This window comes from Hibiscus syriacus, unplaced genomic scaffold (genome assembly GCF_006381635.1).
Source record: "Hibiscus syriacus cultivar Baekdansim isolate YM2019G1 unplaced genomic scaffold, ASM638163v2 tig00112231_pilon, whole genome shotgun sequence".
Lineage (NCBI taxonomy): Eukaryota > Viridiplantae > Streptophyta > Magnoliopsida > Malvales > Malvaceae > Hibiscus > Hibiscus syriacus.
This window is the reverse complement of record NW_024063276.1, coordinates 501,327-573,415: the sequence shown is the minus strand read 5'-3', so window position 1 is coordinate 573,415 and position 72,089 is coordinate 501,327. Positions and strand designations below refer to the sequence as shown.

General features: G+C 34.0%; 3 protein-coding genes and 2 pseudogenes across 4 annotated transcripts; 2 read left to right on the top strand and 3 right to left on the bottom strand.

Annotated features, from left to right (window-relative positions):
• Positions 1–2,527: 2,527 nt before the first annotated feature.
• Positions 2,528–3,920, top strand: LOC120176278 (annotated as a pseudogene).
• Positions 3,921–4,002: 82 nt separating this feature from the next.
• LOC120176203 lies at positions 4,003–6,353 on the bottom strand (annotated as a pseudogene).
• Positions 6,354–32,962: 26,609 nt separating this feature from the next.
• LOC120176297 (probable mitochondrial saccharopine dehydrogenase-like oxidoreductase At5g39410) lies at positions 32,963–41,531 on the top strand. 2 transcript variants are annotated; one of them, XM_039182745.1, is made up of 4 exons: positions 32,963–33,422; positions 34,190–34,514; positions 37,112–37,814; positions 41,518–41,531. In XM_039182745.1, the coding sequence occupies exons 1-3, from the start codon at positions 33,070–33,072 to the stop codon at positions 37,811–37,813; spliced, it is 1,380 nt and encodes a 459-aa protein (XP_039038676.1). In that variant the 5' UTR covers positions 32,963–33,069; the 3' UTR covers position 37,814; positions 41,518–41,531. The 2 variants fall into 2 exon arrangements, with proteins under 2 accessions (XP_039038676.1, XP_039038677.1); XM_039182746.1 differs by lacking the exon at positions 41,518–41,531 and having other exon boundaries at positions 37,112–38,014.
• Positions 38,176–40,799, bottom strand: LOC120176202 (UPF0301 protein Plut_0637-like). Its single transcript, XM_039182674.1, is given in 3 exon segments — positions 38,176–38,562; positions 38,564–38,829; positions 40,743–40,799. Coding segments are annotated over 3 exon segments (681 nt in total). The 3' UTR covers positions 38,176–38,204.
• On the bottom strand, positions 40,717–43,891 carry LOC120176296 (probable WRKY transcription factor 4). The gene is made up of 4 exons (XM_039182743.1): positions 43,470–43,891; positions 42,229–42,932; positions 41,992–42,147; positions 40,717–41,143 (listed from the first exon to the last, which is right to left on the bottom strand). The coding sequence occupies exons 1-4, from the start codon at positions 43,863–43,865 to the stop codon at positions 40,849–40,851; spliced, it is 1,551 nt and encodes a 516-aa protein (XP_039038674.1). The 5' UTR covers positions 43,866–43,891; the 3' UTR covers positions 40,717–40,848.
• Between the last annotated feature and the right edge of the window lie 28,198 nt (positions 43,892–72,089).

The following is a 72,089-nucleotide window of genomic DNA, read 5'->3' as shown; positions in this document are numbered from 1 at the left end:
CTCTGTAGAGGAGTGTTGGCCTCCTAACAATATAAAAGCTCAAACAAAGTTAAACGTGTACTAGTAATAACTTGTTTATAAACATATGGTAGTATTTATGTTAACTTACATTATTTATTGTCGTATACCGTAGTAAATCTTCCCATTGCAAGGTCTGTTTCCTCTTCCAGGAAATAGCCCTGGGAATATCATTTGAAGTTTTTATTGCATATGTCTTCATGGCGGGAAAGGCCTCAAATATCCAAATCTACAAACAATATAATAACAAACATTAGTAATTGTTAAATAATTACTTATAATTTTGGAAACATCATATAAAAATTCTTACCTTAAAGGCCCAAATAAAGCATGTCAAAGTGTATTTGGAACCATCGCCATGCAAACTTTTTCGATCATCCAAGGCAGACGATAACTTATTCCATGTAGCTTTCCATAAATACGAGCCCCACGGAAACAGGTTCCACGCATTTAGGTCTTCTACCAATTTGATTAGATCATTTGGAATAGGTTGTCTGGCCTCTCTGCCTAAAAAGCCGGCATGCAAAAGAATTAGAAGGCATACTCGAACAACGTCGACGTCATCCATCCGAGTAAAACCATCTTTATTATTCAAAAATCTTGTCAGGTCTTCTACGTGTAGACTCGGCCTCTCCAGCTCAGGAAAAACCCGGGATAACCATGATGGGCGGGTAATGTGTCTAGTGTACCGACCTACATCATCGTGTCCGAAGCGTAGACCGGTGATTAAGCAAAACTCCTCCCGCCCAAAACACGTATACGCCGGTGGAAAATCAAACCATATCTCTTCATCACGACGTTGTATAGTCTCTGGTAGATCGCTAGTCATGGTTTGAAGAAACAGGTGTGTCAACATCGCATCTCCACCGGGATGTTGTACTTTCAGCCATGGCCCGAAGCATGTATCCTCAAACATTTTTCTTTGTGCAGGTGAAAGCTTCGACGCAATTATTTTGGCCAGGCTGACTTTATTTCTCAAGGTCAATTGAGCCGAATAAAAGTTCTACAAAAACAATAAACATACTAAATTAGATATACCAAAAACTACACTGTGAAGATATACCAAAAACAATAATAAACATAAATAGTAGTAGTTTATTCTTCAAACTTAAATATGCAACACTGTGAATTTCGTATTTGTCTTTGTTTTTTGGTTGAAGTAATGCAATTCATTCAAGTTTCAATTCGCAGAAGAAGAATAGTTTCTGAAAATGAAAATCGCAACACGAAAATGAAAATCGCAACGCGAATTCGACTATCGCAACGAGAGAATCGCAACGCGAAACTAAAATCGCGTTGCGATTTGCATTTCGCGTTGCGATTCTCGGTTGATTTAATAAGCAATCTAAGTGAAATGGTTAATCTATTATTGAAATTACCAGTAAACTTATCATCAATTTCAATATGAAAAACCTAATAATAATGCAAAATTTTCAAAAAAAAAATAATTAAAAAAACTAACCCTCGTTGGTTGATTTGGTTGATTTTCCATTTCTGATTGTGAGGGTGGCTCTGATAGATGGAGATAGACGGATTTCGCCGGAGATGGGGACGGATTTCGTCGGAGATGGGTGAGAGAGTGAGAGATGGAGATGGGACTGAGTTGTGATTTTAGGTTTTAGGTTATGAGTTGCGATTACGGGATATACTGTGGACAGTTCAGTGTTCCAATATATTAATATTCGTGTTTGGAATTTAAAAATAAAATACTTGGCCAGGATACTAATGGCGCTTTGAAAATCGCATTGCGATTATGTATTATCGCGTTGCGAAAGTCAGTATCGCGTTGCGAAAGTAAGTATCTCGTTGCGATTTTTTATTATCGCATTGCGATAGTCAGTATCGCATTGCGATTTTCCCAATTCGCGTTGCGATTTACTTATTCGCATTGCGATTTTCCCAATTCGCGTTGCGATTTACTTATTCGTATTGCGAATTGGGAAAATCGCAACGATACTGTAGACCATCGCAACGCGATTTTCAACTATCGCATTGCGAAAATGCAACGCGAATTTGCGATAATGGAGATCGCGTTGCGAATTAGCGATCGCATTGCGATTTTGTTGGTCATTTTGGCAAATCCGGAAAAAATTGATTAAAATCGTATATTATATGGGATTTTTGGTCACTGAGGTTATTTTCTCCTAAATAAAATATAGAAGGGACAAGTTAAAATATAAAAATGTATCGAAATTGAATAAAGTGGACAAAAAACTAAAGCCTTCCCATCTTATTTTCAACACTAACCATATCCGACCTACGGATCTAACTACGACTAACTTAATGATTTTCAATCCCATAAAAAGGAATTCTTTAAATCCATCAATTTTGAATGTTAGTTGATTAGACATGCTTAACTGGTTGTTTGGTACTGTCACATGCAAGGTCAAACCTTCAATCAACAATAATATCCATGTGCTTCTATTCTATTTTCTATGTGTAAGTACAACATGCTCTTTCCCTCTAAATCAAACCTTCAACCCCAAGCATTCATCTCTCACCAAACCAAATGTCAATTTCCCAAGAAGCATCTCAGCCGCACATTGCTCTCTTTCCCAGCGCCGGAATTGGCCACTTGATGCCGTTCCTCCGTCTCACCACCATGCTCTTATCCCACGACTGTAAGGTAACCTTGATCACCGCCACTCCAAATGTTTCAGCCGCTGAATCCTCATACATTTCTTTGTTCTTGTCACATCCCGAAATCAACCACATTGAGTTTCATGTCCCACCAACGGAGCATTCAGATACCATTTCCGACGATCATCCGATTTGAAGCCACCAGCCGTTCTTCACACCTTATACATCCACTATTAGCATCTTTAACTCCACCACTTTCTGCCATTTTTGCAGACCTTGTTGTCGCCAATGGAGTTGGCAAAGCTGCTGTTGATCTCGGGGTTCGTAACTACATCGTTTCCACTACTTCTCTCAAGTTTCTGTCCCTCATGGCATATCTTCCGATCCTGACAACATCCGATGCTGCTAAACTCGCCAATGGTGCACACAAGATCGAGATCACAGGGATGACTCCATTTCCGATATCAAGCATTCCACCTCCATTCTTCAGTGCCGATCATGGTTTTACAGCAACCCTTTTATCAAACGTTAAAGCTCTCCCTTATTGCAATGGAATCATAATGAATACATTTGAATCCTTTGAGCCTGAATCACTTTCAGCGATCAAAAACAAGAGAGCTTTAAGCAATCTCCCAACGATTCTACCTATAGGACTGTTGGAGACTTACGAGCTCAACATCAACCAAGCTCGATATCTCCCTTGGCTAAACGACCAACCGGCTGAATCTGTTGTTTTATTAAGCTTTGGAAGTAGAACCGCCATGTCTAAAGATCAAATAAGGGAATTAAGAGATGGATTGGAGAGAAGTGGACATCAATTCCTTTGGGTTCTCAAGACGAAAAAGGTTGACAAAGACGAAAACGAAGAAGATTTGGAAGAGATATTAGGCAGCTTATTTCTTGAAAGAACGAAGGACAGATGCATGGTATTGAAAGAATGGGTGAACCAGCAAGATGTTCTGGGACATTCAGCCATCGGAGGATTTGTCAGCCACTGTGGGTGGAACTCGGTGATGGAAGCTGCTAGGAATGGGGTTCCGGTGCTGGCATGGCCTCAACATGGGGACTAAAGAACAAATGCAGAGGTTCTGGAGAAAGCTGGGATTGGAGTATGGGATAGAACATGGGGATGGGGAAATCAGAGACTGGTTAAAGAAGATGAGATTCGGAGAAAGATCACTGAGTTGATGAAAGATGGGAAGTTGAAGATTAAAGCTAAAACGGTAGGGGAAGAAGCTAGGAAAGCTGCTAGAAATGGAGGGACTTCCAAAAGGACTATCATTGAAACCATTGCATCGTTGAAGAAAAACATGAGAAACTGAGGTCGTTGTTATTTGTTCTTGTTTTTGGTTCAATTCCTTCTAAATTAAAAAAATATATATGGAAATCAGGTCCCAGAAATATTTACATCGTTGAAGCTCCCAGATTTAGTTCGATCAGACTATATCCAGTAGCCTTCTTCAAACGCCTCATTTTTGCCATGCTCCTTGTTCTAGCTGCACCATCCTATTTTCCACTTTCTGCATATAAATTTGAAACTAAATTATATACACTCGGGTTTTCTGGTTCTAAATCCAAAAGCCTATTTCCAAAAATCACTCCCAGTTCTGTATTTCCATGGATTCTACAAGCAGCCAATACGGCAGCCAGTGCTGATGCACTTTGTCTTGCAGGCACCCATTTAAGCAATTCGTATGCTTCTTCAAGACGTCCTGCAAGGCTTAATAAATCTACAATGCATCCGTAATGCAGTTCACAGGGTATTATGCCATATTCTTTCCTCATGCAGTCAAACACTTGCAGACCCTCTTCCACCATGCCAGAGTGACTGCATGCAGTAAGTATTGATGTGAAGGTTGTGTCATCTGGTTTGATCATTTCGTTTTTCATTCGGTCGAATAATTGAAGAACTTCTTTGCAGTTTCCATGCATCCCATAGGCAGAGATCATTGTGTTCCATTATGTCAGACACCTTCTAGTGGTGTGCTTAAATAGATTTCTTGCCATATTTAGTTTTCCCAACTTGGCATAAGTAGTCATCAGGGAATTTGTTACTAGTGTTTCTTGATCTAGTTGAGCTCAATACGAATGACAGCGAACTTCTTTTGCTAGACTTGGATATCCAAATTTCGAGGATGCCTGGAGTAAACTTATCAGAGTGACAGAATCATGGTCAAGTCCTTCACTTTTCATCATCTGGAACAATAAGATGGCTTCATCGGGATGCCCATGGTAGATATAACCCATCATCATTGAAGTCCATGAAACCAAGTCCTTGTATTGTATCCTGTCAAAGACTGTCCTTGCATCATAAAGACAACCACATCTTGCATACATGTAGACGATTTGATTGGCAACTTCGGTATGCATATGAAACTCATGTCTCAGAATGTAGCCATGAACACTTCTTCCTCCTCGTACATTCTTCAGCTGTGACAATGCTGAAAGCACATTAAGGATAGAACCTAGGTTTGGTTTGAGACCAATACAGACCATTTCAATAAAAATGTCAATAGATTCGATAGCAAAACTGTTTTGGAGATAACCTGACATCATAACATTGTATAAAATCACATCTCTCGTCTCCATTACTTTGAATAATTGCCTAGCTCGGACCAAATCATTGCACATGGAATACATATCAACCAAAGCAGTGGTAGCAACTAGATCGAGCTCGTAACCTATCCGAATAATATGACCATGTATACTCTTTCCTTCTCGCAAATACTTCAAATCATCACAACACAAAATCCCATTGGCTAAGCTAATCAAATCTGGGGAAACATTTTCATCTGCCATCTTACAGAAATGTCCCAAAGCTTACAATGGCTTCCCCATATTAATATACCCAGTTATCACTGCATTCCATGAACAAATTGTTTTCATCGTCATTCTACCAAAAATGCAAGCTGCCATTGTTGGGACCTTGCATTTAACATACATATCCATGAGACTCGTCTCAAATATTTCATCTAAACAACCAATCCCTCTTCTAAAAGCATATCCATGGATCGTCCTGCCATGTTTCAATGCTTCCAACTCGGCTGTTGCCTGCAGTAAACTCACCATCGTCACCCTATTGGGATCGATCCATTCCTTCTGCATGGAACGAGCAAATTCAAACGCCTTATAAGCCAGCCGATCGCCAACTTGTGCATAGCCAGTTATCATTGAAGTGTAAACAACGCCTCTTTCAGTTATTTCTTCGAACACTTTGGAAGCACCAACCATATCTCCATACTTCTAATATAGAATTACAGGTGAAGATCCCACAAATTGATTTTTACTTAATCCAAACTTAAAAACATCAATATGAACTCCTTTCCCAAATCCAAACTACCCGATTCAACACAACTCTTCAGAGTAAAAATAATAGCCGAACCATCTAAACCAATCCTTTTTTGCTTCGATTTCACATACAGCCTAAGAACTTCACCATATTTACTGCTTCTAAAACATCCAACGAGAATTGAATTCCAAAGGAAACTGTTGTTTTTTATAATTCCATCAAATACCCATCTTGAATCAACTGAGAACCCAAACCAAGTTAAAAGCTTTGAAGTTATAAAAGTATTTTGACGAAGCCCATTGGTGAAAATACAAGCATGAAACTTTCTCAAAGAATCAATATCGTTACAATTCTCCAACAAAGAAGCAATTTTATCTACTTTATGGTCTGTTGAATGATAAAGGAATAAACTTTGAGAATTGATAGATGGAATTAGACTGTTCTTTTGGAGAAGTGAAGGAATTTTAAGTTAAGGAAAGAGCCACGATTTTATGTATAACTGAAAAATGATTGCTTCGTAGCCAGTCACTCATGCGTATGCGTGGGCACATCATACACAGCATGATTTTATTTTATGTTAAGGGACATATTTAAATTTAAATGGATGAATTAAAATTTTAGAGGATGAAGTAAAATTTTAAGTAGTTAAATATATTTTTAATAAAAAATATATATAAAAATTTAAAATATATAATAATTTTAAATTTTAAAAAGGGGACGACTGTCATATCCATCCCTAATAAAAAGTAAAAATAAGAGTAAATTAAATGTCATATCTAATTTCCTAGTCAGAAATAAAGAATAAATAAATAATAATAATCTTATTTTCTTACGTCAAAATCCCCAAATTTCAACTTCTTATTTTTAGAGCGAAACCGCACTAAAAAGGAGGAGGAGAACCACACAAGATGGACACAGGAAGGGAGTTTCCGAAATGTGATTGTGGAGTAGACACTCAGCTCAGAACATTGTGGTTTGAGTATGGGGTTGGTCGAAATTGTAATTATTTTCGATGGCATCATTTGGATTCTACATCATAAGCATTGTTTTGAAAATCGGACCGGACCGGCCGGTTCAACCGAAAATAATTGTCTAGTCCGGTTTAATCTAAATCAATTGAACCGTTACTAGTGAAACAGCCAGAACTGTTGAATCATTCGAACCGGATCGGCTGAAAACCGGAAAAAACCGAAAATTTTGTTTTTTTTTTAATTAAACCAAACGTCGTTTGTTAAACGAGCCAAGTCGAACTCAAGTATTGCTGAGCTCGACTCGAACTTGAAAACTTTAAAAGTAAGCTCAACTCCACTCAAACTCACAAGTTAAAAATTATCAAGTTCAACTCGAACTCGAAATATAATATTAAAACTTGAACTCAAAAAGGTTTGAACTAAAAAAAATTAGAAGCTCAATTGAAGCCTAAAATTCGAGCTTGATTGAAGTGAAAGAATAGTTTACTCAATGCTCACCAAAAGGCTCCATGATTTTGAATGCAAATTACCTCTATTATTTATAGAAGTTAATTGTGATTCTCTTCTATGTTTCTTAGCAATGTGAGATTGTTTTGTTCTCATATTTTTACTCTTTAGACTTTTGGGATGCTCTTCTATGTTTCTTAGCTATGTGGGATTGTTTTTTAAAAAAAAAAATTTAACCAAACAATATCATTTTGTTATGATTTTTTTAGTCCCAAATTTATTTTTTAATTATAGTTAAATAATTATATTTATTATTTAATATGTTTTACCTTAAATATTATGTTGTAGTTAATTTGAATCATTTTGTTTCACTTGATTTTATGGTTTTTAATTTATATATGTTATGACTTGCTTTGAATATGACTTATGATATAAAAAATTATTTTTTATTAAATATTTTTGGTATTTTTATTTAATTTTTTAAATAATTATGACGTCGTCCGATTCTTTCGATCAATCAAATCGATTCGATCGATTGAATCAGTGAACTGATAATATGACCGATTCGTTAACCGGTCCAGTTCTGAAAACCATAATCATAAGTTATAAGTCCAGTGCAGATGAAGAAACGAAAATTTGGATTCTCAAGAATATGCTAATATCGAGAAAGTCCAAGCCGGTGATGCTACAGAAATGAGACATAATAATAAAATAATGGGATGCAGAGAGGTTGAAATAGTTTTATTTTCTTTTCACCTTTTGGTATGCTTTTGAGGAAATACAACTTCTGGATAATGTCATCCAAATGTATAAAAAAATACGTTTCGTTTTTTATATTACCATACTGTTTTTTTGTCATTATTAGTAGTGAATTTTTAACTTGTAATGATTGTATGTGATATAAAATGAACTAATATTCTATTTTTTAGAAAGATAACTAACTTGTAATGATTGTATATGATATAAAATGAACTAATGTCTAGTCAATCCAGCATTGGTGATAGTTTTGAATTCAGCGATAGTGATGATGGTTTCGAAAAATTCAAAAGTGAGTTATCTTTCTGGTCAATTCATTAGACAAAGTCGAAACACATGGGTGATCATGTTTCAAAATTGGAAAGACTAACGAGATTGACTTCATAATGTTAGAAAAAATTGCATTAATCCGATAATAATATAAAAAATTAGGGTCTGTTTGTTTAGCTGTAATTGGTTTTCCAGAAAATGAATTACTGGAATTTGAATTACTGGAAAATGAATTACTGGAATTTGAATTCTGGAAAATGAATTACATTTCTGGAAAATGAATTACATTTCTGGAAAATGAATTACATTTCTGGAAATCATATGGAAAACGTTTTATGATGTTTGGAAGATGTTATTTAAACATTTTTTCGGTATATTTTAGTGAAATAAAATTTTATAAATTATATTAATTATTTATTAAAGTAATAGTACTATATTATATTTTAAAAATATTAATTAGTATATTTTAATATCTTTACTAAAATATTATTGAAATATATAAATAATATTATTCATTATTAAATATATAAAAAAATTTATTATATATTATTAAAATAAAAATATAATATCTTTATTATTATATATAATTGATTATTTTATATAATATTAAAAATATAATATTATATTATTATAAATATTAATAAATATATTTTAAATATTTTAATAATTAATATTTTGATGAAAATGATATTAAAATATTTTATTAATATTAAATTCATAAAATAAAATTATTTTGAGTATTTTTGCTTTGAAGTGAAAAGTTCGGAAAATGACTTACGGAAAATGAATCCGTAAGTCATTTTACAGAAAACACAAAGGAAATTATGTTACTAGGAAAATGAATTACATTCCGGAAAACGAATTACGTGAAACAAACACGGGAAAACATTTTCCGGAAAACGAATTACGTGAAACAAACACGGGAATTCGGGGAAAACCAATTCCGTAATTCCAATTACGGGAAACAAACAGACCCTTAATAATAAAAGTAATAACCGTATCATTATAAAAAGAATGATAAGGAACGAAACATATGGGTGGTCAATTTATTTTGATCTTGTGATAGGAAATAGTTGATGTATGTTGCTATACAGTTTCCTTAAAACAAATTTTCGGTCACTCCTTACAATTAGATGATCAGTTATAGTAGCACAGTTGCATAGATCACGAATTATTCTTGTCTTCATCTATCACCGGAAAACTAGTATAAGAGAAATTTTTTTATTCAAGATTTTGAATTCTGAAAACTGAAAACTTGTTGAAAAGCTTGTTCAGATCAAATATATTTTAATATTCAAAAGATATGCACACATTTTACTATTGAAACCTGAAGAGATATTATTTTAATTTGAAATATTTAAAAGTATATAATTATATTTAATATTTAAAATTAAATAGATAATAAATACATTTCCAATTTAACATATTCAAAGAGTAATTGTCCTACTAATATTCAAATTAAAAACATCTTTTAATTTGCAATAGTCAAAAGAAATATGAATCTAATATAAATATTAAATCCATCAATTAAAATTGACTATTTTCCAACAATCTCCCACTTGAATGAAATTGATGATTTTATCAAAAATATTTCGACACGATGTGGTGATAGCCTCTAAAACCGGTACTTGCATAGGATAAGTAGGTGTCTGTAGAACTAGGTTTTGATTTTGATATAACACGATTTTTAAATTTTTTAAGTCGTTAAAATTTGTATTTTATAAATAATTTTTCATAAACGATTTTAAAGCGTTTTTAAGTGTGAAAAAATAATCAAAAATGTTATTGAGTAAATTCACATTTTATAAATATTGTTTTAAAGCTCAAAACATTTGATTTTTAGCCAAAACCCCTTCCAGTCTCGAGTATGGTAGCCTCGATACCGAAATTCTAGAAGGCTTTTAAGTATTGATACCATGTCCTTGGTATCGAGATCGGTGAGTGAGTATTGATACTCACTTAAAAAGTATCGATACTGATGGTTCAACTAACTATAAATTGACCATTATGAGGCTTGATCTAGATACCAACATCCTGATATCGATACCAAATATGCATGTGGGAATTAAGTTCTCAAAATTAATGAATCCAACGACTCTATTCAAACCCCAATGGCTCTGAATGACTAATTGATGTTAAAAGACATAAAACGGATCAAGATTCAAATGGAGAACAACAAGAAAGTCAATTGCAAGATCAATCCAACATCAAAAGAGTTTTAGAGCTAAATTGTCATATTCTTTGTAATACACTTGTGAGCTTCTTGTTATTCTTTCTCAAGTGTAATTTGGGTGTGTGCTTAATTAGTTGCAAACTTATTTGCCTTTGTGAGGTTTTCTATTGTTTTTCCAAATTTGTAATTCCTCTTGTGGAGAGAGTGTAAGCAAGGTTTTGCGGTATAAACCTTGTGTGTCATTGTAAGGTTACACCTTGTCCTCAAAGGTTAGCAAATCTAGTGGATTTTAGAAATACTTAGTGTGGGTGCTAAGGTACTGGATGTAGACTTGGTTTATAAGACGGACCACTCTAAATTTCTTGTGCAAAATTTTATTTTTTGATTGCTTCCACAACAAATTTTTCAAAGGTCAATTCACCCCTATTAGCAGTTTTCAATTGTTCAATAAAGTTAACAATTGTTATTATAGTAGGTTTCTATCGATGGTCTAACAACCTTGGGAAGATCCTATGAGAGCTCTATTAACTTCTATAGTTAACTGATAAAGATGGCATTGACTTTTGCTTATACTATCTTGAGGATTCACACTCCATCTCAAGGTCACCCTACTTAAATAGAGCAAATTATTCATATTGGAAAAATAGGATGATGTTGTTCATTCAAACCTTTGACCTTGCGGTTTGGGATGCCATCGTCGGTGGTTCTCTAGTTCCTCCAAGGAATCGATTAGAATGAAAAAGTGAAGACATAATGTTTGACCAATTCAACACTAAAAGCCATGAACATTCTCTTTTGTGCACATGGCCCAGACGAATATAGTAGAGTATCTTCTTGATCTAATGCTAAGCAGATATGGGATAAGTTTGAGGTGACCCATTAAGGAACAAACCAAGTAAAGAAGTCCAAGATTGACATTCTCACTCTCAATTACGAAATCTTCAAGATTAATCCCAATAAAGACATTATGATGTTGCCTGATCGGTTCACATAAATCATAAATAACTTGATGAACTTTGGGAAGGTTTATCCCAATGAAGAAGTAGTGAGAAATATGCTTGCCTCGTTGCCTCCATCATGAGAAGGAAAAGCTACCACCATTGAAGAAGCCAAGGATTTGGAGTTATACACTCTCGATGAGCTTATTGGTTCATTACTCACTCATGAGGTGAAACTCCAAAAGAAGAAGGAATTATAAGAAAAGAAATAAAACAAAAAGCAAGTTGGTGTTGCTTAAAGATCATATTATATGCATGTTTCTCTTTTAGGAGGTTAACCCATTCACCAATTTTGGTTTAAAATCATTGTTTTAGGTTTGTCCTCCAAGTGTTTGACAAAATTCCCAAACGAAAATTCTTGTTGTCGTATCCATTATTTTTATGAAAAACAATTCCTCCTAGAACGAACCTAAAACATCTTAAGACTAGTGATACTTCTCATTCGGGTCAATCATCTAACTCCGAAAGTTTTGAAAATGCTTGTCTTAGGGACCCTAATGTTTTGCCTTATTCAATCGCTTTTATAAAACTAAACTCATCTATTCCGAGCGTAACTTTGACCCCAATTTTCTTATGTCGTGGGTTTATCAATTTACTATCTTTGAAACCTTCATTTTATGGGGTTGGTTAGATATGTTTAGAATTTATCCCAAGGTTTATCCAAACCTTGTTCGTGCTTTGTTCTCAAATGATATTCTTGCCCACGCCGAAGATAACAAGGATAGAGTCATTGGGATAGAGTCGTATCTCATGTGCAAAACATTTACTATTAGTCCATCGTCCATTGCTACCCATTTAAATATCCATGATGATGATGTTCCTTTCAAGGAAACTACATATATTCCAATGGAGAGATTCCCTAATGATAGCCCTACGTCCCTTAAGTTTCTCGATCGTTAGTTGTTGCTACTTATTACGTGGTTCATTCATTATTTTGGTGGTAAGGCTACCCATATGCGCTCTTACAACTATTAATGGTTTTATAATATCAAGAACAACATTCGTCCCAACTTTACCAAGATCATATTCATAGACGTTGTTGATGTTGTCTCTAAAGCGGTCAATTACACAAAAACGCTTCCCTATGGTTGCATTCTTAGCTACATCTTTAGGGAGAAACTTAGAGTGTACACCACCTATGACACTTCCATTCCGCTCGTTAGTGTCATCAATCTAAAATCGACCCATGACCTATTTAATATTCTATATTAAAAGGCCATGATTAATGCTTACATAATTTTTAATGTGGTAACAATGTTTACCTCATCTTCTCTAATAGTAGAAGGATCATCTTACATTTAGTCAAATTCACCATGACCAAATAAAATAACATCTTATGTTATCACATCATGAAATTCTATCTTTAGAATTTTACAAGCTTTTCATTGTGACTCATGAACATCAACAATCATGATTTCATTTAACACACAAAATTAGAATTAATAATAATTCCAACAATAAACCAAAAAATAAATTCTAGTTTATTCTACCAACAAGATTTAGTTAAAAACTAAATCAGTAACAAAGTCGTTACTTTCAAACTATTTCTATTATTAATAGTAATCAAATAATTCTATTAGACGACATAATTAAAATGACAATTGTTTTCAAATAGGAAATCAAAGGTTTCAATAAATAGAAAATTAATTCCCGTTTATTTTCGATTTTGTTATTGAAGAGAATCAAAGATTCCACGACAATTTATGTTTTACAGATTTGTCCACTTTAAGGTTTTAGCAAACCAGTTAAGACGGAAGGATAAATCCCAAAAAATTGTTTGCTATCTTGTTTTTCTCACAATATATGAACCATTTTAGATTAAAGCAAGGTAGAAGAAAGAGTTCTGAATCGTTTTGGATCAAAGGAAAATATAAAAATTTCACTTACCTGATTGACTTCATCGTTGTCAATAAAAACTTGAACCATCAAGATTAAAGGTGTGCCCTACAAAGTGTGCGACCACTAAGATTTTGCAAAGATTTTGGAATTCAATTATTTGAATCCCTACAAAGAAATTAGTGGAATCATGTCTCACATTAAAAATTAAACTCAATATTATTCCACAAAGAATTTGAAATTCATAAATTTAAATTTGAAGAAAACTTATTGTTGGCGTAAATTCTACTTGATTTCCGCCTAATATTTGTTTTGTCAAATTTTTGTCACTTCCATTGTACACAACAAGGATTAAAATAAAATGAATTTTATATCATCTCGGAAAATAAGAATAAAATCTATCTTAAGAATGTTAGAAAAAATGGCATTAATCTAAGATGATATATAAAATTAATAATCAAATCATTATAAAAAGAATGATAAGGAACAAAATTACTCTATCTTAAGATTGCTATCCAAAATAATAATCCGAGACGAAATCAAACATGAGAAAATAAAACAAAGAAGTTAAACTTCATTTTACTTTTCATATTACCATACTGGTTTTATATCCTTGCATTGTTAATAAAAAAATTACAAATTAAAAGATAAATGCCTATAATAGAAATGAAAGTGCTTTAATTCAAACCGAATAAGATGAATCTGGCTTGCTCTGGATTTGTCATTTACAAAGTGCTATACCATTTTGAGAAATGAAACCTTTTGTGATAGTTCTAAAAAAATTGAATTTTTTTTCATTTTTTTGCATTTTAATTATGTCGCGACCGTCTTTCGGTTGGACCCGGAATTGGGCTTCGACTTGAAATAAAAGTGTTGGAGTCGCCACCGATCAAATAAAAACATTTAGGTGGATTGAACACCATCTTACTTGATCTGCGTTTTACCAAAAATGTGTCGGGTTCGAGAGTCGGTTACAGTCAAGGAAGGATTAGCACCCTTGAACTGCCCTTTTGGTACCAATTAATTTGTCGGTTGTCTTAATCGTAAAAATTAAAATTAAAATTTAAATACCCGATTCGAATTGCTTACCTTTGATTGGTTGGAATTCTTCTAAAATGGTCAAAAATGTTAGAAAAAAATATTAAATAAATAAAAAATACAAAAAATGAAAAAAAATAATAAAATAATAAATCAAAAGGAAGAAAAAAATGCAAAGGGCGCAAAACTTCTGTCCATTTTCGAAAACTCTGGAAAATATAAGGACTTCTGTTTTGGTTTACCCTTTTCTTTTTAAAACACAAAAACCCTTGCTCCAACCTTGTATCATCGAACAGAATGCTTCGCTTTTTCTTCTGCAAAAATGTATCGTGCACCTTCTTCCATCTCTCCCCGAATTCTTCAAGTCAAAAATCAAATGCTCAACAAACTTCCCAAGTTAATCAGGATTCTTTCCATAATTATTTTCTTTTTTAAATCTCTGCCACTGTCGCTTTTCAAAGGGGAACCAGAAGCAGGAACGCTTTTCGCAGCCTCTAGCATCCGTTTCTCAGCTGTAGTTGCCATTAGTTCATGCTGCAACCGTCGGCTATCCTCTGGCGTCAGCATCGTCGCTAAGTTCGCAGCTTCTTCCGGCTCGCTCCCTTCGGCTCTGGCGGCAAGTTTCGTATGCTCATTCATAGAGCTAATCTAAGGTCCTCTTCTTCTTGTTGATTTGCCATTCGATAACCAACGTCATATCGAACTTTATGATTCTAAAATTTTTGGAACTAAATGGACGTTAAAAGCTAGAGGAAACCCCACCTTTCCTCTCCATCCCCCTTTTTATTGGCACCATGATGAAGCAAGTGTATCACCTAGATTAGTTGAGTGTGGAGTCGTGGTTATGGAAGTTGTAGGAGTAGTGGATAGAAGGGGAAAGCAATAAAGGTTCCCTCATTTTTGAGTAGTGGGTAGTTTTTTGGAAATAGGGGGCCTATATAATAATTATAATTTATAAATTAATAAATAAATAATAATGATACTAATAATAATATAATATAATGTTTTTGTAGACTTGGACAAAAACGGGTGTCTACAGCTGCCGCTCTTTGTACATTTTTGTGTTAACAAGAATAGGGCAAAGATGAAAAAGTCAATAAGTTTTTGTCCGATTCTTTTTTATTTGAGACTTGATAGTGTTTGTTGTGACACTAAGTCGATCTATTGAGTACAATATCCTTCTTCGTGAAGTTGAAATCGTGGGCGACTCCTTAATTGTGAAGTTGAGTTGAACTGTAAAATCCTGAGAACGATATCCTTCATCATGAAGTTGAAATCGTGAACCTTTTGAGCGTGATAACCCTCGTTGTGAAGTCGAGTTAAGCTTAAAGTATTGGGAAGTAGCTCATGGATTGTCTTCTAGCCCTATATACTTTGTTGTGAAGCTGAAATTTGACCTAAATGAAATAGGTTTTTCATTGATGTATCACAAATGACTCATTCGTCGTGAAGTTGAGTTAGTCTTGGGTACAATATCCTTCGTTGTGAAGTCGAAATCGTAGGTGAATCGGAAAGTGGCTTTTTACTACCAATTTTGGTCGACCTTGGTCTTCTTCTCGATTTAAAGACCTGAGTGTGAAAATTTGACCAAAAAGTAATTCCTTGCTACTACCTGGCGATAAATATGTCCTCGAGTTGAACAGAATCGAACTCGAAAGTTTTCGTTGACAAATAGCTTTTCTCGACTTAAGCTATGCTACTGGAAGATAGTCTATTGTCACTAAATCACAACTAACACAGGTCTTCTTCTTGACTTAAAGACCTCGGTTTAAACTTCAGCTGGAAAGTAATTGAATGTCATCGAGCTGAATGGAATTGAACTCGAAAGTTTCTATTGACAGATAACCCTCCTATCCTTGATCTATGTTGTACTAAGCTGAGAGATTGCCCCAGATCTTCCTCTTGACTTAAAGACCCTCGGCTTCAACCAGAAAGTAGTTTCTCGATGCTACCATGTGGTTGATGTGTCATCGAGCTGAATAGAATCGAACTCGAAAGTTTCTGTTGACATATATCTTTTCTCGACTTAAGTTATGCTGTAAATTTGACATGCCCTTGAGCTGAATGAAATCAAACTCGAAGGTATTTGTTGACAGATAGCCCTTATCGCCTTGAGCTATGCTACAAATTTGATATGCCTTTGAGCTGAATGGAATCGAAGTCGAATGTCTTTGCTAACAGATAACCCTTCTCGCCTTGAGTTATGCTGTAAATTTTGATATGTCTTAGAGCTGAATGTGATCGAACTGAGGATCTAGAGTTTCCTCATCTTTTGTTTCTTCCTTTGATGATGATTCTCCAACGTCATGTGTCACATCATTTGTGTTTATAATACCTACATCATCATTCACACAATAATCCTTCCTCAGAAGGGGATTATCATCAAAAACAATATGTATAGGCTCTTCTACAACTAAAGTTCTTTTATTAAATACTCGATAAGCTTTAAAATTTAAGGAATAACTCAGAAATATTCCTTCATCACTTTTAACATCAAATTTTTCAATATTGTCTTTACCGTTGTTTAAAACAAAACATTTACATCCGAAATGATGAAAATAGCTAATGTTAGGCTTTTTATTTTTTAAAAAGTTCATATGGAGTTTTCTTCAAAATATGCCTAATCATTACTCGATTAATAACATAACAAGCGGTATTTGTGGCTTCCGCCCAAAAATATTTTGGCAAATTGTTTTCACAAAGCATGGTTCTAGCCATTTCTTCTAAAGTTCGATTTTTCCTCTCAACAACTCCATTTTGTTGAGGGGTTCTAGGTGCTGGAAAATTTTGGCTAATACCATTCGAATTACAAAATTCAGTAAATCCAAGATGTTAGGATTTTTGGAAGCTCAAATCGACAACTGGAACGGTTTGCAAAGAGAGGTAGGAACGGTTTTGTGTTTAGGGAGTAAGGAGATTGAAAAATAGAGAATTGTACAGCGATTTATAGTGGTTCGACTTTCTCAACCAAAGTCTACGTCCATTACCTTAGCTCATCACCAAGGATTTTCCAACAAATTCACTAATTTGTTCTTTCTTTTGAGGATAAAGAGTAACCTTACAAACTCCCTAGTTTTTCTGGGCTAAACTAGAACTTTTCCCTAGCTTTTACATGGGATTAGCTAGAACCTTTCCCCTTTACAAAAAGATAAGAAATGTAAACAAGAAAACCTCTCTAAGGTAGGTGTTTACAAGATTGAGCTCACAAGAACAAAATATATACAAGAGAAAGATGAAATAAGAATGAAAAACTCTTCTCTTGTGTTTGATTGCTTGGATAGTTGTTCTCTTGCTTCTTCAAGTGTCCTTAGCTTGTATTTATAGCTTGGAATTTGTTTGAAGTCGTATATAGTCATTGGAGATGTTTTGGAGCCGTTTGGGGATGAGAAACAATTAATAAAATAGCTTGGAGCGTGGGGGAATCGGTACCCCCTCATGGGGAATCGGTTCCCTAAGTGCAATCTGTTTTTGACCGTTAGCCAGGGGGAATCGGTACCCCCTGGGGGGAATCTGTTCCCCCTGGGGGGAATCGGTACCCCCTGGGGGGGAATCTGTTTCCCGTGGGGGGAATCTGTACCCCCTGGGCAATCTGATTTTTCTTGAAACCCTTTAAAAAGAAAATATTTTTGGCTCGATTAAGGCTCGAAATACTTTGTAAATTTGTTTTAAAATAGTTTAAGTATAAAACACAATTTTACACTTTAGTAAGGATTAAAATGAACTTTGAAAGACTTGGAGTAATATTTTGATATTCGAATAATTACATCGAATATATTTAGAAAATCTTTTGTAAAATCTTAAAATTCATTTAACTTAATTTGTTATATCGAAACATCAAAATGTTTTCAACAATCTCCCCCTTTTTGATATAACAAAACATTTGAGTAATTTTAAGATTTTGAAATAAAGTTCGAAATTACTCCCCCTTACTTTAACACTTCTCCCCTTTAACAACTTAACACTTCTCCCCCTTTTTGTTAAATAAAAAAGACTCTAATATTTGAAGTTCAAAATAACTTTGGAGAGTAAGTAGTAAAATTGACATTTTAAAAATCATTTGAAAAAAATCAAAGCTCCCCCTCAATAAATGCATTCCAAATAAAATTTTGCTTTTAGGATCTTGACACTTAAACAAAATTGAATTTCAACAAAGAATAACAAACATGTTAGTAACATATGAAATTCAATATATCCAAGACTAAAATACTTTATGCAATACCAATTGTTGAATTTAAGATCATATGCATAAAGTTTTCTAAAAATGTTATGCATTTGAAAAATTTTGATATCAATTATTAGAGGGATGTCATTTTTATTTAAACCACATGCATAAACATTCAAATTTAGGTCAATTTTTTTTATAGATTTATAAAATCAAAGTATTTGAAAAGTTGATATCAATTGTTAGAGAGATATCATTTGCATTAAAACAAATTTTGACCAAAATTTTATTATGATGAACTAAAAATTCTGAAAAATCATTACAATTTTAAAATGTTTATCATAATCATCTTTTCAACATACATGAGATTAAAACAATGATGCATAATCATTTAAAACCAAAACTCATGCATGCTTAAAATCAAATGAGAAACCATATAGTCCAAAATTAAAAGTATTAAGCTTAGAGGTTACCCATTCCTTTTTCATGTGTGGCTAGAGCATCTTGAATATCATCATTTTCATCACAATTGCTTCCACACGCCTACAAGAGACATTTAAGTAGATTTTGGAATCCAAATTGCTTTGGATCCTTGAACGTTAGTTACAATGCCCCTTGTTCCTTTTGGAACCCATACTTGCCTAATTTTAAAATGTTTTCCTTTCTTCAAAGGACAAGTATGTTCCATATGACCATGATAATGGCAATGTGAGCATTTTGCCATTTTTAAACATAATAGATTGTTTTTAGAAATTAATTCTTTTTCTTTTGTTAAGCTTTCAAGCTTAACTTCTTACTCAAAATTTTTCTTTTCTAAATCATTTATTTTGATTTTTGAAAGTTCTAAATCATTTTTCAAAATTTCATTTTGATTTTCAAAATCAACTCTAGCTTTCAAAATCGATTTATTTTCAATTTTGAGTTTTGAAATTAATTTTGTATATTTGGAATTCATGGTCTTAAATCCCAAATACAACCTATTATAAGTATCTTGTAACTCATCAAAAGTAAATGAATTAAATTCATTTGAGTTAGAAGATACCTTGAATTCTTCTTGAGTGGTCATGAGGCATAGGTTGACTACTTCATCTTCATCATTGGAATCATCTTCATCACTCCAAGATGCAACAAATACCTTCTTCCCCTTTTTCTTTAGAAGAGGACATTCATACATGACATGCCCCTTTCTTTGACAATCGAAACATACCGGAGGACTCTTCTTCTTGGTTGATTCATGTTTCACTTCCTTGGAAATCATGAATCTCTTGAGTTCCTTCAAGAGCTTGACCATCTCTTCTTTTTGTTCATCATCATCTTCATCCACCTCATCACTTGAATCTTGATAGCTTTCATTGATACCTACGTCCTCATTCTTCTTCTTGTTTTTCTTCTCTTCCCTTTCTTCATCTTCCTTCACCATCATCTCATGAGTGAGAAGGGAACCAATTAACTCGTCGAGAGTGAGAGACTTTAGGTTTCTTGCTTCGATAATGGCCGTCTTATTTGATTGTCACTCATTTGGAAGAGAGTAAATCATCTTCCTCACAAGCTTCTCATTTGGGATTACTTCTCCATATCCATTGAGACCGTTGACAATCATAGAAAATCTATCCGTCATAGCTTTGATGTCTTCATCGGGTTTCATCTTGAAGTTCTCGTAGCTATGGTTGAGAAGACTTTTCTTTGATTTCCTCACTTCGTCGGTTCCTTCATGAGTGACTTAGAGCTTATCCCAAATCTCTTTTGCACTAGAACAAGATGAGACTCTTCCATATTCATTTGGGCCTAAAGCACAAAATAGAATATGTATAGCCTTAGAATTAAGTTGAAAATTTTTCTGCTATTCTCTACTCCAATCATTGTACTTGCCGGGTGGAGAGGAGTAACAGTCCATGATTGAATACCAAGCTCATAGATTGTATGATTCAATGAAGTACATCATCTTTTTCTTCCAATGTGCATAATTTGCTCCATTGAAGAAGGGTGGCTTGTTGACTGGTTGTGAATCCATAATAGGATATTCTTCAAGATAATAAGCACCGGAGGAAAAGGTCATTTCTTTGTCGATTGCGTCGGGAATTGGTAGAGCTTCTTCTAGGATCGTTTCAAGGTGGTTAAACCTTCTTAACGAGTTAGGCTCTGATACCAATTGTTAGGATTTTCAGAAGCTCAAATCGACAACCGGAACGATTTGCAAAGAGGGGTCGGAACGGTTTTGTGTTTAGGGAGTAAGGAGATTGAAAGATAGAGAATTGTACAACGATTTATAATGGTTCGACTTTCTCAACCAAAGTCTACGTCCACTACCTTAGCTCCTCACCAAGGATTTTTCAACATATTCATTAATTTGTTCTTTCTTTTGAGGATAAAGAGTAACCTTACAAACTCCCTAGTTTTTCTGGGCTAAACTAGAACCTTTCCCTAGCTTTTACACGGGATTAGCTAGAACATTTACCCTTTACAAAAAGATAAGAAATGTAAACAAGAAAACCTCTCTAAGGTGTGTGTTTACAAGATTGAGCTCACAAGAATAAAATATATACAAGAGAAAGATGAAATAAGAATGAAAAACTCTTCTCTTGTGTTTGGTTGCTTGGATAGTTGTTCTCTTGCTTCTTCAAGTGTCTTTAGCTTGTATTTATAGCTTGGAATGTGTTTGAAGTCGTATATAGTCGTTGAGGATGTTTTGGAGCCGTTTGGGGATGAGAAACAATTAATAAAACAGCTTGGAGCGTGGGGGGAATCGGTACCCCCTCATGGGGAAACGGTTCCCTAAATGCAATCTGTTTTAGACCGTTAGACAGGGGGAATCGGTACCCCCTGGGGGGAATCTGTTCCCCCTAGGGGGAATCTGTACCCCTTGGGGGGGAATCTATACCCCCTGGGCAATCTGATTTTTCTTGAAACCCTTTAAAAAGAAAATATTTTTGGCTCGATTAAGGCTCAAAATACTTTGTAAAATTGTTTTAAAATAGTTTAAGTATAAAACACAATTTTACACTTTAGTAAGGATTAAAATAAACTTTGAAAGACTTGGAGTAATATTTTGATATTCGAATAATTACATCGAATATATTTAGAAAATCTTTTGTAAAATCTTAAAATTCATTTAACTTAATTTGTTATATCGAAACATCAAAATGTTTTCAACACAATATTTTCAAATTCAGTTCCATGATTACTTCTAACACTAGTTATGGAGTAACCTTTTTTGTTTTGGATTACTTTTGAAAACGTGGTGAATTTTTCTAATACTTCATCTTTAGTACTTAAGAATAGAACCCAAGTATATCTAGAATATTCATCTACCAAGACAAATGCATATTATTTTCCACCCAAGCTAGTAGTCCTAGATGGCCCAAAAAGATCTATATGTATCAATTGTAATACTCTACTAGTTGATACATTATTAATAGACTTAAAGGAAGTTTTTCTATGTTTTTCTTTAGCACAAGCATCACAGATTTTATCATTATCAAATTTTAGCTTTGGCAACCCTTTAACTAAATCTCCTTGAATCAATCGTTGCAAAACACTCATACTAGAATGTCCTAGTCATATCAATAGAATATAAATGCACCATGTATATATCCCTATTTTATGACCAACAAGCATAATCAAAATGGATGCAATGTCAATCAATTTTGCAAACATTAATTTAAAATAAGACATTGTATCTTTTATTAAATTCATTTTTCAAAAGATTATGCTTTTAACTCATTCACAAATAAAACATTATGCAATGTCGATAATCGAGAATAAGAATTTATGTATAAAGTTTTTGAAAATGTTATGCATTAAAACTTTATAATATTAAAAAATAAGATATATGCATAAACATTAAGAAAAATTTAAGGTCAAAATTTTGCAAAACCAAAGTTCTTGAAAAATCGATATCAATTGTTAAAGAGATATCAAATATATTTTAAAAACAATTTTGACCAAAAATTAATATGATGAACTAGAGTTTATAAAACATTACCAAAATTTATTATGTTCATCATACAATATTTTTCAACATACATGAGATAAAAAATAATCATTTAGAATTATTCAACATTTAAAACCTCATGCATGCATAAACTAAATGAGCAACCAAATAAAATAATAACATTAAGTTTAGAGGTTACCCATTCTTTTTTCATGTGTGGCTAGAGCATCTTGAATTTTATCATCTTCATCACCATTGCTCCCACATACCTATAAGAGACATTTAAGTAGATTTTGGTATCCAAATTGCTTTGGATCCTTGAACATTAGTTTCAATGCCTCTTGTTCCTTTTGGAACCCATACTTGTCTAATTTTAAATCGTTTTCCTTTCTTTAAAGGACAAGTATGTTCCTTATGACCATGATAATGACAATGTGAACATATTGTCATTATTGAACTAGATGAATTATTTAAAATGATCTCTTTTTCTTTTGTTAAACCTTCAAGCTTAACTTTCAAATTGAAATTTTCTTTTTCAATACTTTCAAATTTCATTTTTGAAAGCTCTAAATCCTTCTTCAAGATTTCATTTTGATTTTCAAAATCCATTTTTCGTTTCTAGAAGAAGTTTGTTTAATTTGAAAATTTCTTTTTCAAAGTTTTCAGATTTTATTTTTCAAAGCTCTAACTCATTTCTCAACATTTCATTTTGATTTTCCAAGTTTGTTTTAGCTTTCAAAAGAAGATCATTTTTAACAATAAATTTAGAAATCAGATTTTTATATTTGGAGTTCATGGTCTCAAACTCCGAAAATAATTCATCATAGGCATCTTGTAACTCATTAAAAGAACGTAAATTTAACTTATTTAAGTTTGAAGATACCTTTGGCTCTGTTAGAGTTAATAGAGACATCACCGAAATTTGCTCTTCTTTCTCGTCTCTATAGATTTCCTGAAGCTTATCCCACAACTCCTTGCCGTTTGAACAAGAAGAAATTCCTTTATATATTTTTTGATCAATTACGCAACACAACATGTGCATAGCCTTTGTGTTTTGTTAAGCTTTCTTCCGTTCTTGATCACTCCACTTCTTTGCCTTCTTTGTAGGAGAGGAATATCCTTTCTCGATTATCATCCAAGCTTCCATATCATGTGCTTGGATAAATATCATCATGAACCTCTTCCAACGACGATAATTTGTTCCATTGAAGTAAGGAGGCACGTCAATTGGTCTGGATTCTTCCATGGAGAATGAAGCGGAAGTGGACGCCATCTTTATCGATTTAACTCTTCCTGAATCGACTCAAGAGGTGGTTAAACCTTCAAATGATCAAGGCTCTGATACCAATTGTTGAGTTAACCGATCAACGATATAGCCAAGAGGGGGTAAATTGGCAATTAAAAATTTCTGTGGAAGCTTTTGCAGAAAATTGAAAATAATTGCACAACGATTTAGAGTGGTTCGACTTTCTCAACCAAAGTCTATATCCACTACCTTAGCTATCCACACTAAGGATTTTCCACAAATTCACCAATTTGTCTTTCTTTTGAGAACAAAGAGTAACCTTACAAATCCCTCAATAATTATACTCCAAATTCTTGAGAATACTCTCTCCCAAAGAGAACAATACAAATTTTGCAAACTTACAAGAAAATCCTCACAAGGAAAGATGTTTGCACAATTCTAGAACAAAGAAAGAACACTCAATAATAATGTAATTGAGCACAATAAGTGTTCTTGAAAGCAAGGATGAATATAGAATGAAATTTGGCTTGAAATTGCTTAAACTTGAGGTTTGATGCTTTCTCTTTGATTCTCTCTTGATTCTTGTTTCTTGTTTTTGATCAATGGCTTCTAAGCTTGTTTAAATACTCCTTCAATTGATTCTGAACGTTAAGGATCATTAGTAGAGTCAATAGAGCCATTTTTGTGTGAAAACAATTAATAATCTGGTTGGGAGCATGGGATGCATCGATGCAAAGACGAGGTGCATCGGTGCATCAAGTGTAAAATTCAAATTTCGACCGTTGGCTAACCAAGTGTATCGGTGCACTGGGGTCTGCATCGGTGCACAAATATGCTTCGATGATTCAAAATATTCGGGGTGCATCGATGCATTGCTTGTGCATCGGTGCATAAAATCAATTCGATGTTTTAATAATACACGGAGTGCATCGATGCATGGTATGTGCATCGGTACATAAAAACCATTTGATGTTCAATTAAAACAATGGTGCATCGATGCATTGATTTATGCATCGATACACTTACCTGAAAAATTGATTTTAGGCTTGGTTTTGGTTCGAAAGATTTTGTGAAAATTGTTTAAAAAAATTTTAAGATTAAAACACAATTTTACACTTTAGTAAGGATTGAAATAGATCTTTGAAAGACTTGGAGTAATATTTTGATATTCGAATAATTAAATCGAATATATTAAGAAAATCATTTGTAAAATCTTAAAATTCATTTATACTTAGTTTGTTATATCGAAACATCAAAATGTTTTCAACAATAACCAATTGCCTTAGTGGAATAGCTCGGTTTTACATATTTAATTTCTTAAGATTATCAAGAAGAACCTGTCATTGTCTAGGCGTTTGTTAAAAGTCAAAAATTTTATCTTTAGAGTTCAATTTCCAAGCAACTGACCTAAACTAGATTTACCTACTTGACTATTCTATCTATAAAGATCATGACCGTCATTGAACGTCTTGAACAAAAAGTATAGTAATGTAATATGCAAAAGATGCCCCATGTTGTCCGCACCTATGCACACCTAACTACCAAGCCTATTTTTCTTTCCTTTATGAGAGGAAAAGGTTATATTGGTTATTTGCAAGAGAAGGGTACGGTGTTTGAGCATATCTTCTTGGGTAAGATCAAAGTCCTTGTTTTATCAGTTTTTAATCGTGTTACTTTGTGAAAGATCTATAACTCCAATCATTTATAGAATTTTTAATTCGATTGATATTCAAAGAATTTCAAGTCTGCAAATTTGATTCATTGTTTGTCGTCTTCAAAGTAACATCAATTCATTTAAATATTCGTATAAAAAAAAGTTCAAAAAACAAGTTACACGAAAAATATGATAAAGTTCAAAAAATGAATTCAAACAGGATGTTGCAAATGATGAAACGGTCTTCCTTCTCACTTAGATGCCCCTGAGTTGTTAAAGTTGATCAAGTTCTTGTTACACATCTTCTGTACGATTCTCTTGAATGTGTAACAGTTCTCAATAGTGTGCCCTGGGACACCGCCATGATACTCGCAATGGGCATTCTCATCATACAACTTGAGGTATGGGGGCTTCATGGGCTCCACCGGATATGGTGACACTACGTGGGTGTCAAAAAATTGTTGGTAAAGATCTTTGTAGGTTATAGGAATAGGGTCGAAATGTTCCCATTTTTTATGAGACATGTGAAAGTATTGAAAAAGAGAAAAATAATGCGAAATATGCATGAAGTTTCAAGCATTGATCCAAAAATGTGTATGTTATTATAAATAATCCTTATTGGCGACCAAAGTGTTACTTCTTAGGAGACAAAAAAATTTTAAAGGTAAATTCTTCTAGACCCCAAACAGCTTCTGACAGGTTGATTCGTCTTTCACCTTTTTCTGGCACCGGTTGAATACCCTGTCGAATCGTTCCGGCTGTTCTGGCTAAACCGTGCGTGTGACGAGCTACTTTTTGTACTTTTCCCAAAAAGTCTCGAATGGCTGCATCGTTGGTTTCCACTCTTTGCTGAGTCTGCCCACAACGAAAGCGTCTTTGGAAGCTTCCATTGAAGGGAAAAAACTCACTTGTTTTCTTAACGAAACACGTTTTTGGATCACCTCTTTTGAATAATGCAAATGACGAAAATAAAATGAAAGAGAACAAAAATGAAAAGAATTAGTGAGGTAAGGATAATAATCATAACAATAATGAAAATAAAAGTCCTACCCCACATGATATCTACCTATATGCTTTAATTCCTACCTGGACATGATCTCTCTCCCGCAAGTTAATTTTGAACAAGTCATAACCACATAAATTTCTAGTTCACATGCTTTGAACAAAAAATAAAGTAGGAAATAATCTTAAAATATCCTAGGGCTTGAAATGAGGTTTTGGGGTGGGTTCTAGCTCATTGTAGTCTCCCGGTGTAGGTTCTAAAGAAGGTACCCGAGTTATCCTTGCTGGTTCCCCCTTGGGCTTGCCAGACCCTTAGTCCTAAGCCTATTACAAGCTTATGTGGACTAAGTTAAACTCGAGAGGATACATTCCCTTATGCCCACACAGAGAATAAATTCACACGAAAGCATAAGGCATATGAATCCCAGAAGTTACTTGCTAGGCCCATAAGGAAAATAAATTCTCATGAGAGCGTCATTTTCACCCCCACTTAAAAACGGGTTTGGAGCTCGGGTATAGAGCCATAGATGGAAAAAAGTTAAAGATTTGAAATCATTGAAAAAAACGTCAGTACAACTATTTATTTGAAAAATAATCAAAGATAAATAATTGGAATCGAATAAATAAATTAAAATTAAAATTTACTATTTTCTCTTAAAAAGACAACCGAAAATTAATTCTGGTCTGACTCACTTACCAGTCCCCAACGGAGTCGCTAAGCTATCGCGATCGTCTTTCGGTTGGGCCTGGAATTAGGCTTCGACTTAAATAAGTGGGCTAGAGTTGCCACCGATCAATTAAAAATATTTAGGTGGATCGGACACCATCTTACCTGATCTACGTTTTACCAGAAATGTGTTTGGTTCGGGAGTCGGTTACAGTCAAGGAAGGATTAGCACCCTTGAACTGCCCTTTCGGTACCAATTAATTTGTCGGTTGTCTTAATCGCGCAAATTAAAATTTAAATACCCGATTCGAATTACTTATCCTTGATTGGTTGGAATTCTTCTAAAAAAGGACGAATATGTTAGAAAATAAATATTAAATAAATAAAAACATACAAAAAATGAAAAATATAATAAAATAATAAATCAAAAGGAAGAAAAAAATGCAAAGGACGCAAAACTTTTACCCATTTTCGAAAACTTTAGAAAATATAAGGACTTCTGTTTTGGTTTACCCTTTTCTTTTTAAAACACAAAAACCCTTGCTCCAACCTTGTATCATCGAACAGAATGCTTCACTTTTTCTTATGCAAAAATGTGTCGTGCACCTTCTTCCATCTCTCCCTGAATTCTTCAAGTCAAAAATCAATTGCTCAACAAACTTCCCAAGTTAATCGGGATTTTTGCCAGCATTATTTTCTTTTCTAAATCTCTGCCACTGTCACTTTTCAAAGGGGAACCAGAAGTAGGAACGCTTTTCGCAGCCTCCAGCATCTGTTTCTCAACTGCAGCTACCATTAGTTCGCGCTGCAATCGTCGGCTATCCTCTGGCGTCATCATCGTCGCTGAGTTCGCAGCTTCTTCAGGCTTTCTCCTCTTCGGCTCTGGCGGCTAGTTTCACATGCTCATCCATAGAGCCAATCTAAGGTCCTCTTCTTCTTGTTGATTCGCCATTCGATAATCAACGTCGGATCGAACTTTATGATTCTAAAATTTTTCGGAACGAAATGGACGCTAAAAGCTAGAGGAAATTCCTTCAGCCCCCACGAATGATTCGTGTCCCTCTCCCTTTTTCCTCCCCAGCTTTCCTCTCCATCCCCCTTTTTTATTGGCACCGTGATGAAGCAAGTGTATCACCTAGATTAGTTGAGTGTGGAGCTGTGGTTATGGACGTTGTGGGAGTAGTGGATGGAAGGGGAAAGCAATAGAGGTTCCCTCATTTTTGGGTAGTGGATAGTTTGTTGGAAATAGGGGGCCTATATAATAATTATAATATATAAATTAATAAATAATAATAATAATAATAATAATAATGATAATAATAATAATAGTAATAATATAATATAATGTTTTTGTAGACCCGGACAAAAACGATATCTACAAATTAAAATAAAATTCTAAATTAAAATGTACAAACAAACTTGATAAGTAATATTATCAAATTTGAAGCAAGAATCAAATAAGATAAATAAACTTCATTGTTGAATGTCAAATCAAGCAGTCATCTATATTCAATGAATCAAGAATGGTTCTTTAAAATAATAAACTCAAATAAATATGTTCGAGTTCTAACAAAAAATGACATTTTGAGGTAATTGTAAAATATTTCTATGCAAAACCTTGTAACAAATAAAAGTTTACAAAAGTTTTAACCTTTGATATAGAAGTGCATTGTTAAACACAATTTCATCAGCAACATACAAAAATTGACAAGATAAAATAAAAAAAAGATGTAATTAATGACATCAGTCCACCTATCTTCTATAACATTTCTTGTGGTTGTGCTTGAAGTTATAGAAGTTCTCTCTTCTAAGACTAGAGTAATCATAGATCCATTTTGAACGTTGAATGACATCCATCTGACAGTAAACACGTTTTCTTGTTGTCTTGAAATACTTGTTCTTTGATCTTGTTGAATGAGAGGATCTTTCCTCTTAAAAGGTAGCTTATGCCTTGAAATAATTGTAGGTTGTTGGATTGGAGTATTAGACTGCTAAGTTGGAGGTTGGATAGTTAGAGATTGGATAGTTGAAGGTTGGTTAGTGGAACCTCTCATTCGACTCTAAGAAAATACTCGAGTTAATAAAACAGAATATATAATATAGTTTGAAAAAAATTATTAAGAATGCATATAAACTATTACCCTCGGGGCAATTCTCCTATTGACTTGTATTTCTCCCTATTAATTTGTCACATTGTAACCTGGTTTGCCACATTTGGTGCAATTCACTTTCCCCCATTTTCTATTTAATCTTGATAAAGTGGTAGTTGGTTCATCAACTTCTTTTCTTCTCGCTTTGGTAGGTCTTCCAGGTGGTCTTCTCAATGATGGAGGCAATATCAGTTGACATTGTTATTAAGGAGTCCATTGGTTTAGTCCTCTAATAGGGCTAATGCAGTGTGAATATACCTGAAGTTGTATGGTCTTGTTGTAGCAGGCATCAACAAAACTCTTTGGCCTCTCATTCATCATTAGCATCACCGCCATAACATGATTACATGGGATGCATGTTAACTCTCATTTCCTAGATGTGCAAGTCAAAGCATGTATGTCCACAACATGTTGATTACTTTGGCCATATTCAATTTGATATTTCGGGCCACCAGCATGTTCAACCTAACATCTACAGTTAATGGAAGAATATTACTATCTAATAATGATAAAATCACAATGGGTAAAGTTCTTTACCTATAAGAAAGTTCAATTATAAGCTCCAAGTTTTTTTAATATTGAGACATAAAGGGCCAACATATTTCTCAGCTGCTGTCTGTTTCTTTGCTATCCTCTGTATTAGATTAGTCTTTGTTGCCTCTATCGTAGTAAGGATAGGCTTCTCTCTTGCTTCCAGTATAAATTTGCACACAAAAAAATATGTTAGTGTCAAACTATTAGTTTGAACATGTCAGTGTTAAATATGTTAGTATCCATGTACCATGTTAAAACATTTATAGAGATTGTTCAGTAACATGTCAGTTTTACTTCTACTTATGAAATGTGACTCAAACCATTGAGCAGGGTCTTTCTTGACCAACCATTTATAAGAAGGGGTTGAGATAGCCTTCATCTTTGTCATTGTATCATTAAAATCTTTAACAGTTATTGATCTTACAGCTTTTCAGAAAAGATCCTTAAGTTGTTTACCCTTGTTACTTTCTATTGACTTAAAATTGGTGAATAAAAGCCTAACACATGTTATGTGTTCAGCATTTGATTTTTTTTTTTTTTTTGCAATGACATCCACAAGTCCATGCAATTAAGTATACAAGTGTTAATAATATCTTAGTTAAAAAAATGTTTTAGAAAAAAATTGTACATTTACCTGTTTGACACGAAAGAAACATGAAATTTTTTGAAATATCCAAATCATTCTTCAAAATATCAAGAAACCAAGTCCACGATTCATAATACTCACTTTCAACACAAGCATATACAGTGGGATAGATACAATAATCAACATCTATTCTAATTGTAAAAATTGACAACCATCAAGACTGATCATTTGTCTGCATCCAGCTTTAAATTCATCTTTGCATGTATGCAAACATACATCCTCTGAAATAAACATTCATTTAGATAGCATATGGTTGTGGTCCCTAGATTGGTTAGCCTAAGCTCAACAAGATATTCATATTTTTGTGTATAGCTGCTTATGACTTCCCATTATTAGTTTAAGGGCAATTTTTTGTACCTATTACACTTAGTCCAAGACAGAGTAGTATTATGGCCCTTACTGACATCTTGCATTAAAGTTGAGATTAAATAAGAATTGTCTGCAAGAAACTTATCGATGTATTCTTTTACCAATCACTTGACAGTTACATGCTTATTCTTATGTTCCCTAGTACATCTATGTTTAGGGACTTAATCGACGATGTTGTGTCTAATAAATTTTCAAATTCATTGGTGAAGCCCATAGTTTTCATGTACACTCTTGTTTACATTCAGTTTTAGGTCTTTCATTATCATTCTTTTTAATTTCACATTATACATAGTCATCTTGCATACTGAGGAATAGTTTTTTTAAAATTTTCTTATCACCAAAAACTAAACCAATTTGAAATGTGGGTCTTCTCATGTTAGCTCTATCATTAAATTATGGAAATCTTGGACCATCTGTGTCTGACTCATGCACACTATGCAATGAGTCAAAATTCCGACTTCCAATATCACTATCAATCTCATTTGTATGTGTTATCAATTCCAATTCCTAAGTCAACTAATATTGTTCTATTGAATTCCATATTTATCACCCAATAACATAAAGAAAAAAACTCAACTTTAACATAAAGAATACACCCAATAACATTGAATAAAAATGACATGTAAAAGAAAAATAAATGAAAGAAACGTCATACCATAGTAAGCTTCTTTTTCCTCTTTCTGTCGTATTCATCTTTAATCCTAATTTTTAGAGTATTAAATCACTCATTTCAATCAAAGCATCCAACTTTAAAAACGAGAAAACCTTAATCCATCCAAAACTTGCAGTCAATTCGTTTAACTCTTTTAATATTATAAAAATTTTAAATTAATAAAATATTAATTAAGCAAATAAAAGGCTTTTTTTTTGAATTCTTAAACCTAAATGTGGCATTTTAAAATGACTTTTAAACTCACCAATGTAGTAAGCAAGTTAACGGGAAAATAGATGACCATTAAAGATTTAACAGAAAAATAATTTGATTCATTAAAGCAACGTCCTATAGTTAAGAGACTATTTATACTCTTTACCCGTAATATTATCAAAAAGTAAAAAAAGGTTATTGTACCATTATAATATCTTTGTCACAGAATATTAATTTGATATGCTTGAGTGATGATATGTCACTGTTTAATCACAATAACTAATATTTGGATTTGAGTTTTTTTTTTATCTTCTTTGACGTTAAACACTAAAATTTTAAATCAAAATTTTAAATTGAATCATTGAATAGTCTTAATGATTAAAGAAAGTGTTATTTTTTGTTTTTTTTAATAATGACAATTGGATTTTATTAATAATGGAAGGAATCAAAATTATATTGTATCAGAATAAAGAGATAAATTTGGAGACAACGGTCATCAAAATACTCAAATAAAAATAAATAATAAACCTAAACATACGAAGAAAATTAAAACCTTCCATTTAGAATGACGACCAATATAAAAAAACTTCCATTTAGAATGAAGACCAATATCAAAATCCAATAACCTTCATACAAACTCATTTTCTCTGTCGAATGAGACGTTTGACGGAGTGATAAAGGAGTGGAGAGCGAACCAAATAATCTAGCAGGCTCTTTTACTACACAATTTTGATTACATCGGCAAATAAACTTTTACCAAAAGAGGGAATCTGACTATACGTGACCACCGACTAACTAATCAAAAAATAAATGTTGTGATGGTTTTTGTGTGAGAACCAAAACGACCATAAATGTATGTGAAAAAACATACCGAAAAATATGAGGATCGTGCTACAAGAGCAGAGGAAACGCGTGCTACAAGAGTAGAGGAAAATCATGTCACAATGACATAGATGCTTATTCAAAATTAAAAAGGTTCAAGAAAAAAAAAATATAAAGACATAATATAAAAAAAATAAGAGAATTAATATTTTCCGACAGTCGACAACCAACATTAAAATTGATACCGCCGCTAACTAAACAAAGATAAAAAAGTAGAAGACGACGCATAAATATTAAAGAAAAATTAAGTTGAGAGAAAACAGATGAGGCTAGGGTTTAAACGACCTTTAATAAATAAATATTAAGAGAGTTTATATTAATTTTCTTTTTTTATTAAAAGAGTTTATATAATTGTCTATGAACTAAAAAATGTTAAGAACACATTTAAATTTAAGACAATATTTTTTTGGGACATAGTCTTTACTTAAATATGTATATGCTTGCTGTATATGTGATTTTGAAGGGCGGTTTTATGGTTAACGCACGCTAAATTAATGGGACCGAAAACTCTCGTCACAAAAAACGTCTAAACTCTATTTTCTCTTCTTCCACTTCCGTTTGCGGAAGAGCAGAAAACCCTAAATCATGCAAACGAGTCAAATCCCAAACCCCGATCCTCTCTACGACATAATCATCTTAGGGGCCTCGGGGTTTACCGGAAAATATGTAGTAAAAGAGGCTTTAAAGTTTCTCAACACCCCATCTTCTCCTCTTAAAACTTTGGCACTTGCTGGTCGTAGCCGTGAAAAGCTTACTAAAACTCTTCAATGGGCGGCTCATCCAAGTTCTCCTCCTCCTGATGTTAGTGTTATCATTGCTGATACCACTGAACCAGCTTCGCTTTCAAGTCTTTGTAATCAAACTAAGCTCTTGCTTAACTGTGTTGGGCCTTATAGGATCCATGGTGAGCCTGTTGTTTCTGCTTGCGCCTCTTCTGGGTAACTTTTTCCAACTTTTTGAATGTCTTTTTTTTAAACATTCTTGTTTCTTTATTTGGGCTTTTTATTTGTTGTTAAATGGTGGAAATCTGGGTTTCTTTAAGGGTCCTTGAGTGGTGACCTGCAATACAGGTATGAAATTGCAGCTTGCTTATGGGGGATTTATTGTTGATAATATCAAGAGCGTGGTGGAAATTGATCATTATACATATATATTTATATGTATTTACCATTAAAATTGATCAGTTAGCCCCTGAAAATAAATTTTGTATTTTTACCTATAGCTTAATTTATGTATTGTAAATTATAAAATACTAGTTTTCCAAACTTCAACCAAAACTATTGAAAAGTCGGATTTTTTCTTCTTCTGCCTTTGTCCGCTTCGGATTAGTCTTTCTTCATCTCCAAATTCACAAACATTCATTGGAGCCATTAGTCTTATAACAGGCCACTCATGACTCAAGTGTCATCCACCACTGTGGAGTGTGGACTGTGGACTAGTCTCTTGAAAGTTACATGTACTCTTATTTTTGTAGTTGAATGTGTTTGTCTTGTTCTTGAATGCTAATTATGCATAAAGTGGTGAGTTTTGGTGCTTTTATGGGATTTAGTTATAAAATCTTTAGTTTTATTTAGTGTAATCTTTTTCTTCTCTTTCTGCTAAGGTATTTGATCACATCATTAACTTATTTGACAATTGAACTCGCTAATTTCTTACTTTGTAGTAGTGGAGAATCCCTATGTAATTCAAGTTATTTACACTGTAGGTGTGATTATTTGGATATAACTGGAGAGCCTGAGTTTATGGAAAAAATAGAGGCCAAATACCATGAAAAGGCTGTGCAGGCAGGTTCCTTGATTGTTTCAGCATGTGGATTTGATTCAATTCCTGCTGAAATGGGTGTTATGTTCAATACAAGGCAGTGGGAGGCTCCTGCTGTGCCAAACCATGTTACTGCATATGTAAGTTTGGAGTCTGATAAAAAAATTGTTGGGAACTTTGCAACATATGAATCAGCAGTTTTGGGTGTGGCAAACATGGGCAAGTTGCAGGAATTGAGGCGTTCTAGACCCAGGAAACCTAGGCCAGTGGTAAGCGAATATTCTGCATTTCTGTTTGTTTGTTTTTTTTACCCCAAGCATTTCATGGTTTGTCTAAGACATTGAGTTGCTGCAGGAAGTTGATGGCTATTGTGATTTTTTCTAGATATTTAAGAATTCAATGGTGCCCAGTTTTGGGTGTGGCAAACATGGGCAAGTTGCAGGAATTGAGGCGTTCTAGACCCAGGAAACCTAGGCCAGTGGTAAGCGAATATCTGCATTTCTGTTTGTTTGTTTTTTTTACCCCAAGCATTTCATGGTTTGTCTAAGACATTGAGTTGCTGCAGGAAGTTGATGGCTATTGTGATTTTTTCTAGATATTTAAGAATTCAATGGTGCCTTCTCTCGATTTAGTTTATGACATCATCTCACTTCAAGCAATTTTCTGTTTCTTTGTTGGAATATTATTCAACATAATGCTCTATTTGGCTGGATTGAAAATTGAGAGGAACAATTAACTCCTGGAGACTACTATCTAGTCATACCAAATTTTAGATTTAAGGAAACCAAAGTCCATTAATCTGTCTTAATGCAACTATTAGTCTTCTACCTTTTAGGTTAATATCTGTAGGAAAGAGAGGTAGATTTAGGGTATATATTTTCTAGATTATAAATCAGTCCCAGGTATATTTTTCTAGCGGGTCATCACTGAGGAGGAAGATGCATCCTGAAAATGTTGTATTTGCACCTGTATATGGTCTGCAAGCAACTCCATTATGGAACACATTCTTACCTTGTTTGCTTTTAGTTTAGATCAAGGAATGATGCTACTAGCACATGTAGTGGTACATATTATAGACTATAATGGGGCAAATGCACTGCCGATGACTAAAACTAGGTGGTGGGAGCTTTGATGGAGAAAATGGAGGTAATGGAACAAATTGATAGTAGCTGTGAAGATGGTTGTGGTAGATATACCACAATATCCCATTTCTTCCTTCACCATTACCCTTTACAATATTCATGATTGGTGGTAATAAAACTAGTGCAAGCTAGCCGCAACCGCAAGACCTAACGATGTTGATATACGGGATTGTACCGACACAAATGTAGACCATGATGATGGTAGTTGATGTGATCTTGGTAATGATGGTGCTTATGTTAAGAGAAAGCCCATCATTACCTTGGAGGCATCTTCTTACTTAGAGCACCGAGATTTATAGTATGAATACTAATTCTGGCAACAGTTATAGACAGGATGAGGTTTCTGGTGAAATTTACTCCAATTTGGAATTGTTGATGGAATGGTAACAATATTGCTGATAATGGTTAGCTGAACTTCCAATCGAGCTGCAATTAAAGGCATAGGTAGGTCGGATTATAATGGTGTTGCCTGTAAATCATGATAGCATCATTTTTGTTCACTGTTTTCAATATTATGGTATATTTTATTTCGCTTATCCTTCTGGAATTGCATGTTTAATATAGGAACCTAGGTTTGCAGCTATTATCCACCTGAGGTTGTGTGTGAGAAAATATGAGTTTCATTGTTATCTGTTGCTAGTATTGATCATGGAATCTCTGTCCCCAAGGCTGATATGATGCTTCCGAGATCAGACTTGTGTGAATCACTCCTGGAACCACAATGAGAGCTGTAACTTTGGAAAAAATATCCTTTTCCAAAAAATTGATTCTTATATTTTGTGAATCACGTAAGGAGGATAGAGGCCGCAGAAATGAGAATGCTTCGATGGACATGTGGTAGGACTCTGTGGGATATGACGACAAACTCTGCTATTAGGATGTCCTTGGGGGTGGTGTCTGTTTCCAAAAAATTGAGGGAGGGAAGACTACGGTGGTTTGGGCATGTCCTTAGGCGACTACCGTCGGATGCGGTCAAGAGGGTAGAGTCGATTACAGTCGACGGTGCCAGAAGGAAAGGACGACCAAAGAGGAAGTGGGAAGACTGCTTGAGATCTGATTTGATGGAGTTAGCCCTTACCGAAGACATGACCTCTCATAGGAAAATATGGAGGAGGCTAAAAACTAGGGTAGTCGAGTAGTGTGGGTCACATCTATAGGGTGTATCATCTCTGTCTTCTTTTAATGCCTTTGTAGTAATTTCCATGACTTCTACTTTTTATACGTTTCTGTTATTGGTATTTATGAAGGATTGGAACTGGGCTTGATATCGTTGACGTTTGTTTATCATTCTCTTCATGTTTCCTCTTTTAAATTTAGCTGGGTCTTATGTTTCTGTCTATATGCAGAGATTCTTTCGCAGGGATTATTTTACAGGGATTAATTCCCATTACAAACGCACATATGATTTTAATGATTGCATATGAATACTGTTTAGCTATGTATTTATTTATACATGCATTGCATTTTATCTATATTTTTAATTTTCTGACTGTCGGAGGTCTTTCACGGAAGCTACTCCCAACCTGGCGTTGGGGGCAGCCTACTACCCTACCTCCCCCTTACCCCATACATATGGGAATTGGGTTTTGTTGTTGTTGTTGTTGTTGTTATATTTTGAATCATGCTATTCCCCAGTTAATTCTTGATTATTCAATGTTGAAAATTTTCAAATCATGATGATTATTACAATGTCTTTTAACAATTGTTTACTTGTATGGTTTCAGATTCCTGGTCCACCACCTCCTAAAGGATCAACTATAGAATACCAGGATCAAATTGGTCTTAGGACTGTAAAGCTACCCTCCGCAGATGCTGTTATTGTTCGAAGGACTCTTGTCACTCTGATGGAGAACCCATGTGGTCTCCCTGGGATTAATGAGAGTCCTGAACATACCCAAAAGAGGGAGGCCTACTGGTCATCAGTGAAGCCAGCTCATTTTGGAGTGAAAATAGCATCTAAAACCCTTTTAGGAATCTATCGGATCATCGGAGTTGGGATTTTCGTTGGTGTATTAAGTAGATTTTCATTCGGGAGGTGGCTTCTCTTAAAGTTTCCCTCATTTTTCAGCTTCGGGTGGTTCCGAAAAATGGGTCCCACGGATGAAGAGGTGAGAAGCGCATCATTTAAAATGTGGTTTGTTGGATACGGTTTCAGTGATAGCAGCCTGGCTTCAGAAAGGAACTCGAAACCTGACATGGAAATCATAACGAGAGTAACGGGACCTGAAATCGGGTATGTGACAACTCCAATAAGTCTAATTCAATGTGCTCTCATAGTTTTGAGTAATCGTGAAAACCTGCCGAAGGGAGGAGTATATACCCCTGGCATCGTCTTTGGTCCAGATCTCCAAGAAGGACTGCAAGAGAATGGAATTTCATTTGATCTTGTTTCCAAGACTGCTCTCCGTGGCCCGACCACTGCTTAAAGTTGGTAAGCTTTTCATAAATTTGATACAATGACTTTGTTGGAAACAACAGTTTGGTTTTGAATTAGTTTCTCTTGGATGAATAAGTTATATGCAACACTAGACTTGCTTTTTTGTGGGGTGTTGGTTACAACTCTTAACATTTAGTATCTCTGAAAGTTTTTCCCTTCGAGTTAAAAGCATGTCTTCTGTTCTTTCCGAGTTTTGTGTCAAATTTTTAAATGCCAACTGAAAGATAAAATGTCATATGATGAAACTTGCCCTATTTATGTGTATGGCTTCAAATATTTGTAGATTTTAAATTTACTTTTTATGAATTTGGATTCAAATAATATTTTAATTTACATAGGATCGGTTAATCGGGTTGGTAATCCGAGCACATTTTGCCCCTTTACCAAACCTTTTTAGGTCCCAACAGCCCAGATAGTTCACCCCAAAGCCCAACACTTGCTACACTATTAAGACCAATGACACGAGGACTACAAGCTGCAATTGTCCAATAACCAGCCTTAATTTCTTCATTCAACTGCTCTTTCTCCCACCCACAATACCCATCAAAGAACCTCAACTCCCCTGCACCTATCACATATCTCTTCACCATATCAGCCGCACACCCCACGCTCTCTTTTGTCCCATAATACAGTCCTTCCATCATTTCTTCGAAAACTCTGCTCGTCCCCGCACCATCACTATCCTTTTTCGGACTCACCAGAAGCAACCCTTCTTCCAATGGCCCACCGAAAAATGTCCCCCCTGATGTCCAGGATCGGTGATCAAATTTCCTTGATCGACATGAGGGATGGTCGATTCAGGATGATCCCGGATGGGCCTATGGGCCCTGTTGACAAGAGTAGGATCACTGTTCGTTCGAATATGTGGACCCGGTCGAGCTTCTCGGTCACGATAAGTAGGCAACCTTTTTCGGGCTCATGGATGGTGTGGACCCATTTGTCACTAACTGAAACCGATGGAGGATGGTCCACTACAGTATCAGGATCCGTACATGATGAAGATTCCTAGGCTTTGATGCTTTTTCTATAGCTACTAGTTTTGCTGTCAATCAGAATTGAGGTCATCCATCGGTGAAGATGAGCCCAGATGGCAGCCTATCATTGGCAAATTATTACATAACTAGGCAAAAACACTTTTTTGCAAATAAACATGTTCAATAATTGAGACCCAAATTCTTTTTAAATATGATTATGAAAATACATAATCATGATAAATAAAACATAATGCAGTCAATATAAGGGAGTTTAAGAACTTGCATGTTATAAAAGATGGGAAAGCAAGTTTCCTAGGGTGGGAGTTCTTAGGAGAGAGGAGAGATCTAGGCTTGATTGAGGGCATAATGTCAAGGCTTTTAGTGAAGGACTTTGATGAGAGAAAGCAAGCTTCCATGTTTCGTTTGGACAGTTAGATCCTAATGGATGAGGGAGGAGATACAAGGGAATTTATAGTTGGAAAGAGACTGAATTTGAACCACAAGCTGATTCCATTCCCGTTCCAGTCAATCCAAGTTGGGGAGAGGCTAAGGGTTAGTGGATATGACTTCACACTTGGCACTAGTTCTAGTAGGCCTCATTTGGTCACTAAAATTTGGACCATCAATCTGTGGGTGTTAGATTACAGAAGCCTTTTTCAGATGACGTGGGATGTCCTGAGCCAGTTATTCAGACGGTTTTTGACGAGCTTTTGTGTTTTGAAGGAGATGAAAAGGTAAGAGGCCAAGAGGGATGTGTTTTCTTATCAAATAACGGATACACTTTTTGACGAGCTTTTGTGTTTTACGAATATAAATGAATACAAAATAAATTATGCCTCATACCCCACCCATTTAGTGGCATTCGGCTCAAAAGGCATGGTATGTACAGGGCTAAATGCTTCCTTCAAACGCTCTCTTCGGCCTTAAAGGTCAATCATGCAACCATGATGGAGCTGGTTCAAATCTCATATTAAACAAAAATACAACCTCATCACCGCATAGTATAAAAAAATTAAATCAATTAAACCTTTAATTCAGTGAAAAAAAACATTGCAAAGAGAATAATGTCCAAAAACAATATCTATTGCTTCATATGCATAGTAATTTCATCCGTAGAGTGTACTTGCCAATAATTAAGAGAGTTATAAGTAGATATTACCTTATAATCACCTTATATTATTTAAAAAGAAAAAACATGAACATGATTCTTAATAAAATTTAGTTGATAGCTTATATGGGTAAAATGACAAATAAAAGTATAATGCATTTAATTGTTAAGTACATATATGTTTTTATAATACTAGTTTTTATTGGGGGTGAAATTATTCAGATAAAATGATTTTGACAAAGATAAGAAAATTAGTTAATATATTTGAAAATTTTGAATATATTTTTTAAATATTATATTTACAAATATTAACCTTGTGAGATTGATACATATTAACTTTGTAGAAAATATCAGCACTAAATTTTTTTACTTTCATGTTTTACTATATTTTCTTAACTAAAATATATTTGAGAATCTACAACTAAAAAAATATAATAATAAAATAAAATTTCAGCTCAAATATATTAGGGTAAAAGCTATATCATTGTATTAGGGATTATGGTAGAGATGTAATTATGAAAAAAATAATGTCAAATATGTAATTTAACATCTTATTTTACAATCAATTCTTTCAAACCGTTAGATTTTCCAGCGTTTTCATTTTTAGCTTATTTTGCATAATAAGTTCTTTCAAAAAAAAAAATGTTTATCAAACACTAAAAATGGAAGGTTTTGACTACTAATCAACTATTTATTCTCAAACAAATTAAAAGCTCTTTAAAAAGTTGTTTGCCAAACACCTCTGAATCCATAGTAAAATATTGAATCTTTTTTTCTTTAAGCATCCACGTCTGATGTAAATCCAACACATAAATCCCATCAAAATAAGATCAAACAAAGTATAACTCAGGTCCAGCAGCAGCGAAAACAATCACTGCATACTCGTTTTCCATACCCTGTTATTTGCTCCGGTTGTTTTACTACGTTTTAGCAGGTAGGGGATTACACTCTTATTTGCTCCTCCTTTAACCTTAAAACAGCTGGTCCCCGGCCATTGTTTCCGAAATCCATCACTTTAAGCAAAGAATGGTTCCCGTTCTCAGTGTCGGCCACCACCTTTTCTGGTTTTGACTGCAGTAAACTGCTTCTGACTGTGTTGTGACTGCTGTTTCTAGCTGATGGAACATCGTGATTATGTTTTCCCTCGTATGTTGTTATGACAGCTTTGGGATCGGTCGACGCCCTTTCCACATGCTTCCTGACATTGCATCCGGCACTCGTGCATTTGTAATAGCTCCTGTGAGAATAGCTTTGATGCATCAGAAGTAATCCAAAAGTCGCAGTATAAGTAAGAACAAATAAATGGATTAAGCAACACACAGACATGTATCTGCAACTAATCTTCTAGATTATCAAATCAATATTAGATAAAGAGTATTTAACTAGCAAAACAGCGAGACAAATATGACACCGTTACTTCAACGATATGAGATGGTTTTAGACTTTGGATTAGCCAGACTTCCGTGGTTCAACTCCAAAACTATAGTCTAGCAAATTGATGGATGATTCGAACAGATAATGAAAACAGTTATTTCTCCTATCTTAAGTTTATCATCTTAAACAAGGTTCAGCCAATACGCACAAACCCAGCGAAATGAAAAATCTAGGTAGCCCAGTCAAGCAGAAAATTGAACCAATATCTACTAATAGCAGACAATCGAGAAGAGTTTTCTTTGATAAATAAGTGCACCCGAGGTTTTTTACCTAGTTACCAAGTCTATGTTACTCGGACTCAAACATGGGTGTGGGGATACAAGTATGTGTCCAGCACGTGTATGCTTAAAATTTTCAAAGTTTCTGTCTGTGGAGCATTTACCCCATCACCCATGTTCAAATACGTGTTAGATATATCACACATCTATAAAACAAAGTGCACTCGAGGTCAATTTTATTGCTCTTGAAGATCAGTTCTAGATATATCACACAGTCAATTTACTTCTGTAAATCACTCAAAAATTGACACTTCTTAAACATCATTAGTATCCGACACATTCGTATCCGAAACATAAATGGACCGTAACACACATATATGTATGCAGGTATACATGTGTGTGTGTGTGTATGTATATATATGGTCCACTGCACCTTGGATGAGAGTTCCCTTTGACCACTTTCTGTCCATATTTGCGCCACCTATAGCCATCATCTAAAAGGTCAACTTCACTTCTTGTTTGCAAAACAATTTTCGGTTCTGTGACCGTCTTTTTTGGCAACATCACCGAGGCTTCTCCTGCAGTATTCCTGCATTCAAAAGCACAACACCCTCAAAATTTATGAAGATTGAAGACATGAATCTGTATGATCAAATTATTTGAAACTTACCGTCTTTTCGGATTTGGTCCATTGTCATTTCTTTCTTCTCTACTCTCTTCATCACATCCTTCCTCACTGTCACTTGATCCAGGTAATTCTGCAGCTTGGATAGATTCACCATTTTCCCCCTGTATTGAATGAGACAGCATAGTTTCACTTAACTTGTTCGAATTTGAAGCTGCACCCTGAGAACCGAATTCAGGATTTGTCTGCGAATTTGCATCTCCATCACAACCACCCTTTGTTTGTTTATTTGGCTGAGGCTTATCATGATTGTGTGCACCTTTGTATATAATTTCCGTTATATGGCCATCAGCAGATCGTTCAACCTTCTTCTTGACGGGGCAATTTGAATGCGTACACTTGTAGTAGCTTCGAGGATATTCACATCCTTTAATAGGCTTCTGCCCGTACTTACGCCAGTTGTAGCCATCTTCAGCAGGCTTATCCACCACAACGGAGACTTTGTTTTTCCTATCAGATCGAGAAGCTTCCGAGTATTCCACTAGAGAACTTTGAGGTTCCGAGGCTGAATGAGGCATCAACTGTGAAGCTTCTTCAGGAGTGAAGGATGGATGACAGATCAATGACTCAGGAAGAGCTGATACCGATAATGCTTGATATTCGGTTTGTGGACGAACATGAGATTGTGCTAGGGCAGCTTGAGCAGTGACCTCTGCCAATGCTTGCTGGTGGGATATTCCGAAAGGACTCTGCAAAGATCATGGAACAAAAGTTCGATCAGCATCATCAGAATAAGAGGACAACATTTCTGACATAAGAACACACATGAGCGACGAAAAATCCCCGTTTACTATTGTTTCACCAGCAACAAGTTTCAATGTATCAAATCTAAGATTCAAAACTAACATTCCCAGCAACACTTTCAACTGCTAAAAATCTCATTATTCTAGACCAAAAGTTTGATTTTGGTGCTGGCCATGAGATTGAATCATAAATGAAGAAAACAAAATACATACATAAGCCACATCAAAATGAGATTCATTAATTAAATGATTAAGATTCATAACTTTTTCATGCTTTATAATCTTAGATTAAGAAATCTTCTATACAAAGCAAAGGCCAAAAGTTATTAAGGAATCGATATAACGGGATAAACTACACCGAAATCCAAGAGACTATAATCACCCAAATCATTTGCCTTAACAAAAACGATATTTTCGTTCCTTGAGAAGCATGAACGAAGTAAACCCGTAATTAAAAAGAGATTGCAAATTAACTCAATTTACCTGAGGAGAAAGACAAAAGAAGCTTGGAGAATTAAGCAAACCAGAAGGGCTTAGCCCAGGAGGCACAGTGAAGAAAGGAGAATCGAAATTCAAAGGTCTGTTCTGCTTAAACCCAGTGCTCTTTTCAGCTCCATCTTTAAAACCCACATCCATAAATGGACCATCCATCAAATTGTAAGGCAGTCTAGCTCCAGGTGAAGCCATTGCTGAAGCTAAAAGCTGAGAAAAAGGTCGCTCTGTTGAGTCGAGGTCGGGAAAAAAAGCTGAAACCAGAGTCATAGGGCCTGGACTCAGCCCTGAAAATAAGCCATCCATGGCTGGTTTCGGCGGTAAAGTTATTGATGGACGTGTTGGAGCTGAAAGCTTTGATCTTGTTCCCTTCTCTTTGTCTGCCATTTTCACCCTGTTTTTCTCTGTTTGTTTTTTTTCCCTTTGGTTTTAGTTTATATATCATTAAACACTAGGGACATTGAAGGAGGGCATGATAAAGGTCATGCTGCCATGTCATGAAGCAATTTTATGTTTTTTTAGACAGAGATTTAACTGACTCCACAATCTAATATTTATAAATCTGTATATATGAAATTTTTTGTTATTGAAGAAATATAATTTTTGACATATCTTGAAAAATGGAAAAAGGTGAGATCAGAATTCACATTTTTTTAATAATCCGAATGAATTATTAAATAATATTTGTTTATATATATATATATATATATATATATATATTTAATTTTTGATAATACATATATATTTTTTGTAGGTGTAATTGTTTGAATATAGAATTTTTTAAAAAATAATAATTTTTTTGGCTAATAAAACCGCTTGATAGGTTCTCAAATTTACACTCTTTTAGATACAAGAATACCAAATATCAACCACTGGCACAGCCAATGTACATTTAAGGGCGTCAATTGACACCCAAAAAGTTTATAAAATGAAACAATTTTGATATAAATAATATATATTTAATATAAAAGTAAAAAAATAACACATCTTTTAGAAATATTTTAGTAACACCTAAATTTTGGACTAATAATTTCAGGTTTACTCGAGAGGTAAATAGACCTTATGAAATTAATAAATTAAGTCGTTGGGCTTAATTGGACTCAATAAGCTATCAAAAGGAGATTTTCGAATTATAAAAAAATAAGAAAGGACCAAGAGTGAAATTATTCCATTTTCAAAAAGATTAATGCTTTTATTTTCTTCATATTCTCATTCTCTTTGTTTCTTCCTCCCTTCTCATTTTCATCCCCTTCTTCCTCTCCAAATTTTCATAACAATAAGGTAAGATCTTGATCTCTTTTTATGCTTCAAATTCGTTCATAATCCCTCCATTAAACTCATATTAATGTTTCAAAGCCTTGGGTTCTCTCTAGTTAAGGAAAAGTGGGGGTTTTCATCCAAATCACCAAGGAAAGGATTATGGCTAAGCAAGGAGCTTCATTTTGGGATCCTAGCATCAAGGTTGTGTATTTCTAATTCTTTGGAGTATTAAGTTTCATTAATTTAAAGATTTTGTTAAGATTGTGGTGATTTAAGCATTTTAGGGTTTATCTTTGATTTCTCAAGCAAATGACGTTTTAGGTGTTATTAATGCATTTTTATGATACCTTAGACCCTAAACAACTTACTAAAGCTTCATAATAAGTTTAGAAACCAAACCAAGTCAATTAGGATGATTTTTGAGTGACTTTTGAGACTAAATAAACTATTTTAGGGTTAAAGTATCGATACTATGATGAACAATACCGATACTGTATGAATTGGGACTAAAATTAGGGATTTCAGAAGGGAATATAGATACTCAGGGTGATAGTATTGATATTGAGGCCCCTATTTTGCAATAGAATTCATTTTTGGTGTAATACCCCAAATATCAGGTCATTAACTTTATTGAAAAGATTTAAAATTGGAGGATTAATTTGAATAAACGATAAAGGATAAGAAATGATTTAGAAATAGTGTTTAAGACCAATTAGTAACAATGGATGAATAAAGAGGGCATTTTGGTCCTTTAAGGGGAAATGAATTTAAAATTCATTTTATTAGGGAATTAAGAAAGGAAAAAAGGGAAAGTTAAAACTAAGCTAAGTCATCTCTTTTTTCTTCTTCTCGTGTTCACGTGCTCTCTCATAGCCAAAATAAGTTTTCTTTTAGTTAGTTTATTCTTTAGTTTATGGACAAGTTTTGAAACCTTAAGTTATATAGAGGCTTAAGGAAAGTTCAAGGATGATTAAAACTAAGTGATTAGTAAAATATTTGAGATTGAAGGAAATGGGTTTTTGAATGATATGTTGGAATATGAGTTTTTATTGATGTTTACTAGTATATTTGACTTGTCAAAGAAGTAAATAAGAGATTAGAAGCCTTGGATGTGATTAAAAACATGTTAAAAAAAGTGGTATGATTCTTGGTTTGAGATGTTCTTTGGAGATTTTAGATGTTATAAGGAGCTAAATGAAGGAAAGTTAGTTGGGAATTTGACCAAATTTGGGTAAAAATTGAGCTGAAAAATAAAAAATCTAGGTAAGGGTATCGATACTGGAAGAACAATACCGATACTATAGGTTTAAATTTGGAGAAATCAAATGAACAATATCGATATTGATACAATTAGTATTGATACTGATGTGGGTATCGATACTATGAAGAAGGTACCGATACCATGGATTCCAGAATGCAAAAATGGTATCGATACTGCAAAGGAGTGTCGGTACCATAGTATAGAAGTATCAATACCATAGTAGAGGTACATATACTATTGAGTCTGGAAAATTAAAATAGGATGAATTTTGATAGAAATTGAATATATAATAGTACTTTTAATTATTATTAAAAGTATACATGTTAGAGAGTATACTAACATTGGTATGGTATGTGTACGTAATGGATGCTTGTGTAGATCGTAACCAAGCTCCCGAGTCAAGCAAGAAAAAGGGCAAAGATAAAGTTGCCGAATAGCGGACATCCTTAAAGCATACTAACGAGGAATACCAGGTGAGTGCATTTATTATGTACATTAAGAGTTATAAATGTATGTTGTTAAAGGCATATGTTGCATTTGTATATCAGTACTATGTGTACTATAGGCACTAAGTGTGCAACCCACGAAATTCATCATATGTTGATGAACGACTATATAGGCACTAAGTTTGTAACCCACGAAATTCATAATATATTTATGAACGACCATATAGGCACTAAGTGTGTAACCCACAGAATTCATCATATGTTGATGAACAACCATATAGGCACTAAGTGTACAACCCACATAATTCATAATGTGTTTATGAATGACCGTATAGGCAGTAAGTGTGAAACCCACAGAAATCATCATATGTTAATGAACGACCGTATCGACACTAAATGTGCAACCCACAGAATTCATAATATGTTTATGAATGACCGTATAGTCACTACATATGCATCTCAAAGAAATTATAATGATTTGAAAATAATGAATTTGAATTTGATTGATATGATATAATGATGTATTGATCTCACCTCACTAGTATTCTTGCCTCACTAAGTAAATACTTAACGTGTTTATTTCACGCATAGGTTTTAGCAAGCAGAGTAAGGAGTGCATCTGACATCACAAATCGAGAGTCGCCTCATCAGTAATTATACAACAACTATGTATATTTTATTATATTATTAGTCAACATGTAATATAATTATGATAATGCCCTAAAATGTATTTGACTTATAATGATGTAGAAATGATAAAATGTTTGAACAGTAAATTTTTGTTTATATACTAAAGTTTAATGAATGTTTTATTAGTATTAAATTAAAATGTTTTATGAATAGAAACAAAATTTTACGGGTTTTCAAAGGAGGAAATGCTTTAAAAGTGATGTGACATCTGTATCTCATGTATGGAAAGGTATACGGGAAATAGGTTTTACATTTATTGGTATCAGATCTACAGGTTTAGTCGATTATCAACCGAAATTGAGTGTATTTTAATGTAAAAAGGGTTTACATGACACTAAGATGTCAAGGTTATTGATAGGGTAAAGTTAGAATATGATCAATGTCTCTCCTTACTAACTTAAGTATTATCCTTATACATGTTATATCATATGTCGGATTCTACGAATTCGAGAAGAGTGGCTGAACGAGAGAATAGAGATGGATCGGGTAGTGAAAGCTATGAAGAGAATAGTGAGCATCCGATTCCATCCGAGAATGCCAGAGCACCGACACATCAGGGTATGCCCGTGCTAGAGTTTGGAGCTTTTATGCAAGCTTTTGATGCCATATTGACACAATTTCAACCTCCTCCGCCTCCCCATGCTTCTTCAGCATCGCGAATGTTAATCTCAAAAGAGTTAAGAAGTTTGGGAGCTCATGAGTTCCAGGGAGAAGAGGGTGAATGTAAGATGGACGCTGATTTATGGTTAAACAATGTTATGGTGATGCTGGAAAGTCTACAATGCTCAGATTCTGAAAAACTAGGCGTAATTGTATCGTTACTCCGAGGATCAACTCAGGCGTGGTGGTAAAATACTACAATGTATGCATCACCTGAACAAGTGACCTGGAAATTCTTTCAAGATGAGTTTAAGAACAAGTACATCGAGAAGCAGTTTATGAGATCAATGCTGCTGAAGTTTCTTAATATGAAATAAGGCAATTGACCAGTGGCTGAGTATAAGGCTGAATACAACAAGCTTAGTCGTTATGCTATTAAGGTAGTTCCTAATGATAAAGCCCGACGTGATTGGTTCATTAAGGGTCTGAGGCCTAAGTTGAAAGAGATTACGTTAACTTTAAACTTGTCTAGCCTGTAAGAAGTTATAAACCAAGCTAAGACTATTGAAAGAGCTCAAGAGGAGACTCTAGTAGCAAAGTAGAATATGCAGACGAGAAAAAGAGTTGGAATGTCTTCAACTTCCCATCATGCTAAGAGAGGCAAGGGCTCGAGTTTCCGATATACTAACAGAGATAGTTCTGCTGCAGCTTCTCAGAAAAATAAACAATCACATTATGTTGCTGGTAGCTCGGGTAGAGTATATAGAGAAAGAACTAATCCATGTCATACATGTGCCAGATTTCATCGGGGAGTGTGTAAATTTCTCTCCGGCGCTTGTTTTTATTGTGGAGAAATGAGTCACTATGCTCAAAATTGTCCATAGAGATCTAGAGATAGATTAGTACAAATTAAGAGATCAGTAGCAACACCTAGTAGAAGCAGAGAAAGAGGAAGATCCGATGGTCAATTTAAGTCTAGCCAACGACAAGAGACTCGGGGAGTGGCCTGAATTTATAACATTAAGACCAATGAGGATCGGGATGACTCGGAGATCATAACAGGTACATTCTATCTTTTTATGAGCCTGTATTTGTTTTAGTTGACCCTGGTTCTACACACTCTTATATTAGTACAAAGTTGATTAGAGTTATAGGAATTCCTTTAGAACCAATCTTTAGTGAGATGATAGCGGTAAACCCCATTGGCCATAGTGCGAGAGTAACTCGGGTATGTAGAAAATGCCCGATAAAGATTCAAGGGTTGTGTTCCTGGCAAACTTAATGGAGTTACCCTTCGATATTTTGAAATCATTTTGAGCATAGATTGGTTGTGTGCACATCATGGATGGGTTGATTTTTAAAAGAAGCGATTATTCTTGAAGGATGTAGAAGGCTCTGAAATAGTAGTGATCGACAAAAAAGCGAAATAACCATCCAATGTGATATCGGCCATGACTGCAAAGAAAATGATGTCAAAGGGATGCATAACTTTTCTAGGTAATGTGATAGACACTCGAGTGCCAGAAGTGAGATTAAATGATATCCCAATATTTAAGGAGTTTCCAGAGGTTTTTTCAGAGGAATTACCGGTTTACCTCCATATCGTGAGATGCAATTCAGGATTGAGGTTTACCCAGGTACCAAATATGTTTCTATGGCTCCTTATCGAATAACTCTAATGAAGTTAAAAGAATTAAAATCCCAATTGCAAGATATACTCGATAAGGGATTTATCAGACCTATGTTTCTCTTTGGGGAGAACCTGTGCTATTTGTGAAAAAGAAGGATGGGTCTAAGTAGTTATGCATTGACTATCGTTAATTAAATAAAGTAACGATAAAGAACAAGTATCCTCTTTTGAGGATTGATGATCTGTTTGATCAACTGAAAGGAACAACGATGTTCTCTAAGATAGACCTGAGGTCGGGGTACCACCAATTAAAGATCAAAGATGATGATATTTCAAAGACAACTTTTCGAACTCGGTACGGACACTACGAATTTGTGGTGATGCCAATTGGATTGACTAATGCTCTTGCAATATTTATGGACTTGATGAACCGAGTATTCCAACCTTACTTGGATCAATTCATGGTGGTATTTATAGATGATATTTTGGTGTATTCCAAGTCAAGGGAGGAACATGATGCTCATCTTCGAGTGGTTTTTCACACACTTCGTGAAAAGAAGTTGCATGCAAAATTGTCTAAATGTGAATTTTGGTTAGCTGAGATTGCTTTCCTTGGTTATATAGTCTCTGCAGAAGGCATAAGAGTAGATCCCAAAAAGATTCAAGCTATAGTGGATTGGCAACCCCCAAAGAATGTTTCTGAAGTTCAGAGCTTCTTGGGGCTTACTGATTACTATATACGGTTAGTGAAGAACTCCTCAATGTTAGTTTTGCTGCTAACTAAGTTGTTACAGAAAGATGTGCCTTTGTTTGGACGGAGAAATGCCAAGAAAGTTTTGAAATGCTAAAGAGAATAGTAATAGAGGTCTCAATGCTTGTACAACCTAAGTCAGGTAAAGACTATGTTGTTTTCAGTGATGCATCCCATAATGGACTGGGATGTGTACTGATGCAAGAAGGGAAAGTTGTGGCTTATTCCTCAAGACAACTAAAGAATCACGAGAGAAATTACCTGACACATGACTTGTAATTGGCAGCGGTTGTGTTTGCTTTGAAAATTTGCCATCATTATCTATATGGTGAGCGTTTCCATGTTTATACGGATCACAAGAGTCTAAAGTACTTGCTGACTCAAAAGGAGCTAAATTTGAGACAGAGAAGATGGATTGAGGTTTTAAAAGATTATGATTTGATCATCGATTATCATCCAGGAAAAGCTAATGTGTTAGCTGATGCACTCAGTCGAAAGACTTTTGTAGCTCTACGGGATTTGGATGCGCATATGTCTTTAGAGGAATATAGTGCCTCGATTGTTAAACTTAAGTTAAAGTCGATGCTTTTGGATCGGGTAAAAGTTCTACAAGGTTGAGATGAGAAATGCTTGGTGTTAATGGCGTAAGTCGAAAAAGAAAGGGTCAAAGACTTCGTAATAAAGGTCGATGGATGTTTATATTATCGTGGAAGACTTTGCATTCCCGATAATGATGAACTGAATAAAGATATTCTATTTGAGGCACATTTTAGTCCTTTGACGATCCATCCAGGCAGGAATAAGATGTATGGTGGCCTAGCATGAAAAGAGTTGTATCGAAGTTTGTTGCAAAAATGTTTGACATGTCAGCAAGTGAAAGCTGAACATCAAGTACCTTTCAGATTCCTACAACCGATATCCATTCCTGAGTAGAAGTGGAAACAAGTTACAATGGATTTTGTTCTGGGGCTACCTTTGTAACCAGGTAAAAAAGACTCTATATGGGTAATTGTGGATATATTAACCAAGATGACTCATTTTATCCCAGTTCGAGTATATTAATCGATGGATAAGTATACAGAGTTGTATATAAAGAGATAGTTAGAATGTATGGAGTGCCTATATCGATAGTGTCTGATCGAGACCTAAGGTTTACTTCAAGATTATGGAAGTCTTTACATGATGCATTGGGTACTCGATTGAACTTCATCAAAACTTTTCATTTGCAGAAATATGGACAGTCAAAACAAACTATTCAGATATTAGAGGATATGCTAAGGACGTGTGTGATTAAATTTAAAGGATCATTGGAAATGTATTTGCCTTTATCAGAATTTGCTTATAACAATAGTTACCAATCAAGTATTAAGATGACCACATATGAAGCTTTGTATAGGAGGAAGTACAGAACCCCATTAAATTGGTTTGAACAAAATGATCGAGACCTAGTTGGCCCAGAGTTGATGAAAGAAATGGAGAAGAAAGTGAAAGTTATCTAGGAGAATCTAAAAATAGCCTCCGATCGACAAAAGTCTTATGCTGATTTGAAAAGAAAAGAAATTGAATTTCAAGTGGGAGACAAGGTATTTCAGAATGTATCGCCTTAGAAGGATATTGAGATTTGGACACAAAGAAAAGCTGAGTCCGAGATTCATTGGACCTTATGAGATTTTGAAAAGAGTCAGACCGGTAGCATATCAATTAGCTTTACCTCCGGATATGGACAATATCTACAATGTTTTTCACGTATCGATGCTTAGAAGGTACTGATTTGATCCATCCCATGTTATCACACATGAAGAAATAGAAATCCGACTAGATTTAACTTATGAGGAAGAACCAATGCAAATCTTGGCTAGAAAAAACAAGGAATTATGTAACAAGAGGATTCCTTTAGTTTAAGTGCTCAGGAAGATCCATAAGGTAGAAGAAGCTACTCGGGAAAGAAATGAGGACATGAGGAAGCAATTTCTACACCTCTTCATTTCAGGTACTTCTTTAAATTCAAGGACCAATTTTCTTAAGGGAAAGAATTATAATACCCCAAATATTAGGTCAGTGACTTTATTGAGAAGATTTAAAATTGGAGGATTAATTTGAATAAATGATAAATGATAAAAAATGATTTAGAAATAATGTTTAAGACTAATTAGTAATAATGGATGAATAAAGAGGGCATTTTGGCCCTTTAAGGGGAAATAAATTTAAAATTCATTTTATTAGGGATTTAAGAAGGGACAAAGGGGAAAGTTAAAACTAAACTAAGTCATCTCTTTTTTTTCTTCTTCTTCCCGTGTTCACGTGCTCTCCACCATAGCCAAGGAAAATTGTTTTGAGTTAGTTTATTCTTTAGTTTATGGACAAGTTTTGAAACCTTAAGTGATATAGAGGCTTAAGGAAAGTTCAAGGATGATTAAAACTAAGTGATTAGTGAAATATTTGAGATTGAAGGAAATGGGTTTTTGAATGATATATTGGAATATGAGTTTTTATTGATGTTTACTAGTATATTTGACTTGTCAAAGAAGTGAATAATAGATTAGAAGCCTTTGATGTGATTAAAAATATGTTAGAAAAAGTGGTATGATTCTTGGTTTGAGATGTTCTTTGGAGATTTTAGATGTTATAAGGACCTAAATGAAAGAAAGTTAGTTGGGATAAGTAAAGAAGAGTTTAATAGTATCGTTGGAGGTAAAAATAAGGAATTTTGACCAAATTTGGGTAAAAATCGAGCTGAAAAATGGAAAATTTGGGTAAGGGTATCGGTATTGGAAGAACAGTACCGATACTATAGGTTTAAATTTGGGGAAATCAGTTGAACAATATCGATACTGATGCAATTACTATCGATACCGATGTGGGTATCGATACTATGAGGAAGGTATCGATACCATGGATTCCAGAATGCAGAAATGGTATCGATACTGTAAGGGAGTATCGGTACCATAGTATAAAAGTATTGATACCATAGGAGGGGTACCAATACTATTGAGTCTGGAAAATTAAAATAGGACAAATTTTGATAGAAATTGAATATAATAGTACTTTTAAGTATTATTAAAAGTATAAATGTTAGAGAGTATACTAGCATTGGTATGATATGTGTACTTAATGGATACTTGTGTAGATTGTAACCAACATCTCGAGTCAAGCAAGAAAAAAGGGAAAATATAAAGTTGCTGAATAGTTGGACATCTTTAAAGTATACTAACGAGGCATACCAGGTGAGTGCATTTATTATGTACATTAAGAGTTATAAATGCATGTTGTTAAAGGCATATGTTGCATTTGTATATCAATACTATGTGTACTATAGGAACTAAGTGTGCAACCCACGAAATTCATCATATGTTGAGGAGCGAATGTATAGGCACTAAGTGTGCAACCCACAAAATTCATAAGATATTTATGAACAACCGTATAGGCACTAAGTATGTAACCCATAGAATTCATCGTATGTTGATGAACGACTGTATAGGCACTAAGTGTGCAACCCACGAAATTCATAATGTGTTTATGAACGACCGTATAGGCACTAAGTGTGCAACCCAAAAAATTCATCATATGTTGATGAACGACAGTATCGACACTATGTGTGCATCTCAAAGAAATTATAATGATTTGAAAAATAATGAATTTGTTTTTGATAGATATGATATAATGATGTATTGATCTCATCTCACTAGTATTCTAGCCCCACTAAGTAAATTACTTAACGTGTATTTATTTCACACGTAGGTTTTACCAAGCAGAGTTAGAAGTGCATCTGACATCGCAAATCGAGAGTCGCCTCATCAGTAACTGTACGACAACTACATCTATTTTTTTTGATATTATTACTCGGCATGCAATAAAATTATTAATGCTCTGATAAGTATTTGACTTATAATGATGTAGAAAGGATAAAATGTTTGAACAATAAATTTTTGTTTATATACTAAAGTTTAATGAATGTTTTATTAGTATTAAATTAAAATGTTTTATGAAAAGAAACAAAATTTACGGGTTTTCAAAAGAGGAAATGCTTTAAAAGTGTTGTGACATATGTATCTCGTGTACAGAAAGATATATGGGAAATGGGTGTTACATTTGGTACTGATACTCATAGGGGTATCGATACTTGATCCTAGGGTATTGATACTACTAGTAGAATATCGATATTACTAACTTTGGATGGTTAGATTTGACCCATTTAAGGCTCGTAAGAGCTATGTATGATCCGTAATAGTAAGACTTAGTCCATGGAGGACATAAATGACCAAGCATACCTAGAAACACTCGTTGGAGTAGGTTACGTAAGGTGTAACCATATTAAGTGTAATATACAGAAGTATCTTTAATTGAGGATGAATACGGATAGTTGAGACTGAGGATCGTTACTGGAGATATCTGATAAGTGGTACGATGAATATGTCAGATTCAATGGTAGCGAAAAGCATGAGCTTCGAGAATGTCAGTTAATCTAAGAAAAAGTAACCTGTCCTTTTCAGTTCAGGAGGTTTTGAAGGGAAGTACGATAAGGTTGAATAGAGTACTACTACTCAGAAATGAACCCGAGCTAGATATCGGGCTAACTAGTTCCACAGTTAATAAATAAGCCTTCACATAACGTTCTAGATGAGAGAACGAGCGAGATAACAGCTAGTGAGAGGATGACTTCACTTCAGTGAGTCAACTATGTTAAGGTATACCCAGGTTACCTTAGTTACCCTAGTGGGGCATTGTCAGTGTGCGAGGTAATTCAGGGGCTAGCTAGGATGCAAGATCTGAACACTCGTATGGAGTGGGTCAGCGATGTTAGTGTTATGTGGCCTGCAAGCCTTAAATATGTATGGGTAGTTATTCAGGTAAGCTTTTAATGCACATAAATTTCGATTTTTACCTCTAGACTATTTCGTATTCAAGGTAGGATGGGGTGTTGTTATGAGATGCACGTAAAATTCCTCAAACCACACAACCAGACTTACCTCATGTCTATCTGTTTAAGTCATGCATTTATAGTCCCATCAGTCAGTACGCCATTTATGTAAAAGTTTGGCTTGAAGCTATGTGAGACAGAGTCAATGCTTCAGTTGAACAAGAATTGTATCGATGCTATGTGACACCAAGTTCCCCCTCTGTGATATACCTGATGGCTATGTGAAGACCAAGAGATCATTTTGTATGTTAGAGGAAATTATGTTGATGTTATGTGATATTAGGGTTCCCTCAGTAACTAGTGTCTGATGGCTACGTGAGACCAGATACTAGTCAGGTTTGCATTCAGATAATGTACAGTACATTTAAATTTGCATTCAGATAATGTAAAGTACGTTCAGGTTTGCATTCAAATAATGTGTATCAGTATAATCATTAGGGTTAAAGACCTTTTAGAGGAGTACTCATGGTGATCCCTTAGCAGAGGATTAAGGGAAACGTGAGACCCTTACTTCAGTGATAAAGCAGTAAAGCCTTAAGTAGGTAGCACTTGATCTAGGTCATGCATGTACCTACTGCTTAGTACCATGTCTTCAGCATGCCTATGTTTACGAAATTCTTATGCTTCTCTAGATTAGCGATTATACTGCTGAGCTTTGTAAGTTCAACCTTCAGATGTTTTTCATTGACAGATCAGTAGCTTGAGCAGTTCGTGGAGCACCTTCGCATTAGGACTTCCAAAATCTCCAACAGAGTATTGTACAATAGCTTTAGTGGGCATGTGCATTCATATAACCTTATTCATGTATTCAGTTTATTAAATTCAGAGTTTTATTATTTTGGTTTTAAATCATGTGTCAGGGAACTCCGATTTTATAAAATGTTTTATATTAGTTATTTATGTTTTATTTATGATACCATTCTATGTGTTTAAAAGGAAAATAAACATGTTTTGAAAACCAGGGGTTGCCTCGGTAGCTCAGTGTGTCACTTTAGCCCCAATGGGGTTTAGGGTGTCACAATTTTGACACCTTTAAAAGAAAATTGATCCATTTTTTTTGAAAATGGTCATCAATATTTGAGTAAGTTTTGTTTTCCCTATTGAAACTTCGAAATTAACAAATTGATTACTAATGTTATCGATTTGTAACAAAATGGTCAGTCTATCGATATATCCATTAAATCGATGATGTGACAACATTAAAAAAGGTAAAATTTAGTTTTATCCCTAAACTATTGCTAAAACATCAAATAGTTGAACAATGAGTCTAATATACCCTAACAACTTTCTAATTTAAAAAAAATCCAGAAATTATAATTATACTCGAATAACTTTTTCAAAATTAAGAATATATAAAAACCTATAAAATATAAAAGTTAAGAATTAAAAGATTTAAAATATAGTAAAAAGGTGTCAAGTTTATAATAAAATAAATTTGACACCCAAAACAAATCTTCTAGCTCCTCTCATTATATCAACCGGTCTTGATTTTAGAATGTGTCCACCTCTCAAATAAAGTTTCTAATTAGGTCGATAAATATCTTAACCTAATTTAAGTAATAATACCTAATCATATATATATATATATATATCTTCAATATCATTAATATTAAGTTTTATAATATTTTTGTATAAATTAAAAGACATCATGACTATTGTTATTCCAAAAAATTGAGTTTGAAAATTTTCAAATATATATGAACTATTGATTAATAGAAAATGATAATATATTTTTATGAATGTGATTGCAATCAAATGTCGGCCTCCATTTGGAGAACAACTTTTCCCCATTTTAACAGAATCACGATTGTGCAGTGTCAACTTGCTATTTCTAATTAAATAAGAGAGAGAAACAAATCTACAATATATATATAGGCCAACTTGGTTTTTGTTTCAGGTGAAGTCAATTGCACGTCTCGTACAAAGAAATAAATATATATTATTTCAAAATTTCAAAATATTATTTAAAGCTTTTAGTGTATTCAGATGATCGAACACTGAATTTAATTATGTTCAAATATATACAGAATATAAATGTTGAATATCTGAATAAGAAAAATAATGCTATGAAAAAAATGGAATGTTGGGTTATTATTTAGAGGATTGATATTTTTTATTGTTGTCTTCTAATTTCAAAGCTTCAACTTAATTAATTTGGACGAATTTGGGTCGTATATATATTTTTAGTGGGTAAATCTTCCAACGGATGTTTTCTGTATATAAAGACTCGAATTTAATACCTTACTTAACTAATATCAAATTACTTACTACTTTAACCAATTCGATTGATGGATTGATATTGTTTTTACATGTACAGTAAAGTCGTCGTCAAATCTAGATGACTTCGGGTGAAATGTAGACAATTTCTTTTGGGTGGTTTTGAAAAAACCACCAACATCGACTTCTAATGCCTGATTATTTGAGGAAGTCGTAGCTACGTCTTTCTCCTAATTGCAAAGTGCGATTGGCCTACAAACGGTGACAGTGATCAGAGCAACTTTAGAGAACTGATTATACTGTAATTTTTCAAATATGAAATTAATTTTGATTTTTTATAAATAATAAATCAGATTTAATCGGATGCATAAAATATAAATAATGTGGAAAACAATTAAAATAAATAAAGCGTAGTTCTATCAAAAGTGATGACCCCATTTTAACCGGTGATAATTCTGTTTTTGTCGGTGATGACCCCGTTTTAGTTGGTGATGACATCAACGCTTGTGTACACATAATATTTATTACCTCAATACTTGGATACATATGACTTACCACGCTTGTTATGATATGACTTAGGTTCTCATACAGTCGAAGAGCAAAGTGAAGTTGGTGCTCAATAGATCTATCGGACTGATTCATGTTGCAAGGTGTGTTCCTTGTGTGCCATATACCTGTTTTAAATATATGTTTGAAATATCATGTGCACATGATTGTTTTATTTGATTTGCAACATGACTATCTGTTTTGACTTGATTTCGTATAATTTATTTTTTTCAAGTTTGATTTATGATATACTGAAGTTTTTAATCATGCTTGTCTATTATGTTCTTTGTTTACTGTTTTCATTGAATTAATATATGTATGAACTCTGATTTTTCTGCTACTGCTAATTACTGTCTAAAAACTATTTTCTTTGGGGTACTTTGGGATCTAGGGGTGAAGTCTCTGCAGGTTTAGCTCTGATCAAACTGGTAATTCCTTATATAGGTTTAACACCGATCAACTGGTAATTCCTTATGGACCTAAGGCGACCCTTGGGTGGGCTCTTAGGCCCAATGGGCCCAGTGGTAAAACCTTATAGACCCTAAGTACTCCTTTAGGGTGGCTCCTATGCTATATGCATTGGGTAAGTCCTTATGGGCATGAAGGCACACCCCTCAGGTAGCCATCTACGCTTCAGCTAGGGTAATACCTTATGGACCCAAGTTGCTATCTTAGGTTGGCACATATGCCCTTTGAGCCTAGGGTTGGTCCTTATGGATGCAGTTCTGAGGAACTGCATATGGTGTACGGTTGCAGGGTGATTCCGTAGTTTTAAACTAAAAGCTCTATCGATGTTTCATGACTTTAATAATGAACTGATTTTTGAAACCTTAACTATATGTTTTATTTCTGCATTGTTGGAACACACTGAGCTGTCTAGCTCACTCCCCTAAACTCTTCCCTTTCAGATACTTTTTGGATAGGCAACCCACACCTGACACTTAGAGGATCGACACATTCGTACAATATTATTTTGTTGATCTTCCGATTTGTCATATTGTTGGGTGACATGTGCCTATTTATTTTGAAGTACTTGTTTTAAGACATATATTGCTTTTGCGAATGATGTTATAATTACATCGATACTGACTTGTGGAAGATTTGATTTTACTTAATCATTTATGGTTTTATATGTATTACTCAAATTAGAACTTATCATTAATAACTATGTTTTAAAAGATGTTTATTTATAACTGGATTTAAGTTATCGAAGAATGTTTTGAAAATGTTTTATTGTAATTCTCTAGATCTGGTCGTAACACATTGGCCATGTCTAGGGGGTTACATTTATTTGGTATAAGAGCTTTTAGTTTTTTAACCTCAAACTATGAATGAGTCCAAACTAAAAATACAATTTTAAAATGTTTTACAAATAAGTCACGAAGGCCATGTCACCAAGTTTTTACGAGTTTAGCTATGTGCGAGACTCCAAGTGCTAATATAATCTTAGGTTTTATCATTTTGTAGTGAACTCGATGTTTTCCAAGATGAGTGCTAGATGTGGTCGTTGACCTGGCCATGGGCGAGGTCGAGTGACTAGATTTAAAGACATAATAGGCGAGATACATGTAGATCCCCCCATTTCTGGTAGATAATTCTTCTCATGCGACCCCGATGGATATGCCTCTACCCTTGGTATAGGTTTGACTACTCCGATTAGAGGAGCAACTTTTTCTGAGTCCGAGTCTACAAGGTAGTATTAGATGAAAATATTGGTAGGTAATTCCTTTAGTCGATTCAGGGAGCGATTCGAGCTGTTGGCGTTACACCCGAAGTTCATATTTCTCAGAATTTGATTTCTTATGGAGTTAGGAACTTTGGAGGCCAGACTGGCGGAGCTCTGACTTAGGCTAAGGAATGGCTTTGTGATACCAAGCAACATATGGATCAGCTAGGTTTAGATCCACAACGGCGTTATTTGAGATCCATCTCTATGTTGGACGAGAATGCCCACACTTGGTGGGAGTTTGTGGTCAGTAATGTTTTGGCCGATCGCTTGACCTGAGATTTCTTTATAGTGCGATTTAAGAGTCATTTTCTAGGAGAGTGTTATCTTGCGCAGAGATGACGGCAGTTTAGGATCTGGTTCAAGGAGACATGATAGTTTCTGAGTATGAGATAGAGTTCTTGAACTTGTTGAAGTATGATTCTAGTTTGGTACCATTCGAGAGGGATATGTGCCGAAATTTTGCTCTGGGACTCAAATACAAGTTGCATCGTCAGGTAGTTACTCACCAAGATGAATTGTTCGATATTGTAGTAGGGAGAACAATAGATGCTGAAGAAGTCGAGGCTTCTGCTCCTGATAGAGATAGGGTAGAACAAGAGTGATGTAAGAGACCTTTGGTCAATCTAAGCCTTCTATACACCCTGATTAGATGACTCCTGTGTTTTCTATTAGAAGAGCCATACTGGTTTGAGGCCTGCATCACCTCCACCTCAATAGCTAGTCGAGGCGATTCTTTAGGTTTTACTCCGATACCAAGTTGCGAGTATTATGGAAATCAACACGGATGATAGTGTCGTAAGAAGATGGGTACCTGTTATCGTCGTGGCTCTAGCGAGTACTTTATGAGGAAATGTTCGCATCAGGCCTCTATCGATCAGACCCCCGCTCAAACTCCTGTACATTCACAGGATTCTGTTCAGACTCCCGCTAGGAGTCATAGTCAGGGTAGGACTTCCAGATCTGTTTCTAGGGTCGACAATAGAGCTTGATCACAAAGTAAAGGACTAGTTGCTCTTGAGACTTGACAACATGTCCTTGTCTATACTACCCGACATTCTATTGATCGAGTTGAGCTAGAGACTTCTGTAGATAGATTTGTTGTTATTTCTGTTTCTTACCATGAATTTCTAACAACACATTTTCTGTATTCAAGTTTCGTAGCTTAAGATCCTTAATTTTTTTATTTAAGGCATCGATACCCTTGTTTCTATTCTGAGTCTAACAATATTTTTCGTTAATGTCAATAGAGTAATTAATCTTTGTCTTATGAAGGAACTTTTAGAGACCTAATTTTTGTTTTTTGTTCGACTAGAATGAATTTCGAGGATAAAATCTTTTAAGGGGAGGAGAATTGTCACAACCATATTTTAAATAAAAAATTATAAATTAATTTAATTAATTTAGGGACCAAGTTATAAGTTTTTGGAACTTACAACATGATTTAGAATCCGTAGGAAGTTCATGAACTTAACTCTAAATTGACCTATTTTTGTTCGGTAGAGAAAAAATGCAGAAAGTACGGCTAAGGGGTTTTAAACCCCTATTCAGTAGCATAGATGCCCATGACTTAGCTGTTTAGGCTATGGCACTGTACATGTTTTTTTTTCAATTTAATATTATTTTAACATTTAAGGCCCGAGATATATACCCAAAACCCCAAAAATCCCTAAATTGAAACACCTAAACCCTAAGTGTGATTCCACAGCCTCATTTGCTAAATTCTCCACCGCCTGACCATCGTTTAGCCCGCCACCACCCTCGTTTGAATCGCCGTCGACCCTTGACCAAAACCCGAACACCATCGCGGCGTGTAACTCTACAATTCGCTGTAAATCAACGCTCGATTGTGCGATAAAAACCCAAATCGAGCTATGTTTTCCCTCGATTATCTCCGATCTAGCCATCCGCTCACCTCACCCATGCTGTAGATAGACTGACCATCGTTGTGTGCTCAAAAACCAACTGGTGGGTTGTAATACCCCAAAAATTTAGATAAAGACCAAAATGCAAAATTTGAAAGTTTGATGGTCAAAGTAGAAAATTGGGAAAAGTTTAAGGAATTAAGTGGTGATTTTTCTCAAAAAGAATTTTATTTCACAAATGGATTTATTTAATGACCAAATTATAAATTTGGTAAAGTTTGGTGATTAAAGTATAAACTTTGGAAAGTTAGGGGACCAAAATGTAATTTTTGAAAAATTTAAAATAGGTCACGAAAGTAAGAAATAAAAATATTATTTTCACATTTTAAAAATGTTGGAAAATAATATTTAATGGTTTAATTTCATGTTTAATTTGAATTGTTTGATTAAAGTGACTGAATTGCAATTTTTGGAAATTACAAGGGCAAAAGGGTAAAGTGGAAAACTAATTTGTTCATCTTTGACTATTAAAAGATGACAAGGTTGATATTTAATTGATTTTGAAGATGATAAGGATATGTATTTTGGTTTTATGGTAATTATGAAGTTATATTAAGGGTATATTGGTATTTTCACAAGTTAATGCTTTAAATAATGTTTTAAAGAATGATAATCATGATATCAAAAACAAATATCATGGCAAAGTGTTCTTCACCAGCATCTTCACGTGAGAAGGCTTCCAAGGTAAGAAAAATATTTATTTTCCATTTTTGAGCTAATTCCTTTGGAATTGGAGTTATGTCGTGAGATAGGAAAGTGATCTAAGAGAAAAACACTATCATTTGATACCAATATTGCTTTCTAATCTTGATGGAATTAAAAGATCCCAAATCTAAGGGTTTATGTTCATGATATGATTTATGAAATTGATGATAAATCTTGATGATTTACATGTTGTAGATTCATATTCAAGCATGAAAGATGATTAGAACATGTTTAATCTTTCTAGAACTTGTTCTTTAAATTTCGGCCATGAATGGTTTAAGTGAGAAAAATTATAGAAAAAATATATATGGATTGGAGATGATGAAGGAAGTATTCTACAAGCCTTAGTAAAATTGAGGACCATTTCGTAAGTTTTGAAAAGTTGAGGATAAATTCGTAAATTTTGGAAAATTGATGAAGAACCTAGAGATGAGGTTAAAAGAAACAGTTAGATTCTGAATTTGGCAGTAGGTTCGAAACTTCACCAGAAATTATATAAAAATAATTTGGAGATTATTTTTATATATTTGTGTTCATATATCGATCTAGTTTTGTTTAAAACAAACGGGGATCAATTTCAAGGTAAATACAAAACGATATGAATTTTTAACCGAGGAACGATCAGAAAATTCAGACAACAGATTCTGCAAAACAGATTCTATTGATCAACTTTGAAAATTCACCATAAATTGTACATAATGAATTAGAATGATTTATTTATATGGATAGATTCTTATTCGAGTCTAGTATTTAATGGAATAAACGTAATTAAATTCCAGTGTGTATATCAATACAGAATACGGATTATTTTAAGGTTGTGCGAGTTGTCTGAATATAGATTTATTATGGGATATGTTTATGTTAGTAAAATACTAACATATGTATCGTTATGAATTGGTGATATATACAGATTGGGATTGATTTGTAATCGAAACAAATCAAATATAAAAGGGCTTTTGGTGGACAATAGTGAGGCTCATATATTTTGAAAGACATAAAAGTGTCAAGGTGAGTGCAATACATGCATGAAATTATACATGGATGTTTTATACATCATAAGGAAGACTTGCGATAAGTCGACCTTGTTTATATTGGTATGATTTTATATCATTTTTATAAATTGACATTGATATGTCAGAGTATGAAATTAAAATGGATTGATTATGAAAAATGTGATATTTTACCATGAATGTTTTTGGGTATGAACTGCCCAATGTTAAATTTGACCATATGCCCAAGTAAGTCATTGAGGGACAGGGTATAGTTGGCATGCCATAGAGTATAGCAGCAGCTGGTTTATAATAGAATTATAGTGTGAAAGGGCACTAAGTGCGGTAAGGTAGATACGACCTAATGTATCATGTCCGGATTAGCACTATAGCGTAAGCTTAGTATAGGTGGTGGGCACGACCTTATGTGTCATATCCGGATTAGCACTATGGAGTAAGCTTAGTGCAGGTTTAGCACTACGGTGCATGTATTTTACTCGAATACCCAGGGTCCTCGGGGTTTTATATTGGGCTATTGTCTATGAGTTATGGTTTATTGGTTAATAAATGGTAAGTATGCAAATAAGCTTACGAGCTTATGAATAATGGCAAGTATATTGATAAAATAAGCTTACGAGCTTATGGAATTTAAATGGTAAGTATATTGATAAAATAAGCTTATGAGCTTATGGAATTTAAATGGTAAGTATATTGATAAAATAAGATTACGAGCTTATGGAATTTAAATGGTAAGTATGTTGATAAAATAAGCTTACGAGCTTATGGAATTTAAATGGTAAGTATATTGATAAAATAAGCTTACGAGCTTATGGAATTTAAATGATAAGTATGTTGATAAAATAAGCTTTACGAGCTTATGTAATTTAAATGGTAAGTATATTGATAAAATAAGCTTACGAGCTTATGGAATTTAAATGGTAAGTATTTTGGTAAAATAAGCTTACGATCTTATGAGATAAATAGTAAAAGATTTTATATTATATTGATCATGGTAAAATATTGGATATGCAAATAAAATGATTTTATGGCATTTTGAATTTGACATTAAAAATCATGCATGAATTGTATTGCACTGTTAAATGTTTTAATTGCCTCACTAAGTTTATACTTAGCGTGTGATGATTTTCACGTGTAGGTAAAAAGCCAGTAATAGAATAAAGAGTTCGGAGCGTCATCATGCATCGAGAGGTATATTTCAATATCAGTAAGACATCCTATGATGAAATTTGATTTAAATAGTGGCATGTAATTTTATAAATGTTTAATTTGTTTTGTTAAACAAATTTGTAAACAAAATGGAATTTTATTGAATTTATATGTATTTTCGGAAGTTACTGTAGCATGAACAGTAACATCTATAATCTGTATAGGTATAATTATACGGGTTATGGGTGTTACATGGGTTGCGTCATTGTTTTCGTCATTTTCATTCATCGTCGGGGTAAGTTTCGATTGATTATCGGTGATTTTGGGTTGGATTTCGATTAATTGAAGTGTGTAATTGAACTGAGAGTAAATTGGCCGTCCAAAACAACCTCTATCATCACCGCATGCGCCGCCACGCACCGACAGTGCACGTGGGGTTACTCTGCTGGTCTAAGAGCCTTATGGAACCGATCCAATTAGACTGAACCGGTCCAATAGACTGAACCGGGTCAAGCTAAGTTAACTTATTGAGTTAACTCGATGAGTCAACCCGATTGAGTCAACTCAAATAGAGTCAATTTGGTGACTTTGATTGACCGTTGACCTGATTGTTGACTTTGACCAGAGTTGATTTTGACTTTGTCCAAGAAGTAAAATTTTCTAAAAGTGATATTTTATGCTTTTCGACGTGTTAAGTCCGAATCTGAAGTTCGTTTGGCCAAATTCAAACCCAAAAGCCTATGAATTAACCCATAAACCCAAATATACATATGTAATTTAAGTAATTCATTTAAGAGATTAATTTAAGTGCACTTAATTTAATTTGAGGGTCAAAGACTATATTATTATGTCGTTTAATTAAGGTACCCGTGATTCTCTCGACCAATCATCTTCTCGGCTCAGTTCTTCCTGATTCGTTCGTCTGCGAGAGCCTGCAATTTATCGTATAATTCTGTAACCCTGTTAGATACTCAGTTTATAATATTACTCCGATTATAACCTTGTTATGATGCGACTTAAGTTATTGTACAGTCGAAGAGCATAGTGAAGTTGATGCTCTATAGATCTACTGGACTGATTCATTTTGTGAGGTGTGTTCCTTGTTTGTCATATACATGTTTTAAATATATGTTTGAAATATCATGTGCATATAACTGTTTTATCTGATTTGCAATGTGACTATTTGTTTTGACTTGAGTTCGTATGATTTATCTGTTTCAAGTCTGATTTCTGATTTACTAAAGTTTTAAGCATGCTTGTTTGATTATGTTCTTTGTTTACTGTTTTCATTGAATTAATATATGTTTGAACTCTAATTTTTTTGCTACTGCTAATTACTGTCTGAAAACTATTTTCTTTGGGGTACTCTGGAATCTAATATGAAGTCTCTACAGGTTCAACTCTGATCAAACTGGTAATTCCTTATATAGGGTGGCTCCTCTTCTATGTGCATTGGGTAAGTCCTTTTGGACCCAAGTGCTCTTTTAGATTGGCCTAGTGGTAAGAGTTTATGGATCCAAAGATACTCCTTTAGGGTGGCTCCTCTGCTATGTGCATTGGGTAAGTCCTTATGGGCATGAAGGCACACCCCTCAGGTAGGCACCTACGCTTTGGCTAGGGTAAGATCTTATAGACCCAAGTGCTCTCTTAGATTGGCACCTACGCCCTTTGGGCCTAGGGTAGGTCCTTGTGGATGCAGTTCTGGGGAACTGCATATGGTGTACATTGGAGGGTGAATTTGTATTTTCAAACTAAAAACTCTACCGACATTTCATGACTTTAATAATGAACAGATTTTTGGAATCTTAACTATATGTTTTATTTCTGCACTGTTGGAACACACTGAGCTCTCTAGCTCACTCCCCCAAACTCTTCCCTTTCAGATACATTTTGGATAGGCAACCTAGACTTGACACTTGGAGGATCGACACATTCGTACAATATTATTTTGTTGTAATGTTTTTATATTCGATTTGCCATATTGTTGGATGACATGTGCATATTTATTTTGAAGTACTTGTTTTAATTTGAGTGGCAAATCACTAATTTTGGGAAACATGGGCTCAAGAGATAATATAGTGGGATTTAAGCCATTGGGTACTTAGGGGAATAATTTATAAATTTAGTAACTATCGTTGCACTTTAGTTTTAACTTACTCACTAGCTATGAAATTGACAACATAATTCAGTTTTTTAATTTGTGTAATTACACATTTAGTCCTTAACACATAAATTCTGTTAATATGGCCTTGATACTAAATAATTTAATAATTTAGCCCTCACAATTATAAAATTTATCCATTCAACCTTCACATTTAAAAATTTAACCCTCCACATTGGTAAAGTCTATCAAATTAGTCTTGATCCTAAAAATTCAAAATCTCATGTTTATACATTATTCTTTCGTTTCACGTGGGATGAGATTGAAGCTCCCAACTATGTGGGGAATGTCTAAACTCATTTGTAAAGGAAACTATGTGGATTTTATTCTTTCTTAGGGGTATTCACTATTCGGTTTTAATCAAATTAATCGACCGAATCAAATTAGTTCGTTTAATTCAGTCTCCACCGAATTAGTTCGGCCGGGTAACGATTAATATGTTTTTTGATATTCTTTTAACAATTAATTCAGTTAGAAATAAGTTAATTAACTTAATTAACCGAAATTATATATATATATTATAAACACATTTTAAGCTCAAACCCATTAAAAATTAATACCTAATTATTTTTTTAATCACACTAGACTCATTAAATTATCAATACCTAATTAATTTTTAACTCAAATAAAAAAATATACATCTATTATATTTAAATTAATCTAGTTATAAAAATTATAAAAAATTAATTCGGTCAACCGAATGAAATAACCAAAATTTGTTCGGTTCGGTTAATATTTTAAAAAGAAAAGTTCGGTTTGATTAACGGTTAAAGAAAAAATTTGGTTAATCCAGTTAACCATTTGAACACTCCTATAATGTTTCTCGACATCCCCGACATAATGACGAGCTCTAATATCATCATACATGAAACAGAAGAATGACATATAAACACGAGATTTTTATTTTTTATCATTATTTTTTTTTCTGAAAGTTTCGGAATAAGTCAAATAAATAGACTTTGGCAATATAGAAGGTTAAACTTGTAAAAGTGAAGGGTTGAAATGATAGAATTTGTAAATGTAACAAATACATTTATATATTAATACCAAATTGACAGAATTTATAAGTGTTGATGACTAAATGCAAATTATACTCAAAGACTAAACTGAAAGTAAAATGTAAAATTGGTGACTAAATTTGTAAGATTTTTAGTTTGATGATTAAAACAGAATACACCTAGTAGTTCAATGATTAATAGGTTAGTTTAACATTTATTTTTATCAAAATTTATTAGGTAGATTACGTTTTTCATCAATGAACTTTGACCTTATTAATGTTTTGGTCAGTAAACTTTAAAAATATTAATTTAATCACTGAATTTTTTAATTTATTCATTTTTGTTCACTCACCCTTTGAATAAAAAATGATGTGATAACCTGGTAGTTGGCATCCTTTTAGACCCCTACAGAATTTTAAATTTACTTTAAAATGATATTACTTTGGATACCTATAAAAGGTAATTCATTTTCTTATTTCTTTATTTTCCTCATTTATTTTATTTTTCTCCATGTAATAGAATCGATCGTTTTAGCCATTGTTGGCAGTTGATGAGTCTCAAAATTTTCTACTAAACTCATTTTACCCTTAGAAATGTAAATCCAATGTTTGCTTAACTAAATACACTACAAACTCTACGAATCTAATGTTGAATGATTGGATCTCTATCATCCATTATTGGATGAACCCCCAATGGAATTATCTTACTCTTCGCATTAAACGATATCTGTCCACGATTGAGATCTTGAAATAGATGCTTCATTCATCAAATATCCACCCAAGTCAAATGTGAGCTTTTTTCTTTTTCATTTTTTTAATTTTAGTTGTCATTTTTTATGTTTTTCTCTTGTTGTTATGGGTAGTTTTTTTTTTTTTTGCTTGTCGAGTGAGATAGTTGAAAGTTTTTGGGATGGTGGTCAAGGATGGTGTGTTAGGTATTATTGTTAAGGCTTAATGGTGAAGGAACGAAGGTGGTTGGGGGCAAGGATGGAATGCCTAACTGCTCCCTAAAAAAAATTAAAATATCATATATTTTAGATTTTTTATATTTTAATTAATAATTTATTTTTGTCACTCTAAAATTTTATAAGTTTGTCTCCTCATAAAATTTTAGAAGTTTACCCCTTATATGAAATCTTTTGTCCCTAACTATAGGCTCGATGGTGTTTTTCAGATAGTTGATGATGGTATGAGAGATGAAGGTATTGATGGCTATGTTGAACCTATTTTGATATAGCAATTTAAGGGTAAAAAGTTTTTTTTGACTTAATTGAATTTTTTAAAGTTTTCAAAAATAATCCAAAGTCCATAAAACTTGAATTTAAACACCAAAACAGTTTTTTAGGTAAGTATCGATATTGTTCTTACAGTATCAATACTGCATGAACAATATCAATACTGTTCTTGCAGTATCAATACTAAAGGTAAGAGAATTATCGATAATCACATGGTAATACCGCTACTACCTATTGTTTTTCAGTGTTCAAATTTCAATAAGCAAAATTGGTACTGATACTTTAGGAGTATCAATACTACTCTACACAGTAATATCAATACCATGAAATCATAGTATCGATAGTGGTCAATCCCAATGGTAGATAATGACTAGTTTATTTCAATATTAGAAAGAAGTATCGATACTGCAAGCCCGAGTATTAATACTTTATGTTCTAGGCTGTTTTGTTTGCAGAATTTTAATCCCCAACGGTTCCAAAACATTCTCAACAGATATAAACAACTACAAACTCATTACAACATATAAAAACAAATTAAGAACACTTAAAGAAGGTTACAACAACTATCCAAGCAATCAAGATCAAGAGAAAAGGTCTTTCACTTTTTATTCTTTCTTTTCTCTTGTACATAGTGTTTTTGTGAGCTTAATTTTTGTAAACACCTACCTTGTGAGGTTTACTTATTTACATCTTTTTATATTTTGTAAATGAGGAGTGGTCCTATCGTAGCCTTTGAAAAGATAAAGATTTTGTAAAGGTTACTCAGAAGGTCAATTCACTCCATCTTAGTAACATTTTTTTATTACTTATAGAGCCTTATATATCCCAACAATTAGAATCTAAGCTTGACTCATTAGAAAGTTTAAAAACCTTGAGATGATCCTTGAAGAAGCTTTATCAATTCTTGACGTTATCGAGAAGATGACTTCAGTTTAGGATGCAATCATCGACAGTTCTCCCACCCTTTCAAGGAATCAACAAGAGTGGACAAATGAAGATAGGAAGCTTGCTTCACTTAATGCCAAAGTTATACACATCCTCTTTTGTGCTCTTGGTCCGGGCATATATAATAGAGTATATTCATGCTCTAATGCTAAGGAGATTTTAGACAAATTGAATGTGACCTATGAAGGAACAAGCTAAGTGAATAAGTCTAAGATTGGTATTCTCATTCTCAACTATGATGAGCTCATCGATTCGTTACTCACCCATGAGATGAGACTCCAAAGGAAGCATGAAGAAAGAGGATGTAGGAATTTCCTTCAAGTCCACTTGCGACAGTAATAAAGAATCAAGTGAGGAGGTCGATGAAGATAAAGAGATGACTAAGCTCTTCAAAATATTCACAAGATTCATATCTTCTAAATGAAAAGAAGTGAAGCATGAATCGAGCAATAAGACGGATGCCTCGATGTGCTTTGAATGCCAAATAATGTGAAATGTCAAATATGATTGTTCCTTCAAAAAGAAGAAAACATCAAGCGAAAAGAAAACATTTGTGACTACTTGAAGTGATGAAGACAACTCGAATAATGAAGATGAAGTAGCTAATTTGTCTCATAACCATTAAAGAAGACTCAATGGTGACTTATAACGCTTTTCATTTAAATTCTTATTCTTTTAAAGAGTTACAAGATATGTATGAAGAATTTTATTTGGAATTTGAGACCATGAATTCCAAATTTAAAAATGAAAATGATTTTATTTTGAAAGAAAAATTAGATTTTGAAAAACAAAATTAAATTTTGAAAAATGATTTTGAGCTTTCAAAAATCAAAATTGAAGATTTAGAAAAAGAAATCTTAATTTGAAAGTTAAGCTTGAATGCTTAACAAAAGAAAAAAATAATTTCTAAAAACAATTCATTAATTTTAAAAATGAAAAAAATACTCACATTGTCATTTTCATGGCCAAAATGTACACAGTTCTTCTATAAAAAATATTTTAAAATTAAACAAGTATGATTTCCAAATAGAATTATAGACATTGGTACTAACCCTCAAGGACCCAAAGCAATTTGGGTACCAGAATCCACATGAATGTCTCTTTTAGGTATATTGGAGCAATGATGGTAAATATAAAGAATTTAAAATGCTTTACTTATACAAGAAAAAGGATGAGTAACCTATAAACTTAATATAACATCCTGGATTATGGGTTAAGAATTTTGGCCAACTAGATATGGACCTTGAATAAATCCATTAGCTTATAGGAAGTTTTGGCCCAAGTTTGAGTGGATCTGGGTTTAGATTGAGCCCAATTGGCCTTAAAAAGGGTATTTTTGAATTATGACCAAAGGTTGAGGGACCAAGGAAGTAATTTTACCATATTTAAAAACAAAAGTTGAATCCCCTTTAAGGTTTGATGATATCACATTCTTCACTTCTCTTTTTCTTCCCATTCACTTTGTCTTGTTCCTCTCCCAAAACCTTCATCTTCTTCCTTAGTAAGTTAGTCAAAGGTGATAGCTTGGTGGCCTTGCAATCATAGTTTGGCATTTTAAAGGTAAGAATCATAACATTTATCTCCAAAGCTTATTTTAAGCCCTTCCTTGCAAGTTTTGGTTACGGTAACCAAATATGAGTTTTGTTGGGGTTTAAGGAACTTGGATGCTTTAATCCATTCTCAAAGATTTTAAGCCCCAGGGAGTGTTCTCAAACCCTTCTTAACCTCTAAATCAAGCCAGTAACTCAAGTCTTTGATTTTAGTGAAAACTCCCACTTTCTCTTTAACTATAAAAACCCAAAGTTTTAATCATAAAGCGACGTTGTTGGGGGAATTACGAACGAAAATGAAGCATGAAAAAGGCTTAAACTCTTACCTTTAACTTGGCCTCTTGAAGAGGAAAATGGGGAAGGAAAATGAGAGAAAATGGGAAGGAGAACAAAATGAAATAATATAAAAGCTCATCTTTTAAAAATGGGGAAACCACGCTTTTGGTCATTCCTTATTGTTCTACTAATTAAAAATCTCTTTTTGATAACTAATTGGGCTAAACCCAGACCCAATTAAGCATAATGACTTAAATTATGAAATTCATGAGGTCCACTTACCTCTCGGATAAACCCAAAACTACTAGATCAAAATTTGGGTGCTACAACTCTCCCCTCCTTAAAAGAAAATTTTCTTCGATTGTTTGGTCTAAACGACGATACCTCCTGGTCAAACACTTAGAAACCTCGAAGTACTTAAAACTTATAACAGCTTAGTTTGCATTGAAGAAATCCATGCAATATGATTTGCAACTCAAGAACTCATAAATTGATCTATAATCCTCTCCCCTTTTCTTATAGGGTGCTACCTATCTTCAACCATAAGAAACAACATTTGAGATATGTAGAACCTTCGAGTATTTCTTTGGTTGTCCCAACTCTGAATAGTTAGAAC

Bases quoted from the DNA above. Each gene is read 5' to 3' on its own strand.
- LOC120176297 (XM_039182745.1), top strand. From the start codon at position 33,070: ATGCAAACGAGTCAAATCCCAAACCCCGATCCTCTCTACGACATAATC. The intron at 33,423-34,189 runs GTAACTTTTTCC...TTTACACTGTAG, and splicing joins TCTGCTTGCGCCTCTTCTGG to GTGTGATTATTTGGATATAA. The intron at 34,515-37,111 runs GTAAGCGAATAT...GTATGGTTTCAG, and splicing joins CCAGGAAACCTAGGCCAGTG to ATTCCTGGTCCACCACCTCC.
- LOC120176296 (XM_039182743.1), bottom strand. From the start codon at position 43,865: ATGGCAGACAAAGAGAAGGGAACAAGATCAAAGCTTTCAGCTCCAACA. The intron at 42,933-43,469 runs GTAAATTGAGTT...TGATCTTTGCAG, and splicing joins TCTTTTGTCTTTCTCCTCAG to AGTCCTTTCGGAATATCCCA. The intron at 41,144-41,991 runs GTGCAGTGGACC...CTATTCTCACAG, and splicing joins AAAGGGAACTCTCATCCAAG to GAGCTATTACAAATGCACGA.